The sequence below is a fragment of the Pteronotus mesoamericanus genome, unplaced genomic scaffold (assembly GCF_021234165.1).
Source record: "Pteronotus mesoamericanus isolate MK-2021 breed Mesoamerican mustached bat unplaced genomic scaffold, CSHL_Meso_final scaffold_99, whole genome shotgun sequence".
Classification (NCBI taxonomy): Eukaryota; Metazoa; Chordata; class Mammalia; order Chiroptera; family Mormoopidae; genus Pteronotus; species Pteronotus mesoamericanus.
The window spans coordinates 895443-966853 of record NW_026555330.1 but is presented as its reverse complement, the minus strand read 5'-3'; the positions used below and the strand labels follow the sequence as shown (position 1 = coordinate 966853).

The 71411-nt window shown below is 45.3% G+C and overlaps 2 protein-coding genes across 2 annotated transcripts; both read left to right on the top strand.

The window, feature by feature from the left end:
• The first annotated feature begins 18910 nt into the window (after positions 1–18910).
• On the top strand, positions 18911–41614 carry HAO2 (hydroxyacid oxidase 2). Its single transcript, XM_054564753.1, has 8 exons — positions 18911–19036; positions 26540–26678; positions 28389–28540; positions 30133–30416; positions 32696–32905; positions 34463–34621; positions 34953–35022; positions 39377–41614. Exons 2-8 carry the CDS (start codon positions 26548–26550, stop codon positions 39430–39432), a joined length of 1062 nt encoding a protein of 353 aa, XP_054420728.1. The 5' UTR covers positions 18911–19036; positions 26540–26547; the 3' UTR covers positions 39433–41614.
• Positions 41615–59142: 17528 nt separating this feature from the next.
• Positions 59143–66342, top strand: LOC129063973 (3 beta-hydroxysteroid dehydrogenase/Delta 5-->4-isomerase-like). Its single transcript, XM_054565105.1, has 3 exons — positions 59143–59407; positions 62762–62926; positions 65177–66342. Exons 1-3 carry the CDS (start codon positions 59263–59265, stop codon positions 65986–65988), a joined length of 1122 nt encoding a protein of 373 aa, XP_054421080.1. The 5' UTR covers positions 59143–59262; the 3' UTR covers positions 65989–66342.
• The last annotated feature ends 5069 nt before the right edge of the window (positions 66343–71411 follow it).

Genomic DNA, 71411 nt, shown 5'->3' with positions numbered 1-71411 from the left:
GAATGGCAGAGATAGATGAGGGAGATCCATTTGTCAGTGGTTTTCATTTGTACATGAAGTTATCTGGGTCACCAATATAGGGCGCATGTATAACTGTATCTCTGTTCATTTTCCAAAAACTCATACATGTTATAATATCAGGGAATCCAGAATCGCATTTTTAATATCCCCCCCCCCCACATACTCTCAGATTGTCCAAGAGCTTATGCAGTTGCAGGGAGGATTATAATCGTCTTCTAGAGACAGATCTGAGTACCCACGACAATCCCTGTTGGCCTTTCATGATTTCTGATTTCTGATGCTGTGACAGCCTTATCCAGGTCATTATGGTTCTCCTTACAAAAATTAAAACTCTTTGGAGTGCACATTTCCTTGTCCAGCCATTATTTTCCACAGCACAAACATTGGTGCCTGGGTGCTTGTGCCGGAAGGAACTCCCAGCCTAAACCTTACCGCACTGTGCCTGAACCTAGGCCCTCTCTCTGACAGATTACCTCACTGGTTGTAGGTCTTCACCCCTCCCTACATCCATGTCCTTTGCCATGTGTATTTGGTGTTTCCTCACTAAAGGGGCATAGTATACTTCCCTGCCGCTTAAATTTGTCCTTGTGACTTCCTTTGGCCAATAGCAGAAGGAAGAAGGGACAGTGTGTCAATCCTAAAACCAGGCCTTAAGAAACCTCATGCACTTTCACTTGTGGAACTGAGTTGAGCCACCCTAGCCAAGTCTAACCCAGATTAGCTCCAACAGGCCCATGTACACTTGAACAAGCCTGTTGGAGATCAGCAGAGCCATGCATCTGAGCCCAGCATAGATCACTAACCCCTGATCCACTAGCAGTCTCCTGAGCTGAAGAGTGTTGATTGGTTTTGCCATGGATATTTTGTGAGTTGCTTGTTATGCAGAGTTAGTGTGGTGATTGTTAGTTGACCCATAGCTCTGTTTTGAGCTCAGACCAATCTCAATTGCCCCTTTCCTTAAGGTAATTTCATTTTCAAAGACTTCATAGATCTTCACTATCACTGGCCTTGGTTAAGGCTAGCCTGGTCCCCCTCCAGTGGACCACCATAACTTTGATGCTTGGGGCACAAGGTTGAGAGCTCAGGCCCAGTTTTCCCAAAGGTCCCTGGGATCCTTCTGCAAACAATTTATAACACATTGCCAGAGCTTCCCTTCCGAAAGAGATAGGTGGTTTTATGAAGGCTAATAACCAAAAGGTCCATTATATCCTTCCTCAGAAAATTATAACCTGATTAGCCAACTCTTATGTAACTAACATTAGTTCCTCAGAACCTGCCTTCATAGAGCCCAGAAATCTTCTCTGGTTGGAACAAAGTCTCTGACAGGGCACTGCATTACATAAACATAAGTCTTGGAGCGACACATTTAATTATAGGGTAATGATTTTATGAACTAGCTTTACATTCAAGGAAGTCGAAGCAATAAAATATTATGTATCTCTCCAACTTCAAACACCTAAGGAAAGACAGAGCCAGGATTATAACTAAAATTTTTGAGCTCTCTATTCTTGTTTCTTGACACTTAAACCATGTTGGGATGTCTGAGGGAGCCCAATATATAGGACCTATTTTTCCTGACCATGGTCTGTACAACTTGACAAATAAAGCAAAGGACTGGTAACTGGAGACAAAAATAGCTTTTGTTTCTAACAGAGGCCAGGTTGGAGGATGTGGCTGGCTGTTAGCCAAGCAGGCCTGCCAACACTGGATCCCAATGATGAAAAGGATCCTTTCTCTAGAACAGCAGACTAGAATGTTTCCTCTCTGTGAGAAAGCCACTTGCAAGAGAAAGAGAGTAGAGCTAAGCCGATCATGCCCAGATGTATCAGTTACTTAAGACATTCCATCCTCTGGAAAAGTATGAGGAATACAAAGGAAGAGGCAAGGAGTTGCACTATAGGAGGTCCCTTTAACAAATGGAAACAGCCCTGGCCAGGTGCCTCAGTTGGTTGAAGGGCCATGCTGTATACCAAAAGGTTGCAGGCGCACACCTAGGTTGCATGTTCGCTCCCTCATAGGGGCACAAATGGGAAGCAGTTGCTCGATGTTCCTCACATTGATCTCTCTCTCTCTCTCTCTCTCTCTCTCTCTCTCTCTCTCTCTGTCAATAAACATATCCTTGGTTGAGGATTTAAAAAATGGAAACATCATGAGTTGGGTTTATTTAATATCAACCAAAGTTGGGCTTAATCAAAAGCTCCTATCTCACTCAGCCCACTTCCATAAAGCCAGGTAGATATGACTTCTGTCTCTCTGATGACAAACGCAATCGTGATTTTTTTAAACCTTAGAAAACTCTGAGATGCGGTGAAGTGGACCGAGTGGAGTGGACACAGCCGCGCTGCGATCACCCGGCCACCAGTCTGCCTCCGGACTCAATCGGCCTGGGTAACCCCGGCACCAGAAGGCCTCTCTGTCTTTCATTAAATCGCTGGCTAATAGGAGTCTGTCCTAATTCTAATAAAGTTGTCGTTTCCCATCCTATCTCCACCTGCAGATGTAATAATGTTCTTTTAGGCCCAAACTGGTTCATCTTCCTCTAGAAAAGTCTTGTATTAGAAGAATCTGGATTTTAACTACGTTGCCATCTTAGCATAGTGACAACACAGCACCTATTCCAGCTGCTAGTGGCTCCTTGTGGCCAGTGCAAAATGCACAACGAACGTTTAAAGAATAAGAACTGAAAGATGGATTCCCCAAACTGTGGCAGCAAAGATTACCGACTGCCAAAGCCTTTTATAAAGTAGGTGGAGAGCAGGGATGGTTCTCATCATATCCTGTCTCCACCATCTTGATTCATCTGCAGTGAAGAAGGAGGGGGTATGGTGTGGAAATGTGTGTGTGTGTGGGTGTGTGTGTTTCAAATTGCATTTTTGGCTACATCTCCAGTGAGATGATTAAAGAACTTTAGCTCTCTGCAACCGGCTCAGCCATAAGTTTGACTAAGCTTCGCTTTCCCAATATGGTTCTCATTTGCTTTCAACCTCACTCATTTCTTATTATTTTTGTCTCTGAGAGAAAAAGGCAGCAAGAAAAATCAACCTTGGGCTTCGTTAATTAGGCCTGCATTCTTGCTGGTATATTTCAGGAAGACGGTCGGTTCCTTTTGCCCCGCTCTCTGGAGAACCTTATAATGTGGTTCCATTCATTCATCAGGGCTCTGGCTTTGGGGCCTGTCCCCGTGCGGTGGTCCTTACATTCATTTTCATATGGTATTGTGGACACTGTATCAGTTTATAAAGCTAATTTTTCTCTCTGCAGATCTCCAGCAAGCAAGCAGTAGGATAATCTCATAAATCTTCGTTGAGGAGAAGACAGAAGCAAGGATTTTTATGCGACTGTGATTTTCATAATTAAGAAAAAGAAAAAAAGTAAGCACAGGATCCCTCAGTCTCTCCCCTCATCCCCCACCCAAATACCACGCATTCTAGTTCTGATTCCTTATTGACGTGGTATGTGAGGTCCTGACCCATCTGAAGCTCAGTCTCATTTTTAATGATAAACAAAAATAAAGGCAGGGAACTTTGGGGTTATTTTCCAGAATGTGGAACCAGAGAGAGTCAGGAAGAAAAGCCAGATGTCTGCCTTCTCAAATCCCCTTTCGTGTTCCCCTTTACGCCTTCTGGAAGGAAGATAGATATGCTTCAGTCATTTTATCTAAAGTGTCTTTTGTCATTTCCGCCCAAATAAACCTTGCAGGCTGGCTTCCAGAGGCAATAATGCATCCTTAAAGAAAGTTCTCTGTCTCTTCACTCAGCAGGCGCTCTGCTTCTGCAGGCGGTGGTGTGAGTAATGTCGGGATTCAGAGACGAGCCCATGGTGCGCCTATCAGGAGCCCATAGATCCAGGACAGAACAGCATAGCTGTGCAACAGAAGAAGGAAACGCATAAGGGGCTACGGAGGAGGGAGGTTGAACACACCCCTTTGTGATGTTGGTCTCACTGTCCTCGGTTTAGTTGACTCTTTCTTCACATCTCATCACAATTCTAAACCACTTCTCTAGCACTGCAGCCAGATGAAGCTTGGTTAGCGTGAACAGCCAAGTGGAAACAAAAGCCTGGGGGAGCAGAAGAGGAAGTAGAGACAATGATTATTGACGTCTCCTTTGGAAAAACCTTTGTAAACAAAGTTAAGGAAGACTTTCAGTGTTTAAAAGGTTAAATTCTCCCTTATGTAATCATTTATTTTTAATTTTTCATTGATTAATTTTAGAAAGAGAGAGAGAGAGAGAGAAACATCAATTTGTTGTTCCCCTTATTTATGCATTCATTCGTTGATTCTTCTGTGTGCCCTGACCAGAACTTTTGAGCCGCAACCTTGGCATATCAGGATGACGCTCTAACCAACTGAGCTACCCGGCCAGGGCCTTATCTGATCATTTTGATGCTTCAGAATAATTGCATCCCTCAGGTCCTACAGGCTTTCAGTTTTCTGGAACAACAATAGCTCTTCAACGGAGTGCCAGCCACTCATAATCTCATACCCACACTTTTTCATGACTTTATTCTTTATAACCCTTTAAGGTAACTGCTCTTATGAAAGCCATTCTGCAGATGAGGAAACCAAAGCATAGGGAGGCTCGGTAATCAGACCGAGGAAGGGGGGAGGCAGAATTCAAATGCAACGAGACTGGCTCTAGGGCCCAAGCTCTTCCCTGCATGTTCCTGTTTGTGAGTCTTTGTTCTGTGGTAGCACCAGTTTTTGAAATTATGGGGCGGTCTCCTCCAGCGTCCAAGTTGGGGATGGGGGTCAGCTTTTCTAAACACATGGCTACATGAAAAGAGTGGACGTCTGAAAAAAATCAGGGCTCTACTAGCAAGGCAGAAATTGAAGAGGGGGTGGGACAATGAACATAGTATGCGCCGCTTACAGGGTCTGATAAAATAGTGTGATAGTAATACTTGTTGAATTTCAACTTAACTTGGCTTGAGAGATTTCATCAGTCTGGGAACAGCACTGTGAGGGAATAGAAGCCAGCTTGGATAGGCTTTGATGAGAAGAGAGAAGAAAACACTTAGAAAAGATTGGGAGCATGAGGCACCGAAGAGCCCGTGCAGCATGAAGTCTATGCAGACAAGAACAGCCAGCCAGCAATAAAGGCCTTCTACATACCACATGCTGTGTGAGATTATCAGCACACTTGATCCTATTTAATCCTCATTAAAATCCTTCTGAAATACAAACAATCATTCTTCTATTACAGATGCAGGCATCGAGGCTCAGAGAAATTGGGTCACTTGCCAAGGGTTACATGGCTAGGGAGTAGCAGAGAGAGAATTCTGTTGGCGGCTGACAATGGCTGTAACCTTCCCTCATTGTCCAAGTCTCTAAGGAATGCATAGGAACAGAGCCTCAGCCCAACACAATTTTGTTGTGATCTGGGGCTGTGAGAAGAGCATATCTCTGTGAAGTCTCTTGGTGAGGCAAACCATGTGTGAGCCCCATGTGCTCATTTGTGCCTCTGGCCTGAGGCTCAGTGAGAGAAACAGGCCAGGGAAGCCCCTTTCTGATGGGCCAATGTTTCTCAAATGTTTCTACTGAAGGTATGTCCAGAGGCAGAGGGAGAGGAAACTCAAGTCAGGATTGCAGTCTCAAGAGACTTGGGAAATTAACTGATCTTTGTCAATACAGAGCAAGCTTCAGCAAGTCAGCTAGGCTGGGAATGGTCCTAGCCTACCTGGAACCCAAACTTTGTAAAACAAAATTGAGAGAGGGTTCCACAACCAGACCCAGACTCAGAAGAGGAGAAAACAGAGACCAGAAGCAATACTAGGAAGAAGGAAAGATTTCATCAACAAGTTAAGAGAGTAAACCATAAGACATGGTGCAAGACGTCACCTTGGAAAAATCAGATTTAGCTGAGCAAGGTGCTATGGACCATGGGCTGGGATAAAGGAGAAAATAGACATGGTAACAAGGCCCATCACTAAGTGGAGACCAGAGGTTCCAATGCAGACGGGAGGGCTAGTTGCGTGTGTGGCTCAGCTTCCTGAGACTGGAGTTCCGGTGGCCACCGAGGTTGCTTGTTCCTGGTCAGAAAGATTCACAAACTGCATATGACCACTTGCCACCTAGCCTTACTCCCTGGCAGGTCCCAGGACAGGCAGATGGCATCCAGAAAAACAAACAACTGCTCAAAACTCAGAGATGAAAATGCTACTCATTAATTTTTTTTTTGTTACAGTGAAAATGGGTTTAATGTGATAATTTGCATCCATGAGTCCTCAGAAGTTATAGTTGAGGGAAAAAAAGGAAGTTAGAGTAAGGAGCTATCCCAGCCTAGAGAGGAAAAATCCTTGTTAAAGGCATCATTGCTCTCATTGTACCTGATACAGAGAACTTCAGGAGTGGGAAAGAGAGAACATGCCACCCACCTAACTGTTTCCCCTGGTGGGATATAGGAAGAGCTGCAGCACACCTGGCTGAGAATTCCACCTCTCCTCCAGATCACTTTAACCCTCAGTGTCTCCACATCTGATACAATTCCCTGGCCATCCAGGATCGTGCAGGGTTGCTGCGAGACTGGGATGCATGGAGCCAGTGTGGGGAACTAGGGCCTCAGCAGGCAGTGAAAGGGACTCTCTTCATATCAGCCACCAGGCCAACCTCTGAGAGGGAGGGAGGTGACAGCCTAGATGCCACAAGGAAACCAATTCTCTCTTCTCCTCACTAACTCTGGACAAGAGAATTGGTTAGCACAAGTTGGAACAAGCTAGCAATCTTTTCCTGAAAACATGATGCACTTAAGATTGAGGACAGTTTTCCCTAGAATTCTGGGTGGAGGCAGAGGCAGAGATGGGGAAGAAAGATGAGGGGTAGCAGATTGGCCTGGCAGGACCTCTTTCCATGAGAAACCAGACCTTTCCATGATGCTACCAGAGAGGGGCAACAAACAGCACTTTGCAGAATGGTAGTGTTAGGAGGAGGGTCAATTGGGAAGAGTAATATAGCCCCAAAGTCCAGGGAGCATGATGAAGACTTGGGGTGTGTGGGGGGTCGGGACTGGGGTGAGTGGGTGCTAATAACCTGATGTAAAATTGTCAGTAAAGTTACCCACTCCTGAAAATGATAAGTACGATTGGATTTCTTATGGAAATAGAGATCTCATATGGAGTTCTTGGAAGAGAATCACGAAGTCAAGAAAAGAAAACAATAAGCACATAGGACAAGAAGCAAGGAAATTCTACAGAGAGGTCAAAGCTTCTTCAGTCCTGGAGTTGAGGTGTGAGTCAAGTTTTACTTCCATGTCCGAAGGGCACGGAGGCCCAAGTGATGTATGGGTTCCTTGCATATACAGACACCCGGCAGGATTGTTGTGAGGATCAAACCAGCTCATTCAATCATTCATTAATAATACTTTACATTTACCGATTGCTCACTTTATATGCCTTCCCCCAGCAGCCTGATGGGATGACGCTGTCATTTCTCAGATCTTTAGGTGTGTCTAGGCTCCTCCTCAGCCCATCGCGGTCCAGCCAGCCAGCAATGAGCCCCTCCTTAGGCCCTGAGGGGCTCCTCCTGCAGGGACCGGAGTCTCCTAGACGCAGCCTGTATATGGTGGTGGCATGGGGGTGACAGGCGACGGTTAGGTTGAGGAGGACCAAGGATTTTACAAGGGTAGAAAGACTTAGGAACACGGAAGCAACCCAGCTTGCAAAAAAGAACTGCATGAAAACAAATGGACTGACAACAAATGAGCCAAAAATCAGTTTTGTCAAATCAATAATTTGTTAAATGATCAATTTTCCCAACTAGCAATCATCAAATTCTTGTTTCTGGTAGCTACTCATAGAGTTTATAGCAATTCATGTATAGCATGTTTGCCGTAGTTTCAACAGACTTTATGAAATTTTCCTGAGTTTGGTTTCCAGAACCTTTGCCACTGCCAGAGCCACTAGGGATCATGGAAAACTCCTGTGAATGAGAGAGCTTTGTACATGTGCACCTGATGAAAGAGTGGTCCCCACTTTCTGGGACGTTTGAGTGCCTTCCAGAGGACTGTCTGTGGAGAATAAGGGGTGGCCACGTAGCCAGCTGGCACCGTGCCTGCAGGGACAGGGGTGGCAGCCATTGTAGGATGATCAGCCATGGGGCGAGAGAGGGAAGAGTCCTAAATGTCAAGTTAGCGAGTTTCAGATTCCCAGCAAGCACCAAGCAAGCACTGAACCCTAAAGTGAGAAGAGTAGATATGACACCTGCAAGAGTGCAAGGAACACAAAAGACCCAATGCTCACCAGCTGAATGAAGAGCCCACCTTAGACACTCCATGTTCCTTGACTTCCACTTGAGCAAGAAGGCTGCAAGCAACCTCCTCCTAAAGCAAAGCCAATTACGCTGATAATAGTTCTGCATTGGTTATATTGACTATAAGAGCCACAGCTGCATCTTTTTTAGGATATGGAACTGTCACGTGTCGTTATATTATTACTTAATTATCACCGTCATTATCATTTGGTAAATACTGCAGAATGGAGCATGGAAGGTGTTTGGCCAATAACTGAGGGACTGACAGCTCAAAATTATCCTCTGCTACTAACATTTAAAACCTAGGGGAGGTACTTTCAGTCAAGAGTGTGGTGTGGGTAAACACAGCTCACCTCTTCACATAACCACATCAAAATTACAATGATAGAACAACCATCATTCAGAACTATCAGAAATCGAGCTGAATGGAAGTCCTACAACTACAGAATTAAAGAAGAAACCATATGGAGACTTGTAGCAGGGGCAGAGATGTAGGATGGTCTGGTCCCATATCCACATGTGGCAGATAAAAACCAGGAGGGATATCTGAGGAGCAGGGATCCCAGCTCTAGACCACATCCCCCAGCCCAGGGCTCTAGTACCAGGAAGAGAAGTCCCCATAACTTCTGGATATAAGAACAAGTGGGGACTGAAGTTGTGGAAGACAGAAACTTTTGGAATCCCAGGCAGTTCCTCCTGAAGGGCCCATGCACATGCTTACTTGGACTCAGTCCCTCTGAGCTCCAGTGCAGAGCAGCTGATTGAAAGGCATCAGAGACATATGGGGAGAAACTGAAGTGTCTGGCCTCAGGGTGAGAGCTTGGGGGACAACTTTCTCCTGGACAGAAATGCTAGCAGGTGCTATTGTTCCTTTTCTAAGCCCTTCCCCCGCACAGAACTAGCAGGCATGCGCCATATCTCAGGCTCCATCAACCTGGCTCACACTGCTTGCCCCACTCTGGTGATTCCCTGAGGCTCCACCCCACCCAACTTTCAGGCCCACCCAAGCTGTTTCCAGTGACTTTTCCATACAAATGGCTTGTCTTGGCCCATAATTCAGGTTTTCCTAAATTCTCTCAAACAAGCAGCATCTGCCTTCAGCAAGCCCCGTACATCTCACTAAGTTGCTCCAGGCCTGACACTAACAGCAGCTGGCCTTGGTTCACACCTTGACTTCATCTGGGCACCTCCGAGCCCAGCACAAGTAGTAGCCATCTGCAGATCACTTTGTAGCTTATGCTGTGTGACCCCAGACAGAAAACATTGGTGGTGGCTGACATTGGACATGCCAACAACAACCAAGGCTCAACTAAAACAGGAGGGTACACAAAGTTCGCACTGTGAGTGGACCTTGAGTACCTAGCTTGGATAATAGGGGAGGCTGTACCACTGGATCCTAGAGGACACCTACTACATTAGGCCACTCCACCACACCTGGGAAACATAGTAGCGTTACCTAATATGTAGAAACAAACACAGGAAAGCTGCCAAAATGAGGCAACAAAGAAACATAGGGCAAATGAAAGAACAGAACAAAACTCCAGAAAAAGAACTAAAGAAAATGTAGACAAGCAATCTACTAGATGCAGAGTTCAAAACACTGGTTATAAGGATGCTCAAAGGACATAGTGAGGACCTCAACATCATAAAAAATCCAGTCAGAAACAAAGGGTATACTAATTGAAATAAAGAACAATTTACAGGGAATCAACAGTAGAGTATATGAAGTTGAGAATCAGATCAATGATTTGGAGTATAAAGAAGCAAAAAACAACCAATCAGAACAGCAAGAGAAAAAAGGATCCAAAAAAATGAGGATAGTGCAAGGGGTCTCTGTGACAACTTCAAGCATACCAACATCTGCATTATGGGAGTGCCAGAAAGAGGAGAGGGAGCAAAAAGTTGGAAACCTATTTGAAAAAATAATGAGAGAAAACTCCTAACTTGATGAAAGAAACAGACATACAAGATGAGGAAGTGCAGAGAGTCCCAAATGAGATGAACCTCAAGAGGCCCACACCAAAACACATCATAACTAAAACACCAAAGTTTAAAGACAAAGAAAGAATCTTAAAAGCAGCAAGAAAAAAATCAGTTAGTTACCTACAAGGAAGCTCCCATAAGATTGTCATCTTATTTCTCAAAAGAAACTGCAGGCTAGAAAGGATGGGCAAGAAATATTCAAAGCAATGAAATCAAAGACCTACAACCAAGATTACTCTGCCCAGCAAAGCTATCATGTAGAATTGAAATACAGATAAAGATCTCCCCAGGCAAGAAGAAGCTAAAGGAATTAATCACCACCAAACCAGTATTATATGAAATGTTAAAAGATCTTCTTTAAGAAGATTAAAAATATGAACAATAAAATGGCTATAAATACAATTAATTCTCATAAAAAAAATAAGTGAACAAGTAGAACAGAAATGAAATCATAGATACAGAGAGTGTTTTGATGGTTGCCAGATGAGAGGGGATTGGAAGATGGGTAAAAAAGATAAAGTGATTAAGAAGTACAAATTGCTTGTTACAGAATAGTCATAGAGATGTGAAATACAAGATATGGAATAAAGTAGACAAGGGACATATATGCATGACCCATGGACATGAACACTGGTTTGGGGATTGCCTGGAGAATCCCCAAACTATTGAAGGGTTTGGTAGGGGGAGCAAAAGGGGAAAAACTGAGACAACTGTAATAGCATAAACAATAAAATATAATTAAAAATAAATAAAAATAAAACCTGGGGAAAAACTATTTAGTATTAAAAGTTAACATATTTACAGGGTTATAGAAAGCAATGTTTAACAAACCTCAATTTCATTTTCTTCTTTCCCAATCATTTGTCTTTTGGATTATTATAAACAAGAGTATAAGAATGTTCAGAGGGTGTTTAATACCACCGAATGTGAACACCAGACACAAGGTACTAACATCTTGCTGCAAAACTGAGGTCTGTCCCTTCCTATCTGCCCGACCTTAAGTAGGCTTCTCGCCCCTTCCTAGCCTCGGCTTCTTCAGCCGTAAAACCCATAACCCCTACCACAAAATGCTGTTCTGGAGCGCAGATGGCGCTGTCACCTGACATCTGGACGAGGCGCGCCTCGTGGGACCACAACGACGGAGCCCCTCCTGGAGCACCTTCTACATGGCTTGGAATAGGTATGATCCATCTGCCTTGCTTATTCTCTGAATAAAACTTATTAAAATAAGTATAACTAAAAGGAAATTACATGGGAGAAGTAATAAACCAGCAGATGTCAGTGCTCTCTAAAAATTCCTCTCGTGCCCAAATATGATGGCCTGTATATCCTCCTCCTCACTCATGGGCCAGAGGGGTGGACACCTTCATGGAAGCTGCAGGTTCCACTGGCATCTGTCCCTGAGATTCTGGCTCTCACCTACCCCCCACTGCACCCACCTTCCCACCAGGCTGCGGGCCTCTCCCTCTTCCTTTCCTGGGCTGACCACCGCCAGCTCCTTTTGCCTGCCCCTCCCCTGAAATCCATGGTCGCAGTAGAAAGGAAGGGCTTGATAACCTCGCTTGTCTTCCTTTGCTCACCCTCCTTTTGTTCGTACTCCGGCACTTATATCTTGACTTTTGTCTTTGGGTGAAAAAGAAACTTCTTTTAATCTGTTTCTTAGAAAATCCCTGTCCCCAGTCGGTAGTCTTATCTAACTCTCTTCAGGTAAAGCCCCCCCACATTGCCCACCTACTGGAATAGTCCCAATAATGACAGCTACTAGTTTCACATCTACTTCAACTACCTCTCTGAGAGTCTGTGATGTATTTGCCTATATTTAAATTACATGCAAATCATGCATATTACCATATATGTGAGTTACACGTATGTTACACATAATACATAAACATAAACATAGACGCTCTAGCTCAGGGTTTGCCATTTTGGAGGCCTCTGATGAATGCTTTTGTCTCATATTCTATACCTGTTCAATACAATAGTTACAGGTCACATACGGTTATTTATTAATAAATGTAAATTTTAATCAATTAATATCAAGTATAATTTAAAATTCAGTTCCTCAGGCACACTAGCCACATTTGAAGTGCTCAGTAGCCACAGCGTCCAGTGGCGACTAGATCCTGTGGGAACAGTACTGAACTGCTGTTGGATGGCACTCCTCTACCCGATTTGTTGGTGTCTCTCTGTTTCTTCCACGCCATTGTCAGATCCCTGGAAACACAGAGGAAGCAAATCCAAGACCAGGCAGGGCCTGAGCGCAGACAGAGCCTTCAGTGGGCTCTGAACAGGGGCAGAGCGGAGGGCGCTATTCTCCAGGAGTTGGGAGGGACCATAGGTTTCCCGTCACTGAGCTCCAACCCCTGGCTTTTGTGCAGGTGCTCCTGAGGCTCTGGGTGAAGGCAGTGATGACATGCTTAATGGAAGGTAAATATTTATGGTCACTCTCCAGCAGGTGTAGTCTGCGTGTGGGCGGGCGGGCTGGTCAGCGAGGCCCTTGGCCCAGGGGCTGGGGTCCCATCCATGGCAACACTCTAGATATCACCTGGTGCATTTCTGTGCGCCCAACCTTGACCCCGTTACTGTTCTGAAGCCAGGCTGGAAGGGAATCAAGTGACCAGGGTGCTATCAGCAGCCCTTGAACTCCGGAAGACTGCAGTGTGCTTGAGCTGAGCAACTTTCCTAGTGCTGTTTCTGAAAAATCCCAGAGAGGTGCGGCACAGCATTCCAGTCTCCTGGGATGCTGCTGGCATCTAGTGGAAAGACAGGGAAGCAACTCGCATGCAAATACTTAGTTCTCACAGAGTGAGGGTCCCCACGAGACCTCCCCCTGCGGTGCACGTGTCTCATTCAACACCCGCTGCTCTAACAAGGGTGGTTGCAGCAAAAACAGAAGCCATAGGAATGGAAAGAGGTGGCTCCCGTTCACCCTCACAGCACCCACAACACTGGCCTTCAACACCATTGGACCCAATGCCCTCTTTTTATGATATTTATCTAGTTCTTGCCCCCTCTACTCTCCTAAAATAAAATCCATAAAGAATATAACTTACTTATGCCCCTTATTATAAAAATCAACATAATGCCCTAGCTGCACCATAAAGGTGAAAACATAGTAGCATGTAATTTTTTAATGTATTTTAATATGTATATATTCATCCACGAGCAGGCTACAGTACATAATTGGGTCACAGTTTGCACTGACATAAAATAATTAAGTATAAACTTAAGAGACTAAGAATATCAGAAGCCACTCTATATAAAAGGTGCAGGAAAACAAAAGAACAGAAATGCAGGCAGATGGTAGAATAAAACCTTGTATTCAGATTAAAGAAATAACAGAACCACCTGATGGTCTGTGTGTGATAAGGGATCAAAGGAAATAACCTTGATCCTTTAGAAAGAAAAGGAAGAGGAAAGGGGATGTTTTCTACATTTTGGTCGATGAAGAATGAAAAACGACTGCTGGAGGCAGAACACAGTGGGGACTGAGAATTCAGCAGAAACAGGGACTCGGGAAGTGTCTAAAGGAGATGTAGGTCCTCTGAGAACCCACAGGAACACCGAGTGAGGGACAAGAATTCCCCACTGTACCTGAGGCGGGGGCCAGAGCCAGTTGATTTGCTACTTAATATTGAGTATTAAGAGGGGTGCGTCCCTATGGCTGGAGGACCAGGGACACCTGGGAGGCTGGAATTTGGGTTACAGATCACAGGCCAGGCACGGCTGCAGGCACTGACTGTGTGAGCTTTATCGGCAGGACACGGCGCCTAGTTCAACAAAGGCTGGTTCTCAACAGAGTGGACCTGCCATTCGTTGAGAAAACTGCCATCTAGCTGATGGTACACACACTTGAATAATTTAAGCAAGTGGCCTGCTTAGTACTGAAGCTCCCATTCACTGAGCACCCGTGGTGACAGATGCTTACTTGTGTCACCTAATTCTCCTAATAGCCTTGGAAGGTATTCATCTGTTATCTTCACTTACAGAGATGCAAACTCAGATTTGGAAGAAATAAGTAACTCAGTCAAGCTCTTGGTAGGGAGAGTGTGGAGAGCCGTGAATCCAATGCAGCAGCATTTCATCTGAGTCTCATACCCATTCTAGCAGGTGGGTGGGTAGACACAGGAACTATTGCTCCCACTGTGGTTTTGAGCGAACTGAGGCCCAGAGAAGTGATGTGACTTGCTAAATTCTTTGCAGTGTCGTTATCCTGCCTACAAGTCCATACTTTCTCCAGCATTTACATCATATCTTGTGATATTTACTTCATATCTTGTAGGGATCTCAGAATTCAGTGGTGATCTTAAGCGAATGAAATTATAGTAAACTCTCCTGGCAGGGTATGAGCATGGTAATTCACCAACTGTTTCATAATGGAGGCCAGAAACTTAAATCTCACTTAGGGAATTTATTTAAGATCTGTGCTCAGTGTGGAAACAATTAGCTAACAGACAGAAAATAAATTCTCTGATTACTCAGGGACAGAATAGTGGCTTGTTGCAAAGCCGCTCCTGGATGGGAGGGCGAGATGGCTAGACCATCTGGCATCCCATTGGCTGCTGGGCTTGGCTCTGCGTGGTGGGTCGAGCTGCATCATCTTCCTTCCTCTCCGCCCCTTGAGCCCCGTCCTAATTTCCACACCGGATCGGAGGCCCCAACCCCGATGGGCAGAAACCTCTGTAACTGCCGAGGGTATTTAAGTAGGAAGACTCTCTTGGATACGGAACCCTTGGAAATCTGTTTCTAAGAACCAATATTACGGTTGTTTGAACTGTTCTTTCTAAGTAGGGACCATGAGCTTAGCGAAGAAAATGTTAAGTGAAGTGAAAAAAACTGACGCTTTTCAGACTCTGCGGGTGGGAATTTAAAATAACACAACTGCTTTGGAGAACTTTTTCTTTCAAAGTTAAAATCACACCGACTCTGTTACTCTTTTACTCCTTGGCACCTATCTAGGAAAACATGTTCACAAAAAGAATTGCAGAAGAATGTTCATAGCGGTTTTATTTATAATCACTCCTCAAACTGGAAACAACTCAAATGCCCACCAGTGGTCGAACGGATAAACAAATTTGTGTTAGGGTAATACAATAAAACAATACTAAGCAATAAAAAACTACTCTTTTTTGTGTGTGTGTGGCTTTGTAACAATATAGGCGAATCTCAAAAGTATTTTGTTGATAATGTAAAGTTCTAGAATAGGAAATACTAATCTATGGTAACAGAATCAGAATAGTGAGCACAGCTTTGGAGGGGAAGGCATTGCCTGGAAAAATCAAAGAAACGTTCTTTGGTGGCCACCTCCCCATCCATCCTTGCGACTGTTTGCGTGCCCCACCCCCCTGCCCAAGGCTCAGCCGCAGCTGCAGGCTCCTGGCCTGTAAGGAGCTCAGCGGCCGCAGCACAGACGCAAATTGCCCCTTGGTTTCACCTCGCCCCATCCACGTCTGGTTTGCTTTTCAATTTCAACAGCACACAGTTAATATTAACCTGCTCCAAAGGGTCAGATAGGTTTCTAACTTTGTCAGAAACAAAGCACACACCTCAGAGTTCAAAGCACGTTCAACGTCAAGAACCAAGTAGGCGGAAGACTCCCCAGCACTAAAGGGACCAGGAGGGTCTAGGGGGTCCTCCCTAGTAGGGGACTAGGGAATTTTTTTCTTCTTGTGGAACCACATTTGTCTAAGAAGCCGGGCCCTGGCTGCTCTGGATTGACCCGTCATTCTCTTCGCCCAGATTAAGAAGACACATCGTTCGACAAGTACCCCACAGCCACCTGAATAAGACCGACATCTCCTTACAGCCTCGTCCTGCAACACCCAGCAAGCTTGCTGGGACTGCCCTGTGGAGCCCAGGGTCAGCTCCAGGGTTGGGCCCGACCGGAACCACCCTGATGCTGCAGGACCCCCTGCCTGTGCCCGCTGTGCCCCGTTGGGATTCATTCCCTTAGGCTAGAGCAGCGAAGGCTGACACTAAAGTGTGTCACCGTGGAAGGCAGGATGTTCCTTAGTAGCTCAGTGAAGGGATCAGATTCAAAAGGTAGCCGGGATGGCAATTAATTCAAACTTGGGAATCTAATGTGAGAACTTCCTGCGTTCTACCACCAGCACCTTACAAGTATTAACTCATTTACTCTCATTAATGTGGGCGGGGTGGGGGGCAGTTAGGAAGCAACTGAGGCACAGAGAAATTGAGGAGCCCGTGGAAGTTAGTAAGGGGCTGCAGGGTGGAGCTCAGACGTTACGTGCCCATTTGTATCCTTTGTGCCACACTGTCGTGTCTCCCAGAAGGGAAGGGTGTGGTCCAGGATTAGAAAATGGCTAGAGAGAGTCTGGATCAGGGGACAGCAAACAGCCAGGTGACAGGAGAGCTCGCCCTATTGGCTGACTCTGGAGGGGTGAAAATTGCTGTGGGAAAGGGAGGTATTTCCAGATCCCAGATTATCCAATTTGAAAGCATTTCTGAGGTAATAGTGCCAGCTAGTGGCAGAATATCAGGTAGCAATTACCCTCCAAGCAAAGATGAAATGAGCCTTGAGAAGGGCGAGTGTAACAAATGAGCAGCGAAGTTGGGATTTTTTTCCCCCCACGTACAGATCCTAAAACACAGGCACAACCCACTGCCGTGTCCCTGGAGTAGCCTTCAGTTTCTACACGCCACCGAACGAATGGCGGCTACAGGCTCGGTCCTAATTCTAGTCCTGCTCATCACGGCCACAACACGGGCAAGTTCACGCACTTCATTTTCTCTTCTGAAAAATGGGGAAAATAATACCTACCCATACGGGCGTTGTAAGGATCAAGAGAGATAATGGATGCAACATGCCAGACCCATTGCAAGCATTTCACCAATGTTAGTTGCTGTTGCAATACTAAAGGGCTGTGACAAGCGCTGGCACAGAAACACAGAGGGAAGGACCTGAACACATTAGACATTACCTAGTGACCTTTAGTGAACCCCACAGGATTGTTTTTGGGAAATTTGCTATTCACATGCAGTCTTACATTTGCTTTTCCCAGGTTGCTGCCTGCATTACAGAAACCATCGACAATATGAAAAGGCAGCCTACCGAATGGGAGGAGATACTCGCCAACAACCCATCTGTTAAGGGGTTAATGGCCGCAGCATGGAAGGAATTCATACAACTTAACACCAAAAAGAAAAAAAAAACCTGGTTAAAAAATAAGCAGACCTGAATAGACATTTCTCCAAAGAGGACATGCAGATGACCAACAGATGCGTGTAAAGATGGACGCATGTATAGATGGTCAACATCACTGATAGCCAGTGAGATGCAAATTAAAAACACAACACCTTACACCTGTCAGAATGGCTATTATCAATAAGCCAAGAATGTGGAGAAAAGGGAACCCTTGTGCACTGTTGGTGGGAATGCAGATTGGTGCAGCCACTGTGGGAAACAGGAGGGAGTTTCCTCAAAAATAGAACTACCATATGATCCAGCGATTTCACTTCTGGGTATTTATCAAAAGAAGCCTAAAACACTAATTTCAAAAGATACATGCACCCCCATTTTCACTGAAGCATTATTCACAATAACCAAGATATGGAAGCAACCTACGTGTCCATCAGTAATGGATAAGGGGAAATGGTGCATATGTACAATGGATATTCAGCCACAAAAAAAGAGTGATATCTTGCCATTTGTGACCACGTGGATGGACCTAGAGAGTGTTCTGCTAAATGAAATGTCAGAGAAAGACGAATACCATATGAGTTCATTTATATGTAGAATCTAAAACTCAAAATAAACAAACAGAAACAAACCCGTAGATACAGAGAAAAATTCATGGTTGCCAGATGGGAGGGGCATTGGGGAGTGGCTAAAATGTAAAGGGATTGTTAAGAAATACAAACTGCCAGTTATAAAAATAGCCATGGGGATGTAAAGTACAGTGTAGGGAATATAAACAATAATATTCCCCAATAATTGGTGTCAGATGGATATTAGACTTATCAGGGTGATAACCTTGCAAGTTATATAAATGTCTAATCACTATGTTGTGCACGTGAAACTAATATGATGTCGATTGTAATTATAAAATAAATTACTATATTTAAAAAACATGATTTTTCACTTGAAGCCGTAAACATCTTGTAATGCACTCCCTGGAAGGTGCCCAGTGGTCCTTGGCTACCCACCCCCTCCGGCTTCCTCAGTGAGGCCTTTGTCTTATAGCACTTATAATTTGAATATTAAAAAAAAATAAGTGGTCTTTCTGCCCCTCTATTCCATCTCTGTCAGGCCAGAAGGGCTCTGCACAGCACGCCCCCCAGCACATCCTGGCTGGGTGCCCTCTGTTCTCAGCCCACCAGCTCCCGTGACCCTCCTCACCCATCCCCACACCTCCCCTGACAGTCTGTCCTGGGCAGCACAGGGGCTTTTAATCCTCTGCCTGCAATCACCCTCTTCCTCCCTCTAATCGTCTTGGATGAATTGGAAAAATACAGGTTTGGAAGCAAAGAAGTAGCTATTTTATTTGGAAGTTTCATTTTGTAATGACCTTCACTTAAATTTGAGGTAACTCTGCAAAATACAAACAAGTTCGTTTCCAAATTAACCTTGCTCTAGCCTAGTTGCTCATTTACTTCCAAAGGTGAATATTGCTTCCATTAACAGATAACTTTTGGCCTTGAACCTCTCCTGTGCTTGTGGGGTGTGGGTAGTGACTTATTCTTTCCTTCCATAGCCAGCAGTGAGCAGGCTTCCAGTGGCTGCCCTGAGGTACCGCATTGGAGAGGTCTGGAGGACGTTTAAATCAGGTTTGTAGTTGGGTGACTTCTGTAGGCTTGGAACTGGGAAAGGAGACAAAGTGGCAGGTGGGGCAAGAACAGAGGCCAGAGATTGTGTGAGGTATCGTGGCTGCTGACTGAGAATTTACCAGGTGGCAAAATGGGGTCATGTGGACAGGACAGTGAAGGACCAGCCAAGGAAGGCTTCACTTCCAGATGTTTCAGACAGAGGAGGTTGTGCTTAGTTCAGTCAAGTCTTAGAACAACCTGGTAGAATACTGACCCTTAGGAACATGGATCAAAATATGTTCACTTGAAAGAGTTCTGGAAAATCTGAAAGGTGCAGTTCCTGTCCTCAGGGATGTACTTTATACCTTGACTTCTGCTTCCTGGCCATCGACAGAGGAAAACAGGGAGGTGGCTGCTGCCCCTGAAAGGCAAAAAAGTTAATGTTTCACAAACAATTGAGCAGAGGTAGCTTCTCTGGTGGAATAAGGTTGTTTGGAACTAGGTACCAATTCCTTCCCATGCAGAGCATTTTGGGACTGAGATTGGGTCAAGTTGAATCTATAGGTCAAGCTCTGGAGAACAACCCAGAAACAGTAATCAAGTCATGATGGTGGTAGTGTTGTTGACAGAAGAATGTCCAAACTTGTAGAGAATTTTTTTTTTTATTAAATGTCTATTTGAGCCAAACAGATGATATGCCTGGAAACAAGATCTCAAGAGACTGAGAAAAATGCTTCTCAGAATGGTCATTTACAGCATTTTTTATGCACTTAGAGTTCAGGAGGAACATGTATGGAAGATTACATGAAGGCAGGAGACAGTGAGGTGGGGATGAGGTTATAGAATAGTTAGCAACATTATCTGTTTATTTCTGAAAAGAGACATTCCAAAGGGGTGTTGACCTCAATGCACAGAAACAGTGGACAGGTCTTGCTGAAGGCAAAGGCAAACTTTTTACTAAAGAGCTTACATGCGTCGGGAATGGCTAACCAACATGACCTTCCCGGTTAGGAATTTATGATCAGATCACCCTGTGAGGTTACTTTCCGTAGAATCTCTTCTTCATCCACATTATAAAGACAGACAAATGGATCAATAAAATGAACAGAGAGTCTAGAAATGGGGTCAAAGGAAAAATAACTTTTTGTGATCTACCTCCTAACAGGAAATGAAACTAACACAGTCTTTACTCTTAATCACTAGGCTATTCTGCATTTTCCGAGATCCTTTGATTTTTATAAGATCTCTATAAGACAGACAGTCATGTCCTCATTTCACAGAGAGCTGAGACTTGGAGTTTGTCTAGGCTATGTAAAGCAGAACATCATCTGTGGGGCACCATTTAAAAGATGATGGAAATATCCCCAAATTCCCATGTAACTCTTCCCAGAAAAGGATTCCTGCTATAGTCTACATCATAGCAACCAACAGAAAATGTGCAATTGAAATCTGTCTTCTCCTTTAGCTGTAAGTTTCTTGAGAGCAGACATTAATATCGTCTAAGTTTTTGTTTAGATGTATCTGCAGCTATGTCTCCTGGAGGACATGGCCACTGACCGCTGCAGCAGGAGAAAAGAGAGGGGGTCACCTATCTGCTCCAATGGGCCCAGAATTAACACACGTCACTTCCACTCCTAGTGACCACAACTAACCATATAATCCTGCTTGTCTTTAAGCAACTGGGGAATATCAGAAAGCACATGATAAGCAGGAAATGCCTCTGCGTTCCTGGATGAGTGCATACTCAGTAAACCTTGTTGGGTCAACTCATGAGGAAATTGTGAGGGTTAAAATTATACTATCCCAGAATTATTTAAATTACTTGAAGTACCTTTCGACTTCCAAAGCCTCAGATGAAAATGCATATGTCAAGAATGCAAATGGATTCACCATTTATTGATGATCTACTCTATACAAGGTACTGTTCTAGACACTCTAGGCTGTAGTGGTTAGTCTTCATGAAGGCCCCATTGGATAGGCATTATTCTTCTTTCACAAATCACTTGTTCATGGAACCATGGGGAGCAAGTAGCAGAGCTGTGGTTTGAGCCCATGTCTCTCAAGTTACAAAACTTACAAGAGTATATCTTCTTGACTCCGTGGGCCTCCTCAGCTACTAATGCTTCATGGACTCAGAAATAAAATCTGAAGTAGTTGCTGTAGTGAGAGGTGCCAGGACAAAGGCAAAGAGAGACAGAGCTCCATCCCATAGCTCACTCTCTCCACCCCACCTGCCTGCCCTTTCTCCCTTCTCCTGCTGCCTCCCATGACTGCCCCTGTTAGAGAGCACTATACCTGCAAGACCCAAAGTCAGAAGTGAAAGAATGGAGCCCAGAGTTTGTTCTGAACACTTGTGTCATTTCTGATTGACACTCTCCATCCTTAATGAGCAAATGAAGAGGCTGGGACAGTGATGTCCACACCTACTTCTTTCCCAATGGCCTAGATTTTGTGGGAACTGACCAAGCTCACTTATGCAGCTCTTCCAACCCTACAGAACAGAGACCTAAATGTCTCCTAGGGCACCGCTCACTCTCCATAGAGGCTCAGATACATCCAAAACAAGTCAGAAGGGTTCCTGGTCAGGCTTTGCCATTCTCATCCTATGAGTTTGGATTATTCACTTGGGTTCTCTGGGTTTTAATTTTTTCATCTATAAAATGGGTCTCAGGTACACCTACCCTCTGGTCGCCCTTTATCTCACCGGGTTATTGTGATCATCCAATGGAACCCTAGATGGAGGAGTGCTTTGTAGACTGATTTAAATGTGTCATTGTTTATGACCAGCTAAACAATGAAAGCTTTAAAATCTCTCACGGAGTCCTGGCTTGTTAAGGGAAGGGAGAAAATCTGCACACTTTAAATGCCAACTCTGTCACTAAACCACACGTGGCTGCACACGTTTGGTTCTTTTCATGATGCTTAAGGGTCAGGCCACGGGAGTCAGAACACGTTACTCAATGTGTGAAGATGGGCAAAGCATTTTAATCTCGCTGGACTTCGGGTTTCTCATCTGTGTGGTGTGGAGCATATTTGTGTTTGGGGTTACCGTAAGGGTTGAAACATGAATGCATATAAAACAATTTACACAGCGCTTGATAAATGGCTTCAATTTTATTGTCATTATTATTAGTAAGGAGCTATCCTGCTGTCTCTAGGGGTCTTTGTGTAATCAAATTATGCCACCGCTCAGTAGAATAAAGAAATCCCTACTCTCTTATCCAAACTCCATGTGAGCATTCAGGTCCATGCCTCCCAGCAGGCCCTGCGCAGCTTCCACACCCCATAGAAAGCACACAATTCACAACATGACTGTGTCCCAAACCTCTACTCAGAAGCCTTGTGTTTGGAATTCAGTACACATTTTCCCATAGAAAGAATGCTTTTAAAATAAAGACTGGGTCCCCAGGTGACTGAAAATACCCAGAATTCCTAAAAAGATACCAACATGAATCATATGATTCATATGAAATGTTCAAAGGAAAACAACTTGGGCGACCTTGGAAGGGGGACAAAAGGGGGAAAACTGGGACATCTATAATAGCATAATAGGATAAACAATAAAACGTTTAAATTAAAAAGAGGAAACTTTGCTTTTGAGTAAATACAAAAAATAAAATAAAATAAAAATCTGGTTTTAAAAAAAACTTGTTATCTAGCCTAAATGCGTTACCTCAAACAGCACTATTGCAAAAGCAAAGTCTACCTTGAGATTCCTTCCAGCCCCAGTCCACGTCCTTGTCCCTTTCCTTGGTCAAGAAAAACAATTTGAAACTCAGCTTGTAAGCACCAGATACCGCTGAATGTCCTTGCTATTAGATATTAGATTACTTATCACTGGTTTGTTAGTTGTACCTCATCAATTATTTACCATGAGGCAGAAAGCCTAAACAGATTGAATGAGCTTAAGTGAGCTAAAGTTCTTAGTTCTCAAGAGACTTTTATTCTTTTCTCTCCTTTCTCTTCCTCTTGGGCAGTTGAGGTAGAGGAGAAAAGAAGAACAGAGATCAAATAAAATGGGAATACCTGCAAACCATTAGATAACTTGGATCCTCCCTTTAATATCTGGTGCCTTTAAGTCTTGCATGATCAAACTGGAATATGTAAAATCATATAGAGCTAAGTCTCCCTCCCAAACTTAGGGAAAGCTTTGAGCAACACGGTTGTCATGCTCTTCAACTATCAGCTTTGTACTGAACCTCTAATAAAAATAATGGACCCGGTACTATACTAAGCCTTACAAATGCTAAGGAAAGAAAAATGCACTGTAACTGTATTTTCAGCCTATGAAATTCTCTTAAATTTGATATCAGTAATTTATGCAAACCAACTATTTGGCTGTGCCCTGTAAAATTGAAATTGGAGAATGTCTATCTTTAGAGGTTAGCAGAAGACACAATTCTGGGCTTTCCTCTGTAATAATTTACTGCCTTGTTCTCTTTAAGTGCCGAGAGAGAGAGAGAGAGAGAGAGAGAGAGAGAGAGAGGCACTATTATTTTCTGTCTACTTCCCAGGGAAGTAGATATAAAAGGAAATAGCAGATAGAAGTATAATAAAACGGTGTTTGTTATATATAAGGAAGCTAGATTATTTCATTTCCAAGCAGGTTTCAGATCATATAATTCACACTATTCCAGGCAAGTAATTCTCAGTGAGTCTGAGCCATGTGTTTCTTGGATTAGACACAAGCATTGTTGAGTTTCTATGATAGAAATCTGCAGAAGCATTTCTGTGGAAGTTTGCTGAGACATTGGAAATTGTGTAAACATAAGAAATGCTCATACCTGTAGAGAATTTTGTAAGAATTTATCTGAGCCAAACTGACTATGTGTGTCAGGGAGCAAGTTTTCAAATACTCCAGAGAGGAAGTTTTGCAGTTTATTTTATGCATTTGAAATTAAAGAGGGAACTTAATTACATGAAGATGGGAGAAGGCAAGGCAGGGATTGGATAATAGGATGTTCAACTCTTGGGGATGGTTAGCTCTCAGAAGAGGTGATCTGAAAGGGAGGTTCATGCATTAAAAGGAGGGTTTTTATTATTAAACTTATTGGGGTGATATTAGTTAATAGGATTGGGCTTGAAAGGGGACATTTTAATGATGAGTTAACTCAGATGCACAGAAAAAATGGGCATGATTAGGATTAGCTTAACACCAAGATAAACCTTTTACTAAAGAAATTGTATGACTTGGACATGACTACCCACCATGACCTGCCCAGCTAGGAATTTATAATCACATCACGCTATGAGGTTATTTTCCATAGAAACCCTTTTTTCATTCCACCATTATAATCTGGTAGAGAAATCTCATCCAAAAGGACAGAGAAGGATGATAGACAGGGGAATGTCAAATGACAGTAATGCACGTTTATGAACAGCCACTTGGTGCTACACACTGTCCTAGTGCCTGGGGATGCAAAATGCGTTGGGGGTCCTGGGTTCAGTGATTCACTAGGAAGGCAGCATGTCTTTGAGGCTATGCGTTATTACAGTGAAAGAGTGTACAGCAAAATTAGCAAAGAGAAAAGGCTCATAGAGCAAAATCTGAAGGAAACCAGGTATAAGGTTCCAGAGTCTCTCCTCGTGGAACTGCACAGGATGCACTTAATTCCTGCAGCAACGAATGGTGGCAACACCTGTGAAATGTCTCTGCCAGGGAAGTTCATTGCAGAGACTCAGTGCCCACGGTGGTTTGAGTGTTGGGGTTGGTCATATGGACATTCTCTGTCTAACCCATACCAAAATTCTAGACTCTCTGAGGGAAAGCAGATGTTCAGCATAAACCACATTGTTTGTACAAACAGTTGAGACACAGCAAGTCAGTCTTATCAGGAAATGGTAGGAACCTCCCTGAAATCCAAGTTCCCAGACTCCAGCCAAAGGCCAACCTTGCAAGCAGGCCTTTTGCGGGATAGCTTCCCCAGGTCTGCTGTGGTAACCGTTCTTTCTTTCTTTCTTTCTTTCTTTTTTTTTTTTTTTTTTTTTGCACATGGTGGTTAAAATATGATTGCAATGCAGTTTGATAAACTCAATGATTAATTAATTCACTTGACTAAAGTTACTGAGCCCTTAAAGCATCGAATAGGAAAGAAGATAAATTAGACATGGTGGTTGTACTTTGTTAAACTCAACTCAGCACCTCAGTAGCTCCCTGCCAACCCACCGACAAGGTGTGCTACCTAGAAAAAGCTCTGTGGCTGTGTTCCACATTCCCCTCCTCACCTGCATCTGGAACCCACTGCCCTTCCCAGGGGCTCTGTTCTCTGCCACATAACTCCTTTCTCCTTAGTTCCCCAGGTAGGTGCTTGAGCTACTTCCTTCTCTGATTTGACTTGATTCTGACCCAGCCCTTGATGCCCTCAGACCAGTTCTGCCCCATCCCTACCCCCTACCAACACTTCCAGCAGCCCACAATTCACCTGGCCTCCTTGGCCCCCTCATCCATTAGAGGAGCTGCCCCATTTGTGTTTGAAGCCCTAGTTCCTGGGGCTCATCCTCATTTCTCAGTGATGTCAAAATCACACAGTTTCTACTCGGAGCCTTTGGCCCAATTGAACACTGCTGCCAACTGCTTGGAGATGCCCAGATAGCAATTATAGGTTTATCAGCCCTTCCTAGCAGAACCCGCTCACGCAGGAGCACTACATGCCATGACTCTCTGCCACCCGAGCCTTCACCTTCTCTGTGGTTACTGTCCCCTCTGCCCTACCCCTTTAGGCAGGGACTCATCCCCAAACCCTGCTCTCTTTCCTATTTCAAAAGGACCAGGCTCCAGGTTTACAAGGTTCAGAGTGGTGATGGGAAAAACAGGAGGTAATATGTTCTCTCGGTCTCAAAATTAGCAACATGTTCAATGACCCAACCAAGGAATTGAAAAAAGTCAGCTTCCTCCTTGATACCAGCCCACAGGTCCAAGCAATTTAGACATCAGTCCCTAGAAACTCCCAGATATTAGTATCAGTTCATCCTCGATTTTCCTACCCTGATGGGTCTCCTCCCCAAAGTATGAAACACCCCTCTGACACATTCAGAGTAACTCAGATAACCAGGAAAAACCACCAAGAAATGAAACTGATGAGACAGGACCAGGTCCCGGGAAGCTAGGATGCCATGAGCACCTGAAGGATGTGATCAGACTCACATTTTAGAAAGGTCCTGGGGAGCTACAGGGAGACAAGATGTAGAGTGAATCTGGAGGCTAAGAGACAAAGATAAGACATGTTTTGAAGTAATCTTGTAAGATGTGTCAAGGCCTCAACGAGATCTGGAGCAGTGGGCTTAGAGATGAGAGGACAGACATGAGGGATATTTAGAAGAGCAAGTAATTGGGAGTTGGGGGCAGCAGGGAAGGGGGTGCAGTGCGCATGACTCCCTGCATGCTGACTGGGGCCATGCCTTTGCCAGTACCTCCGCTGAGATAAAGAACAGAGGGGTTAATGATAATGATGACCCCTTCACCATCTCTTCCCCATCTGAGGTGTTCTTTACAGGGTTTTGTTGTTTTTTGGTTTTCCTTTGAAGGTCCAGAAATGTCCATGGTATGTTTGACAGACTTTGAGGCCCGTGCACGGGAGCTTCTGTCCAAGTCAACTTGGGATTATATTGAAGGAGCAGCTGGTGAAGGCTTCACCAGGGATGACAACATCACAGCATTTAAAAAGTTTGATCTTCTGTATCCTTTCTGTTGTTAAACTCAGGTGCACTGGTTCCGTGCTCCTTGGAAGGGCCCATTCCTGGTTTCTGCCATCAAAAAACACAGAAGACTCAGACATAATAGTGGTTTTTGTGTTGTTATGTTGGGTTTTGGGTTTTTTTTTGTTTTGTTTTGTTTTTGTTTTTGAGGGGTAGAAGACAGGTGGCTAGGGAGAGAATGGTTGGAGAGAGAATTGATCTTAGTGCCTCCACAGAACTAGCACAAATGAGTTACCTCCTCCCCTACCTACTCACCCCCCACGTTTCAGCAACTTGGCCACCTGGGAAGATCAGACAAGAGTCTAAAGGTCACCAGTCACCTGGGCAGGGTGGAAGTTCCTGAGTTCTTAAGCTTCTGGCTTGGAAGAGAGAGGTTTGAAAGGGCAGAGGACTCAAGGTGGGAGGAGACATGGAGCCTCAAGGACACTTAGCGATGAAGCAAGACAGATTCCAGGCAGAGGGTTGGACTAGAGCGGCAGGGGCAGAGCACAAGTCAGCAAACAGCAGCCCACAGGCCAGGCGAGCCCACCACCATATTTTTGGATGGTGAACAAGCCAAAGATGGTTTCCCCCCCTCATAAAACAGTTGGAAAACCCCAAAAGAAGATTAATACATAAAAATGACATGAAATTCAAATTTCAGTGTCTATAAAGAAAGTTTTGTTAGAACACAGCTATACTCAGTCTATGGCTGCTTTTACATTTCAACAGCAGGGCTGAGTAATTGTGACAAAGACAGTATGGTCCACAGAGCCTTAAATATCAGCAGTCTGGCCTCTTCTAGAAAGCTGCTGACCCCTGTGATAGAGCGGTCAGGAACGAACTGACGAACAGGGCACAAGGTGAACACTAGGTCTGGTTTTCATGCTTGTTTAGCTCTGCACTCAGCACTTTAGTTGCTTCCCTTCATTCTGTCTTCACAAGACTATTAGGAACTTTGGATTATTCCTCCCATTCCAGCGATAAAGTAACTGGGCCTTTGTGACCAAGTTTGCACAATCAGTATTTCCAGACAAATCTTCCTAAATATGTGTACAGGAATAATAATATTTTGTGAAAGACAAGCATTTTTGGACCCCGAGGCTTAGTATCTATTGGCTTCAAAATGTTTTCTCTAGCTGTCATCTGTAAATTTTCCTACCTTCCTAAAACAGTATTTAAGTCGAACCTTTAAACGAGTTGGCCTCTGGCAAAGAGAACACCATGATCACTTGCCGGCTTTGTGCTCTTTCAGTGACCTTTTCTTAATCTAGAGACTTATTCTAGCTTGAGAAGGAAGATCCTGAAACTCTTTGCTTCTTACTCCTTCCCTTTCTGGTCCTTGTTCTGATGAATCAGCAGGGTACCCACGTGCTGAGGGTCCGATCTTGGTGGCAGGGTTCAGAGACAGACCTCGGAGGGAGCAAGGCAGGGGCTGGTGGGAGCACAGGGCCACTGGGAGTACAGAGGGGGAGGGTTCCAGTGGAAAAGGGGTTGGGAGAGGCTTCCTGGAGAAGCGGAGCCCCCAGTTGGTCCATGCGGCCCGTTCAGCTACCCCCCAATGAACCCTGCCAGAGGTCTCTGGGGACCCAGTCTGGTCTCAACCTGCACCAGGACATGGGAGGGCCCAGCTCCAGGCCGCCCCTCCCAGCTGGAGAGTAATCCCACCAATAGAAAATCTCTTTGTTATCCATCACAGAATCCGCCTCCGTCCCCGGTACCTGAAAGACGTGTCGCAGGTGGACACGCGGACCACAATCCAAGGGGAGGAGATCAGTGCCCCCATTGGCATCTCCCCTACGGGCTTCCACCGCCTCGCCTGGCCGGACGGGGAGATGAGCACAGCCAGAGGTGAGAGCCAGCCGCGCCCGAGGCCCGCTTCCCGCGGCCCCGCTGAGCGCAGGAGGCGTCCTTCCCGCAGGGCGGGCAGCACCGGCGTGTCTCCAGAGCAGGGGCTTAGGGACAGCACAGGGCTGGGATTCAGGAGGGCCGGAAAAGGAATGTTCAACATGGTGCTTGCATAACGTTTCGCCTAAGGTTCAGAAAATACCCATTTTCCATAATAAGGAATGGCTAGGATGGGAGAGAGGCCACTGATGAATAGGAGGGTGCCAAGCCCCTCCAAGCCATCTGGCAGAACAGGGCGTTGGCCCCTCTGACACACACTGTCTGTGGGAAAGGGATGCTTCCTGCGTCCCGGAGAGGGTGGGGGCAGGGCTCTCTCTGACCCCTCATAGGGCTGAATGGCGAGTCTCTGAATTTAGGATGAGAAGAGAGTTACGACATTAGGTGCTAACACATCGCCCTGGCAGGTGTTTTGCCCAAATGTCCCATCTTCTTTTTGCTCAATTGACTTCATCATCTTATCTGACAGTTTCTTATAGGGTTATGCCTCCTTCCTCGTTGCCTTTACTCTCTACCCCACCCCCCATCCCACCAAAAATAAAGAGAAGAAAAAGGAAGGGGTGAAGCAGGGCTAGAGATGTTCTTGTGACTCCTTTGTAATCCTCACCCTAGGCCTAATCTGTTTTCTGAGAGTTTCCTTGGGTCTTTTCCTTTGACTCCGTGCTATAGGAAGCAATGAATCCAGGGATTCTAGAGCTGAAAGTGACATCCATCTGGGTTAGGAACCAAGCCTAGCCAGGTTGAAATATGAACATCCTTTGTGAATATGACGACTTTACTAAATCTCCATGGTTAAATGTGTTGTGTTGTGGGGCTCATGAGTAGGGTATCTTCTGTTGACATTAGGAATGAAAAATATTTTTGATTAGGTTCAAATACTCTGCCCATGCGTTGTAGAATGGTAGTGACATTAACCTGTTGCAGAATCCAGCTGAACATACATAAAGTGGAAAATGAGACCTACATGATGCGGCAGCAATGTCAGCATCGTTGTCACCATCATCGTCACTGTCACTAGCATTTATACAGTATATCACTTCGTAATTTCAAAAAATGCTTCAGTATCTAGCATCTTACTTAATCCCCCAACAACCCTGTAAGATGTATTATTATTTTCTCCAATTTGTAGATAAGGAAAATGAGATCCAAGACCACACAGCTAAGTGGTAGACATAACAATTTTCTAACTTCAGATATCATGCTTTTTCTACCACAAACCTAAGCTTTTGCTCCCTTTTGCTTCATTAACAAGTCCACAAGGAGCCCAGTTTCCTATCTGACAACTGCATTGTGTCCAACACAGGCTAGGAAATATTTTCACATGGAGCACAGGGTTTATAAGACAGGTTACAGAGGGGGGCCCACACAGCTTTATGCCTCACGCATCTATCCCTGCCCCACAGAGAAGCTGAAGGAAGTCACGCTTTATCTGCACTTCCACGGCAAGTTGGCCAGAGGCAATGCAGACTCCTGGGGCTTCTGACCCTAGTCTAGAACACATCTGCCCTCCAACCTGAGTGGTGCCATTTGCTTTGCAGCTGCCCAAGCAGCCGGCATCTGCTACATCACCAGCTCATATGCCAGCTGTAACCTTGAGGACATCATTGCTACTGCCCCCAGAGGCTTCCGGTGGTTCCAACTCTACGTGCGGACAGATCGGCAGCTAAGCAAACAGCTGATCCAGAAAGCAGAATCCTTGGGTTTCAGAGCTCTGGTAATCACCGTGGATGTGCCCAAACTTGGCAACAGGCGACATGACATTCGAAACCAATTGAACTTGAAGACAAATTTATTGCTAAAGGATCTTCACTCACTTACAGAGGTAGGAAAGATACCAGGTCAAATGGGCAGGCATTAGTGAAGGCAAATTTCCTTCCTTGATTCCTCCCTTTGTTCTTTCCACAAGAATTCACTGAGTGACTACCCTGTGCCAAACACTGGGGATATAGCCATTCAAAAATCAGCTCTGGTCCCTGAGACAAACAGAATATAGGACAGAATGTTCCCACTCCAGGAGCTGTCCAATCTGTCACCAGAAGTGTTCTGGCCAGGGCTGAGTGCTGAGAAATAGGAAAGCTATAGGAAGGATTTTGCATGGATGAGAGAGTAAACTAAACAAGTTCTTCTAGCATTTTCTACTTTATGGCACATTTAGAAAATGATCATTTTGGTTGGCACATGTTGCACTGCATGGCAGCTATAGGGATGTGCCGCTGCCAGGGAACTCCGCAGAGAGCGCAGCGCTCCCTGAAACCTGAGGGAAACTGGCTGGGGCCAGCTGAGGAGGGAGCAGGGCTCTGAAACCCGCAGAGCCCATCCGGGGGTTGTCACGGATGAGGGAGAATAAACGCAAAACCTTGCAAACACTTCTCTGTTTGCTGGGAGAGCCGACAGGGCACTTCCCTCCCACTGGAGAAGGCCGTGGCACATCCCTCTAATGGGAAAGGCCCCGTTGCCCTTTGTTTCAAGGCTTTTATTGAAAAACTTATCAGTGGACTAGACAACAGGAATGCATACATTTACATTAGCATATTAAGTTTCACAGAGAACAGATACCTTTAAGAAAACAAGTGACAGGAATTCACTGATTTACATGGGTCCGAAAGGAGAGCAGTCTAAACAAAAGAGAATGAAGACAAGGGCAACCACCTTAATGATAAAGGGTAAGGGGTGCAAATAATGTGAAGGCCCTTCGCAGCATGAGCTGACCAGAGATCTGAGGGAGGAACACACTCTAAAGAATTTACTTTTAGGCCTGATTACCCTGGCAACCGCCAGGTCTGATTTAGGGCTGTTTTTCCTGCACTGTTTCAAGCCTGAGCCAGGCGGGATGAGGGAACCACCAAGACATAAGGAGACTGCTTCTCGGCTGCAGTGAGGACTCTGGCCATGTCCAAGCCAAGCCAAGCCAAGCCAAGCCAAGAAGTGTGGGGGCCGTTTTGCCCCTTCTCCGTGTCCCCCAATTTCTTATCTGCTGCCTCAATCGGTCAAGGCCTGTCTTAGGTTGCCCTTCCCCCGAGCAGTCTTACCTGTCCTTGGCAAGGTCCATCACAAGGCAAAGCAGAGGGCATAGCCCCTGTGCAGGGGAACAAGTCAAGTCGCCTCAGGAGCCTGTTCCTCCAAGGCCTCCTGATTATTTCAGCCTTGAGGCCCTCTAGCCTGTTGGCAGGGTTACAGCTCCTGAGACCAAGCCGGACATCTTCCAACAGGCACACTTAGATAAACTGACCTCCTGATGGGGATGCTCCCAACCAGATCAGCCGTAGAGTATAACCAGCCCAGTTCCCACCCTGCTGCCCTGAGAAATGAGAGGACAATATCTCCACACACTGGGGACTCGTCCATGGAGCACCAGGGTGCTACGACACACTTGCTTGGAATCTCTGAGCTAGAGGACTGCAAAGGGCACTTCGCCCATTAAACTCCTACAGTCAGATGCGGCGGAGTGCCCCAAAGAGAGAAGTCACAGTAAAGCTGGGATTCCTAGGCTACAGTAGTAATAACGATACCAGACTTTTCAGTCAATGGGCCTCTGTGATATCCAGCCAAGAGACACTCAACAGTTCTACTCATTAAGTCATATGCAACTTGGCCTTGAGGTTTTCAGGAATCCTTGTCTCAGATTCCAGAAATGTACAGATGTTTAGTGCCCATGGTGTGTCAAGGGTCGATACTGCAGAATATCTGATTTAGGATTATTGAAGTATTGCTTAATTCTTATTACCCTGTGCGTATCTCAACCCTAACACATTACATTGGCCTATATAAGATAAATGCTTTTACTTACCCATTTCACTGATTAAACTCTGAGTTCTTTCAATGTAGGGACTGTGTCTTAGCTGTTTTCATGTCCCCAGATCTTGGTGTAAAGATTGAACAGGGACACAATTAATGGTTAATAAATAAGAAAGTGAAGTAGAAATTATTTTTGTTAAGAAAAGGAACCAGAATTAGGGTTGATTTTTGTAGCTTGTCTTTTCAAGCTTATGAACGTTTCTTTTCACTTATCATTCACTGGCTCTCTAAATGTGCCTCGTCTTTGGAATGGATCAAGCAGTGTCAAAGGAGTTGAGGACTAAGGTTCTCCCTTATTCCCCACAGAGAAATTCAACGCCTCATCTGCAGATGTTTCCCATTGACTCCTCCTTCTGCTGGGATGATCTTCCCTGGGTCCAGAGCATAACTCAATTGCCCATCATTCTTAAAGGGATCTTGACAAAAGAGGATGCAGAGTTAGCCTTGGAGCACAAAGTCCATGGCATCATCGTTTCCAACCATGGCGGAAGGCAGCTTGATGACGTTCCTGCTTCTGTAAGTAGGCTGACCCCAGAGGGGGTGTTTGTGAGTGGGGTATGTGTCTGTGTTGGTGAGTGGGTGGTGTGTGTATGTCTACAGCAAGGTATTCTTCCCTTTGGCGCACACTGCCCTCTTTCTTACCACATATGTTACCACGCATGTAAATTTTAAGGACTTTTAATCATTAATAATAGCTGAGTGTGTGCCAGCCTATTTTTACACACTTTATTTTTATCATCTCTAAAGCTTACAACAGTCCTGCAAGACAGGGATCCTGGAGTTCACTGATGTTAAGTAACTTTTCCAGTTAACACAGTTAGTAAGTAATTCAAGTGGGTTTGAGTTTGATATTAGAAATGTTCCAAAAGCACTAGGTCTCCAGCCTTCTGGAAGAGAAGTGTTCATCTGGAAGGTCACCTGTCTGCATGGAACGGAATCTCATTTTTTCTCATATGATAAGGAATAGTGCGTCACTTAAGCTAATAAATAACCATCTTTCACAATACAACTTTAACATATCCTATGAATCCTTTGGTAAAAATTTATGACACTGTAATTTTTCCCATAATGTGAATTTATGTTCATTAGAGATAAGAGTTGAGGTGGGGTAGAAATGAAGAAGAGAGAGGCAGGGAAAGAATCTTTAAATGAGAATTAATTGTTGATTTATTTTCATGAAGATATATGTTTTCAAAATATACATTTTCATGAAGCTTATTTCAAGACTCTTCTATTATTGCTTGACTCATTTTAAAAAAGAAAAGTGGACTTTTTTATATTAAGTTTTTTTTTGGTCTTTTTATTATATGTGTAAAACATGTGCACTGTAGTTAAATTATAAAATATATAAAAGCAAAAAAGATAAAAAGTACCCCTATTTTTATCATTATTATGTCAATATTTTGGGAACTGTGTTTATCAACTTTATATACAAACATAACATTTTAGTTTTGAAAAATGATACATAATATTTTGTAATTTTTTTTCTTTTTACTTATAAGTATACTAAGGGCATCATATTATTTCAATATATATGTTGCTCTTAATTTTAATGATGTGCAGTATGAATGGACAATTTATTATTTTTAAATTAACTTTTCAGTTACAGTTGACATATAATATTCTATCAGTTTCAGGTGCACAGCATAGTGGTAAGACCTTTATGTACCTTATGAAGTGATCGCCCAATAAGTCCAGTGCCCACCGGGCACCACACATAGTTATTACAATATTACTGACTGTATTCCCTATGCTGTCCTCTATATCCCTGTGACTGCTTTTATAACTCGCGATTTGTACTTCTGAATCATGAAAGGACGATTTATACAACACACTTCCTATTACTGAACATGTGGATTTCTTCTAATGCTCCGCTGTTGTAGACAATGCATCAGTGACCATCCTCAAAGCTTTAGCACGTCCTCAGTGACATTGGTAAGACAAACTCCAGGAAACGCAAAAGCCGCTGGCTTGGAATCCCGGCCTTCACCCAGGTGGAGGGGACACCTCTGTCCTGCGAGGGCCTAAGAGTCAAAATGGAAACCCTCAGGTCACACGTGTCTCTCCTTCCAGATTGACGCCTTAGCGGAAGTGGTGGCTGCTGTGAAAGGGAGACTGGAAGTGTACCTGGACGGTGGGGTCCGATCCGGCAACGACGTGCTCAAGGCTCTTGCCCTCGGGGCCAAGTGCGTTTTCTTGGGGAGACCAATCCTGTGGGGTCTTGCCTGCAAGGTGAGACCAAAATGAAAACCCACCAGGAGATACCACGTTTCTCATTCATTCGCACGCTTTTCTGTGGTTTAGTCCCCAAGCTTAACCATGTTTTGAGGTGCCACAGATTCCTGAAGGACAGTCAGGCCCAGCCGTATCACCACGCTTCCTCTGCAGCTGTCGCAAATTTTCGGGAGCTCTCACCCCTTCCTTCCTTGTTGGCGTTTCTTTATTCCCAGCGTAGCCCTGACTCCACAGATACCGCCACTCTCCCGCCCACATCTCTGCGCACACCTAGAATTTTTACTTGGCTCCTGGTCACAGTGTTCCTTCCTGTCTCTCCCTCCTTCAGGGCGAGCAAGGTGTTGAGGAAGTTTTGAACATTTTAAAAGACGAGTTCCACACCTCCATGGCCCTTACAGGTGCGTGTGTCCCATCCTTTTCCTCATTTGGAGCTGAAAACAGGGGGCCTAAGGAACAGGAGTTGGTAGCTCCTCCTTCCAGCCGCCTCTCCCCAGCCCAGGGGTGACAGGAGAGACATCCAGGGCAAAATGTCCCACAAAGATTCATCTTTGATACATCTTAATCATGAAAGGACGATTTATATAACAAACTTCCTGCCATTGAACATCTGGACTGTTTTGAAGTTTCCACTGTGGTAAACAAGGCCTCAGTGACCATCCTTAAAGCTTTAGCACATTCTCAATGACTTCCGTAAAACAAACTCCAGGAAATTTAAAGCCACCCACGTGGGACTCCCTGGTTCTCACCCACAGGGAGGGGGCACCCCTGTCCCATGATTAAGATGTACAAAAGCAAATGCAATTTCCCATTATGGGAAAGAGGGTTCCAGGTCACTCTGAATTGTTCAGATGACATCAGGCTCAAGAATGTGGTTCTGAGTGTCATTTTAAAATAGTATTCACAGAATGAAGAGTTGAGAAATGATGTCAAAGAGGAAGAGTGGAGAGGAAGGGGAGAGATATAGAAACAGGAGGAGAGGAGGGGAGGAGGAGGAGCATCCTCCCGTGGAACCACAGACAACAAGACAGGCGTGAATGGCTCGAAGTTACATGAATTTCAGTCAAAAATGAAATTATTGTGAAGTGGTGCTCATAAAAACTTCAAAGGTTTTAGAAAAGCCCAGAATCACAATCATCCCATAAAATAGTGGTTCTCAACTAATGATATGAACGTTCCTCTTAAGTGGCCTTTAGTTTGGGTTTTTAGTTTGTATTTTCTAATTCTAAGTGACTCTATTGTAAATGACCCAAAGTCACCAAGCCCCTCCCATGAGGGAGAGGAGGGCACCATCGTGAACGGATGGCACATTGGTGTCTTTTGGCCCTGGGCTGGGGGCGGGGTGATCTTCACTTGGGTGTCCGTGGGTTCCCGGAGATTGAGATGACTTGGGGTCCTGTTCCCCAAATATTTTCTCCATTCTTGTAAAATGATGTCTAAACCCCTTTTAAAAATAGCCTGATTGGGGAATTCACAATAATAAAGCTTCATTATTCGCCCAAAAGTTAACACATAATTACCCTTGAAGTGTAAATGGTGCTGGGAACTCTCTGAGATAGAGAGTAGAGCACCCTTTTTTAAAGAGTTAGGGAAAAGAAGAAAAAAAAAGCAGCATTATGAGCATTTTTATGCCTGAGATTTCATACTGGTCTTCCTTCTAATTGTTCTACAATAAGAATGTATTGTTTTAAATGTATTTGAAAAAAGAAAAAAAGCGGTGCTCACAACCAAACATGGGCAGGGAAGGTGGTTCAGGGAGGAAGAGAAAGAATAAGAAACCCAGGAGGAAGGGCACCCCTGGGCCTCCTTTGATTGAGAGATGCTGCCCCAGGGAAGACCCCAGACTAGTCCATGGAGAGAGGGGATCTCAGGCGTGGGGGTCTGTGCTCTTGACAGAACTCTGCAACATACAAAACCGTAACGTGAAGCTGCAGAGATTGGGTCACTCCCAAGCCCTTCCCCACACCGCGTGTGAAGACACCTGACACAAAACCAGTGCCTAGGGCTGGTCAGTCCCTGTGACTTCTCTCTCCTAATTCCCCTGGAAGTGCGCGCTGTTTCCCCTTCTACCCCTGTGCCCTCATCGCCCTGGGCGGAGACCCCTATGAACACTATTGCTGAAAACAAAGTAAGTTTAAAAGTTAATGTTCTTCCAACCGTGAGACCAATTTCTGAAGTTTTTATATTTATAAAAAGGTTAAAATTATGATTTGTCTTGAAAAAACAAAAAATCCACATACAAATGCTATCAGCACAAGGCCACACAGACCTCACCAGGTTGTCATCCCTTATCAGCGGATGGACGTCCAAAGCTGGAGAGAATTTTTATAAAAATGTATTTGAGCCAAACAGAGGGTATGCCAGGGCACAAGAGAGATAACTGTTCCAGCAGAGGTAAATGTCTCCTAGAAGGCCACTTCGGCAGTGTCAACGTAAGAAATGTTCAAACCTGTAGAGAATTTTATTTGAACCGAACTGACAACAACTACCGGGAAGCTAAGACGGAGAAAATGCTCTAAAAATGGCCGTTTTGCCACTTATTTTATACATCAGAATCAAAGGGGAAAGACGTAATGGGGTTACATGAAATTCGTTGGTGCTGGATTAGGGAAGCAGGAGAAATGAAAGGGGGGAAAATCTCTGAGATTAGATAAAAAGTAAAAGGAATAGGCACCTACTTCTTTTACATTGGTGGGTATAGGATAGTTGACAGTTAATAATTACAAGGATGAGGGGATTTGTGGTCGCTGCTCTGGTGTGGTGGCTGTGCTCTGAGAGGACTGGAGAAAAGCAATCACTTTGACCTTCCAAAGGTATGTTATCAGGTGTATTATTGTATATGCCAAAAAGACAACAGACAGTCTCGGTTAAGGTCAAGAGTGACTTTTGGTAGGCGACATTCCTGGCCTAGGACATGGCTGCCTGCCATAAACTGCCTTTCGTAAGAAAGTTTTCGTTGCAGACCATCCTTTGTGGTTACTTTTCGGAGTTTGCAACGTCCACCATGCAGGCCTCCCCTGAGCTCGTCAGGTTTAGTGTGTGGCCCCTTCTTCGTTCACAGCAGCTTCTTCTATGGATTTGGAATTACGGAGGGAAGATGACACGAAGGTGGGAGAAATCAAGGCAGGCACTGGATTATGAAATGGTTTATAACACTATCTGCTCTCTTGAGGGTGCTTACTTCCGAAAAGAGGCGTGGGGGCATTTCAAAGGTGCATTGACCGAGATGCACAGAAACAAGGGACAGGCCTCGCCTAAGGCGAAGATGAATCTTTTACTAAAGAAGTTACATGCTGGGGTGTGACTATGCACCACGGTCTGCCCAGTCAGGAATTTATAACCAGATCACTCTGTGAGATTACTTTCCATAACTCCTTTTTTCGTCCACAGTTTAAATATTATTTTTCGTACAATGCATAACTACACTTTTTTTTTTTTTGGCATCTCTGTGCTCCTTGAGCAGGTCTGCCTGCTTTGAAGTCCCACTATGCTCTGCCCCATGAAAACCCACAGCTCTCAAGATCATTGTCAATACTGAGGAGAGCCACCTGTGGCTCCAAATACTTGCTTTTGCTGAATGAGCTCACTTCACGGGTTATTTATGCCCACTGTTTCTGTCCATTGCCATCATCCCAGGCATGAAGGTCAACTCTTCCCTCTGTTTCCATTTTTAGGAAAAGGTCTTCTTTTCCGTTATACTTTTGTGAGTAATGCATTTTGCTGAAGTTATGTTTTGGGAGGTGAAGATGCATACATCAGAGATGTGGGAAGAACTTCCAGGGAAACACTACATGTCTGTTATTGAATCCTAGCGGCCTCCTCATCACCGGGGGCATCTCGCTGTCTCCCTGAGCCCACTGTTCTCCAGCCCATACGTCACTGCAGCTCCCCTTTCTCCCTCCTCTTCTTACTTCTTATCTGAAGTTACTCTCCCCAGTCCTTGTGCCTAATCTCAGCCACAGTCTTAAGTTTGCCTTTTAATTAAGACCTTTTACTAGAGAAGGGGGGTTCATTTTTCAGAACTTCTCCTTAGAAGGCAGTTGCTATATGAAATACTCACCCTATGTCCCCTGCTATCCATGAGTCATTTCCTCCTTGACAGATGCGTCCTACATCCCTGAGCCTTATCGAGAGGGAGATAAAGGTCAAGGGTATCTACTACACACATAAATTGCTTTAAAAAACATGAAACTATTGCTTGTACATTTTTGCCATGCCACTTTGACATGGCTGTCAAAAGAAGACCCAAGCACAGGCTCCCCCAAGTTCCCAACACAATCAGAATGACACAATTCATTCAGGATACATAGTATCTCCTGAGGGTGAGCACCGGGGCCACGCCAGGGCACGCTCCCATTAGGTCGTCCGTACCCATCTTCGTGTGCATTTCTGGTGCTATGGGGAAAGGAGCTTTTTATTTATTTAAAAAAAATTTTTTTTTTTGCATTTACACTAATTTATTTTTTATTGGGGTTTTTTTTTTTTTTTCATTACCACTTAGTCCCCTTAGTTTTACTGTTTGTGACACCATGGAGAACACTAGGCTAAGTGAAATAAGCCAATCAGAGAAAGACAAGTACCACATGCTTTCACTCCATGTGGAATCTCATGAACAAACTCAATTAACAAGCAAAACAGAGACAGACTCACGGAGAGAGAGCCAGCTGACAGCTGAGTTTGGGGGCAGGGATTGAGCAAAAAGGAAAAAGGACTCATGGACAAAGAAAGCAGCTTTTAAACTGTGTTGCTTTTCAGGCTGCCGGTCGGTTGCTGAGATCAGTCGGGACCTGATCCAGGTCTCCAAGCTGTAAAGGACAAGCTGATGATGGGACGGCTGAGGTGGCCGCAGAGGGAAGACACAGCCAGAGCGTGGCTTGTGAGGCTGTCCCCCCTCTGCCTCGCCCCGGCCCAGCCACAGCTCCGCCACCTCACCCCTGTGCTGAATTCGGACCCCGAACCCTCACCTTCCTCAAACGTGCCCTGCTCTTGTCTGGCCCACGGCTTTTTACACACGATTCTCTTCCCTGAAATCCCCCTGTGAATGAAGAGGGTGGATCGATCATGACTGAAGAGCTAGTGGATGACATTTTTGCACATCCTCTCTATCTCTAGGAAACATCTGTGGGCATTTGCATTCTGAACAGAAGAGCTATATGTATAAAATATCCCCCAACAAAAATCATACTCCTGTCTGTAGATACAAGGGAAAGAATACAGTTTGAGACATAGGCTTTGAAGCCATACAGACAAGGGATTAACAGCCAGGACTGCTTCTGACCAGCTGGGTGACTTGGGAATGTTTTTCAATATTGCTGGTCTTTCCTTGTCCTCAGCTATCAAATCAAGGTTATATTACCAAACTCACCAGGCTGGGAGAAAGAGTAAATGAGATAATGTTTGTAAAGTTCAGAGCACAATGCTTCACACCTAGAGGTTTAAGAAGTCACTTTATTACTGTTGTTAGGCAAATTCCTATTCGCCTATTAGAAGACTTGTTACCTATTCTTACCCTGGCGACCTGCTAGATGCTTTCTATTGTATTGTGCATATTCCAGTATTACAACCCTTATTATAATGTCTTATATTTATTTATTTGCATGTCTCTCTCCACAAATAGACTGTACATTATTTGTGGAATGGATGAATGGATGGGATAGACAGAAGAGAAATAGAAAGACGAATAGAGGCCCCAGCAGAGTAAAAACTCCTCATATCAAGTAGTCAGCTAAAATAGACTTTTGGAGCAGGGGACTCCCAGCTGAATAAGATCTGACACTTGAAGGCAGCAAGGAAGTTAGGGATGGAAATCAATGTCCTAAGTAGGCAACCTTGGAAATGTTTTCCCCACGTTCTCTCTTGCTCCTTGTTCCATTTTGTTCTCTAGACAACAACCAGGGGGATTTTGAGGGGCGGGGGTTGTTGTTTTTTAGTACAAGCAAATTCTATGTCTCAAACACTGAGTACAAATTTTCAGCCGATCACCAGCTCTCCTGGCCACTTCATGATCTGGTTCTTGTGATCCTTCCAATTCACCGCTTTGTCACTGTCCCCTTCACTCACTGGGCCCTAGCCATCCTGCCTCCTTCCTGTTCCTCAGATGAGCGAAACTCTTGCTTGCCTCTGGACTGCCACACTTACTGCTCTCTCTACATAAAATGTCCTTCCCCACCCTCCTCCCTTGGCTGGCTCTTCCTTGACATGTAGGTCTCAGCTTAAATGTCGCCTACCCAAAGCGGTGAGATTTCCCTAATTATCCTAAGTGGGCTCCATTTTACTCATCACGTTTCCCTGTGTCTTCCCCTCCTACCACTCACTACAATCTGTCATTAACTTATTCTTTTTTTTATTATGCATCTGCACAAGCACAGGGCCCTCGATCCGTCATGCTCACTGCTGCATCCCCAGAGCCTAGAACCATGCCCAGCACCATAGAAAGCTTTGACTAAATATTTGTTAAATAAATTAATCCAAAAAGGGCAGAACTGGATTAAACTGCATCACCGCATCCGAAAAGTGATAGCTGTTCCAGAAGGAAAACTGTGAGTTAGGACAGAACCAAGCTGAATGGGCCACTGCCTAAGCCGACAGACATGGGAAGTCGCCTCTCCTGCCTGACGGGACACCTCTGCACATGCCCACGTGCAGCGCAGTCCCGCTGTGGCCCGGCTTACGCCACAAAACCAAAGGCCTGCCAAGGGGATGTTCAGATAGCACAATAGATATGGAAAGAGAAAGCAATCTTGTAACTATCTCTCTGGTCATAAATCTTAATGCCATAGGTTCTCGCCTAACCAAAATGTATAGGAGCATATGCCACCTACGTATTTAGAAAGAGAAAATAAAGCAGGGTGGTATTAGTCCTGCTTGCCTATACTGGGTGCTGTCAGGAGCCAGAATTCAAAAGAAGTGCACGCCCAGACTTTGAGATCCTCAGTCCCTTGGATTCTTCTCAGAATAAAAGTTCTTAAAAGGACAGGTCAGTAATGACTGAAACACCTAGTGAATTATATTTTCGTACATCCTCTGTATCTCTATGAAATAACTATGGCATTTTTAGTGTGAACAGAAGATCTATCCATATAAATTATTCCCCCCCAAAATCTGACTCCCTGACTATCAAACAGGGTGGGAAAGACCAACCAGATGACAGAAGGGAGGGAAAGCTGGTGTAATTGGGATACTGAGAGCAGTATTGGGTACTTTATAGAATCATGGCCTTTGAAAAAGGCCCAGGAGGCTGAGTCAGATGTCATTGTTAATAGATTGGTTTAAAAAAAAAAAAAAGGAATAATTGGCCATAACACTTGTGGTACACTGTAACTTTTTATTCAGTTAAAAGTTCAAACTGGCTCTGTATTATTGGGCTGATGGTCAGTTTGAGGCCAAGGAGGGACTTTAATTTGGCAGCAAATATGGGGGTGCTTGTGCTGAAAGTTTAGGGACATAGTAAGGAAGTGTCAAGTCTAGGGGCAATTGTCTGGCTGGTATAGCAGTCACAGTTGCATTGTGGGACAGGAAGCCTAAATGACCTGAAGGGATATGGGGCAGGGGTGATGCTGGTATAGTCTAATTCATGTACTTCTGAAAGTGATCTTGGGAAAATTTTTACTGTAGTTCAGAGAGCCAAGGCCAGAGACATCAAAGAACAGAGCAGCAAATGAAAGCCTAACGTATTTGTGTTCATGACCTACGATGCTACAGCCTAGTAAATAATGTCTGTTCTGTGTACTGCCCTGACCTCCAGGAGAAGCAGAAAAAAGAGTTTTGAGACAAGAGATTCAGGGACTCTGGAAATGAAAGGCGATAGACTCTCCCAGTCCTTCTCCCATAAATGAGAAAGGAGAGATCTTTATAAAAGGAGAGTTTTATTACATAATTGGTAGGCTTTCGCAGTAAAGTACTAAAGAGCTAAACCAACTGAAGCCCGAGAAATACTGTTACCCAGGGGTCCCTAAGAACATGGGCCCTGAGAGCGGACAGGCTGTGGGCCCACTTCTGAGGGAACCACACTCCCCAACCACTTCACATGGCGTGTGACCGCATCTAGACAGATTGCGCTCTTCTCTGGCCGACTCCCCTGCCCCTCCATCCCCATCACCCATTAGAATGCAGCATTACAAACAGTAGGGCGCTTTCCGGAACTTCACTCTCCGGAATTTTGCTTCTAGATCTCAGAACGGTGCCTCAGACACCACTTGCCAAAGTCTCTTTCAATTTGTGTTACATCCATAGCTTCGGTCTCATTATCATCTTCACGTCAGAAATAAGGTGAGAATGTCTTAGTACCAAATTGCCCTTTGTGGTACAAAGGATAAATAAGCAGCCTTGAAAATAAGGTTTGAAACTGGGAAAATCGTTGGTAGAATAACATTCAGCCTTTTAACCCCTTCACAATCTTATAAATCAGATTTTTTTCATGCTCTGATTATCTTGCTCACTAGTGAACATGTTGTATTGTAAAATTCTCCAATTTTCTCTGTAGTAACTACACTTGTAGGGGACTTTTAAGTAGGCATGATGGCCAGGTTGTCTTTTCAGCCCTGAAATCTCCAGCTGGGGGCTTGATTGAGTCATTCCAGATTGGTTTGGGCTAAGTGATCATCATAATAGCATATGACAGTAAGGCAATTTGGTATGCAGATAATAGAGCTTACGTTACACAAGAATCTAGTATAAATTTTCCCGGTGTATCTCTATCCTGGTGATAACTGTACCCTCTTTTTTTTGTCATGGACACGTGTGTGTGTGCATGTGTGTGTTTTAAATCACTGTTTGTTCTGGACTCAGATAACTAGGTCCAAGATTCCAAGGAAAATGAGCAAAGATATTGTAAAGATAGTGCCAAAAGGCTGATCTCAGAAGGGACTTCTTGGCCCTTGAAAATGTCCTACATTAGAATGCATGATAACGAAGGCAAAGAAATCTTCCCCACTGGAAAGTTTTCAGCAACAGAAGAGAATACTGGGTATCTAAAAGATAAGCTTTGTTTTTCTTTCTTTCTTTCTTTCTTTTTTTTTTTTTCCTTTTCTCCCTGATGAAGAGAATCAGCTTTGAAGCCGATCCAGAATCAGGCTGCCTGGACTTAGATTCTGGCGTCACTGTCCTCAAGATGTTTGGCAAGAGTAAAAACATCTTTGTCTTCCTCTGTTAAACAATATTACCAATATTTTTGGCTTGTCATTGTGAAAATTAAATGATGTAAGGGACTTCTGTTTCCCAATCCAGGATGTAAGGAGCTTAGATGTCTCCATTCCAACCTAACAACAAGTAAAAAAGTTGAACAAACAAAAATTACCAACTCCTTTAGACCCCTCAGAAAAGTGAGGTCACAGGGCAAACCACTGCCCCCCAAACTGGAGAGACAGGCAGGTACAGAGAAATCACAGCTTATCCAGGCAGAAACCTGTGAGTAGAAACCAGAGACCTGAGCTGTAATTCACCCAACTACTGCAGGCTCCTGGGAACCAGTCTAAGGGTTAAAAACTATGGCGGGGGCGGGGATGAGAGGTGGCGGGTGCAGGCATCACAGGAGGCCCCCCCCATAGTGTTGTTTTACCTATAGGAACTCTACCAGGTTCTCACAGTGAGTATCAGAGAAAAATCCCCTGGCATTTCCAGGAGAGGGAGGGGAAAGTAACCATTCTGATATACCCAGAGCACTCTGCCCTTAACAAGGCCTGCCCTCCAGAGAAACCGCTTCAGTAGACCCTAACCTCCTGGAGTTTTATCAGAGCCTGATGTACCTGGGAGGTGGGAGATACTCACCTCTAGCTCCCTGTAGCCACTCTGTCCTACCTAAGGAGGCAGGTGGGGGACTGAGAATCACGGTCAAGTTCACAGTCCAGCAGCACAGCTTCGCCAATTCACCAAAAGCCCAAGACCTAATTACAGGACTATGGAACACTTCTCCCCACACACCTTACTGCCACCTCACCACAGGACTATTTACTGGAGGATTTTTTTCTTTTTGTTTTGTTTTTAACTCAAGTACATGATGCCTGGCTTGAAACAAAAAATTGCAAGGCACACGGAGAGGGCAAATAATAATAATAATAATAATAATAATAATAATACAATGTGAAGGGACAGAACAAGCATCAGAACCAGACTCAGCTATGGTAGTGATGTTGGAATTTTCAGACCAAGAATTTAAAACAACTATGATTAATACACTAACGGCTCTAACAGAAAAAGCAGACAACATGCAAGAACAGATGGGCTCTGTAAGCGGAGATGTGGAATGTCTAAGAAAGAATCCAAAAAGAAATGCTAGAGATCAAAACACTCTAACAGAAATAAAGAATGCCCTTGATGGGCTCATTGGTGGACTGGAATTAGCTGAGGAAAGAATCTCCGAGCTTGAATGCTGGGAAACACCCAGCCTAGTCTCAGGAGCTGTAACCCTGCCAACAGGCTGGAGGGCCCCAAGGCTGGAAATAATCAGGAGGCCTTGGAGAAACAGGCTCCTGAGGTGACTTGACTTGTTCCCCTGCCTCTCTGCTTTGCCTTGTGATGGACCTTGCCAAGGACGGGTAAGACCCATGGGGAAAGGGCAACCTAAGACAGGCCTTGGCCGATAGGGGCAGCAGATAAGAAATTGGGAAACACGGAGAAGGTGCAAAACGGCCCCCACACCTCTTGCCTTGGCTTGGCTTGGCTTGGATACGGCCAGAGTCCTCATTGCAGCCCAGAAGCAGTCTCCTTATCCCTTGGTGGTTCCCTCCCCCTGCCTGGCTAACAGTGCAAGAAGAACAGCCCTAGATTAGATCTGGCGGTTGCCAGGGTAATCAGGCCTAAAAGTAAATTCTTCAGAGTGTGCTCTGTTCCTCCCTCAGATCTCTGGTCAGCTCATGCTGCGAAGGGCCTTCACATTATTTGCACCCCTTGCCCTTTATCATTAAGGCTCTTGCCCTTGTTTTCATTCTCTTTTGCTTAGACTGCTCTCCTTTCGGACCCATGCAAATCAGTAAACTCCTGTCACTTGTTTTCTTAAAGGTATCTGTTTTCTGTGAAACTTAATATGCTAATGTAAATGTATGCATTCCTGTTGTCTAGTCCACTGATAAGTTTTTCAATAAAAGCCTTGGAACAAAGGGCAACGGGGCCTTCCCCATTAGAGGGATGTGCCGCGGCCTTCTCCAGTGGGAGGGAAGGGCCCCGTCTGCTCTCCCGGCAAACAGAGAAGTGTTTGCGGCATTTTGTGTTTATTCCCCTTCATCCGTGACAACCTCAGGACGGGGCTCTGCGGGTTTCAGAGCCCTGCTCCCTCTTCAGCTGGCCCCAGCCGGTTTCCTTCAGGTTTCCCGGAGCCCTGCGCTCTCTGAGGCACTCCCCGGCCAGGGCACGCCCCTATAGGCGCCACGCAGTGCAACATTTTGGCGCCCGGAGCACAGACGTCCCCTGTTCAACCATCAGAATTCCCTGGCCAGCGGCTGTTGGTGCAATGCCTGTCACACCGGCTGGATTGGAAGAGGCCTCGTCCCTAGGTAAGGGAATCAGCGGCACCATCCCTGCATGCATGGAGCTGCGGGTGTGTGTAGGTAAGCTCTCCTTGAAGGAGAGCAGGTGCCTGTTCAGTAGAGTAGGTTTAGTTTATTTAGACTTTCTGTCCTGTGTTTTCCCCTTCCCCTTTTAGCATCTGAAAGTTTCAATCTGAACTCAAAAGAAGAAGAAAGAGAGAAACCCTCCTTGCAGACTTGCTTTCTCTCCCTTGAGTCAGCCGCATTTCGGGCCAGGTCTAGCACTTAAATGCCAATAGGGCGCTCGCCGGTATAAAGACTCCCGGGAAAGGATAAGCTGGACGTGGACCCAGACAGGACACTAGGTCTCCCGCCAGCCAGAAGACAAAGTCCACGCAACAAGAGGCACACGGTCAAAGCGTTCACAGTCCCAACCCTGCGACACATTCCCATCTAGGTTTTAACTCTCAAGACGAGAAAGCAAGACTCTAGCTTGGAGTGAAAAGTGCAGTTTTTCCGGATTCTTTCTCTCCTCCCTCTCTGCTTTTCAAATTGGAGGTCTCCAGCCGTTAAGTAATCAAGCAGTCAGGACAGTGAATGAGAGTTTCGGTCTGGGCCGAATGACTCCGGAGATAAGAGGCGCGTCTTCTCCCGGCTCCGCGCTCCGGTGTCTCCACGTGCATGGAGGCTGTGACAGGGGAGTCTGGGATTATTTCCTAAGACGTGCAGGGGCCTCACAGGGAGTTCCACTCGCAATAAAGTTGGTGGTAACCAAGGAGGGACACCCTTGGAAGCCCTCTCCCACAAGCAGCACATTTTCTCAGTCCCTAGCTTTCAGTCAGAACAGGCTTTTCATAAAAGGCAGAGTGGAGTTGAGAGAAACCGGCAACGGAAAACAAATACAACAGCATCCCAGCTGTAAAAATGGGCTCAAAACTTTCTAGGGAACAGAAGACGTATTCTCAACTGCTTCAGCATCTTCTTAAGGCTGCGGGATGGAAAGTTAAAGAGAAAAATAGAGTTAATTTATTGCAAATAGAAAAGAAATACTGTCCATAGTTTTCAGAAGGTTGTTTGGATTTGGAAGGATGGGAAAAGGTCAGACAGAAATTGAAATGACTTCAAGAAAATGGAATCCTTACAGGATGTCAGGATTTATTAACCTGGAGCCTAATTAAAACAGCTCTAGTCCCTATTCATATTGGAAATCTTAGTAATCAGGAAAGCTCAGACTCAAAGGAAAGAGACCATAAAGCGAATGCAGGCGGGAGTGAGGAACCCAATTACAGAGAGCCTCCCCCACAAACGGAGAAAGGAGATCCCCTTTTAGCTCTCCTACTGCCACGCCTCAGGAGGGCGTTTGGAAAGATTTACCACCTCCTCCTCCTCCTTCGCCTACTCCTCCGGCCAACTCCTCTCCGTCATTTAAAGAGACCACCACTGCTATGCAGCAATGTCTTAAAGGGGCTGCCAAAGCAGGAGATTGGGATGCTTTATCGGCTTTTCCAATTGTCAGCAAGGCACGCGGACAGTCTGTCCATGAGCCCTTGCCTTTTGCGATGTATAAAGATTTAAAGAAGAGCATTAAAGAAAATAGGCTTCAGCCACCCTACACTTTGGGGCTTATCTCTGCCATCACTGAAAGCTATCGAATGGCCCCTTATGACTGGATTGCTCTGGCTAGGACTGTTCTGCCCCCAGCTCAGTTCTCTGTATGGCAATCAGAGTAGACTGACCGCTGTCGCTGACAGGCCGTGGAGAACAACAGGAATGACAACCCAGTGCGGCTTAATATGTTACTTGGAATGGGTCAGTCTGAAGCTCCTGAAGAGCAGGCTAAAATGAATCCCCAGGTTTTTATTCAATGCTCCCAGGCGGCTTACCGTGCCTTAAGAGGGGTCCCAGAAGCTCAAGTCCAGGGACCTGGCTCCTTTATTAATATTCAACAAGGGGTCAGGGAAGCTTATTTAGATGTTGTTGACAGATTACAGGAAGCAATACAGAGGCAAGTTGAGAACCTAGTAGCAGCGGAGACCCTTCTATTTCAGTTAGCCTATGAGAATGCGAATGATGATTGTAACGCTGCTCTCACTCCTATTAGATCAACTGCTACCAATATCAGTCAATTGATCAAGGCCTGCCAGAGTGTAGGCTCGGAGCAGCATCGTGCCTCGCTAGTGGCCGCTGCCATTGAAGGAGAAATTAAGTGTTTTAACTGTGGTGAGCCGGGTGCTATGCGCAGGGACCGCAAAGCCCCTCCGCAAGTTATTTCAAAGAGACCACCAAATAAAGTTTGCCCGTGTTGTCGTTAAGACAGACATTGGGCTAACCAATGGGAATCTGGTTATGACCAGAATGGTAGAACACGTCCTCTGCAGGGAAACGGGCAGGGGGGCACGTACTCTGGTGCCCCGAACCCCAACAGGAGTTCTCCAGGCAACCCCAACCCGCTGCTCTGGAATCAGGGGTGTGCAGAATCACCGACCTCTGCGCTGCCACGAAGGGGAGCGCAGGACTGGACTTGGTCACCACCCAGGAACTCATCTTAAAGGGACAGGACAAAACTGTCCTGGCTCCTACAGGAGTGTGGGGACCGTTGCCTGAGGGTACGGTTGGATTAATTTTAGGAAGGTCTAGTCTTACTATAAAGGGACTCCTAGTGCAGCCTGGAGTAATTGACCCTAATTATCAGGGAGAAATTAGGGTTATGATTAGAGCTTCTGGATATCATGTCATTCCTGCCCAGATTCGTGCAGCCCAACTTCTTCTTCTTCCCTGTGTTGTGCCAAATGCCCAAGAAATTGAGAAAGGGAAGGGAGGCTTTAGTGGCACTAATAACCGGTCAATTTTTTGGACTACTTCCATTGAATTAAATAAACCTCTTTTGGAAGTAACCATTAAAAATAGAGTTTTCCATGGGCTGCTAGATACAGGTGCAGATGTCTCTGTAATTTCTAGCCAATATTGGCCTCCAGACTGGCTACTAACAGAGGCCAACTATCCATAGCTGGCATAGGAGGTCTCACTTTGCCACGCAAAAGTGTCTGGTCCCTCAGGTGCTATGGCCCTGACGGACAAGTAGGGTGAATCCAGCCTTATGTCCTTCCAGCCCCACTTAATATTTGGGGAATTCTTACCCAGTGGGGAATGAAAATCACTCTTGCACCTTTTCACTGATGGCCACCGTTCAGATATCTCCCCTACCCCTCACATGGCTTTCAGATACGCCCGTGTGGGTTGATCAGTGACCCTTAAAAGGAGGGAGGTTGGAAAAAACCCATGAATTAGTTCAACAGCAATTAGAAGCAGGACATATTGGCCCTCTAACAGTCCATGGAATACTCCAATTTTTATAGTTCCCAAAATATCAGGGAAATGAAGACTTATACATGATCTTAGAAAGATTAATGAGGTACTTCAACTCATGGGTACTCTTCAACCTGGAGTTCCCAATCTAGCCTGCCTGCCTAAGGATTGGCCACTTTTAATCACTGATCTAAAAGATTGCTTTTTTACAATTCCTCTTGCTGAAAAGGACAGGGAGTGATTTGCTTCCTCTGTTCTGGTCCTTAATAATTCTCAACCAATACAGAGATTCCAGCGGAAAGTTCTACCTCAGGTCATGTTAAACAGCCCGACTATTTGCCAGCATTTCGTTCACCAAAATTTACAACCTGTCTGAGAAAAGTTTCCTAATTCAATAATATATATCATATGGACAACACTTTAATTGCTGCTCCATCCTCTGAAGCTCTGGCCAAAACCTATGCTTACTTGAAAGAGTCAGTCTCTCATCCTGGCTTAATTATTGCCCCTGAAAATGTCCAGCAATCTGAACCTTGGAAGTACCTAGGACATGTTCTTTTTCACTGGACAATTCAGCCTCAGATGCTCCAAATCAGTCCACCTAAACAGTTAACTCTTAATAGCTTCCAACAACTGCTCAGCGTTGTTAACTGGATTTGACTCAGCCTGGGAATTACTACTTACCAACTTACTAATTTATTCAACACCTTACAAGGTGATTCTGTCCTAAATTCCCCCAGAATCTTATCTCCCCAGGCTCTCCGAGAATTGGACCTCATCAATCAACATATCAGTGAGAGGCAGCTCACAGGAATAGACTATAAATTTCCAGTTAGGTTGTTTTGTTTTCCAACTCTGGACATCCCCACAGGGTTAATTGGTCAAATGCTGCCTCGGCTAGGCACAAGAGAGTGGCCGTTTCTCTCCCATCAACCTCGACGTACCATTACTACCTGTATTACAGCTTTATGTCATCTTATTATTAAAGGGCGTGAAAGAACTTAGCAACGTCTTGGCCATGACCCGGCAGTCATTCGTGTCCATCTTACTCCTATTTACCTACAACAGCTATTCAGTCAGTCTCTAGAATTTCAATGTGCTATTACAGATTTTGTAGGCAAAATAGAAATTAGTCTGCCCTCGGTAAGGAAGCCTTCTCAGGCCCTCATTGCTGTGGTCCCAGCCCTCTTTTATTTCCTCTTATGTGTTAATGTAAAAGCACTAAGAGGTTCAGAGTCCTGGATTGTTTGTGTATCCTTCCCTTCATTCATCCATTCATTCAGCAACATTAATTAAGTTTCTGTTATGTGTCAGATGTTGTGCTAATTCTTATGGGGATTATAAAGATATGTAAGACATAAACATTTACTCAAACAACCAACAATTTTTGAACAACTACTATGTGCCATGTACTGTGCTAGGTGTTAAGGATTGACACCTATGAAGAGGGTAGCCCATTTTATTTATTTTATTTATTTTTATTTTTTCCTTTCTCTTGCCTTTTCTTCCTGTTTATTATAAAAACTTTTTAAAAAAATTGTTATTCTATTACAGTTGTCCCAATTTTTCTCCCCTTTGCCCCCCTCCACCCAGCTGAACCCCCACTCCCACGGTCAATCCCTACACCATTGTCCATGTCCATGGGTCATTCATACATGTTCTTTGACTGATCTTTTCCCTTCTTTCCCCCATTATCCCCTTCCCCCTCCCCTCTGGAAGCTGTCCATGTTTCCATGTCTCTGGTTCTATTTTGCTTGTTAGTTTATTTTGTTCATTAGATTCCTCTTATAAGTGAGATCATATGGTATTTGTCTTTCACCAACTGGCATAATGGTTTCCATTTCCAACCATGATGTCACAAAAGGTAGGAATTCCTTCTTTCTTTCTGCTGTGCAATATTCCATTGTGTAAATGTACCATAGGTTTTTTTTAGACTGTTCTATGATTTTATTTTTTTTAATTTGTAAGTCATGTTTATTCTATTCCAGTTGTCTCAATTTTTCCCCCTTTGCCCTCCCCCACCTACTGACCCCCAATCCCACAGTCAATTCCCACCCTGTTGTCCATGTCCGTGGGTCATTCATACATGTTCTTTGTCTAGTCCCTTCCCCTTCTTTACACCATTGTTCCCTTTCCCCATCCCCTCTGGTCACTTTCAGTCTTCTCCATGTCCCCATGCCTCTGGTTTATTTTCTTCATTAGTTTATTTTGTTGAATAGAATCCTCTTATAGGTGAGATCATATGGTATTTGTCTTTCATCAACTGGCCTATTTCAATTAGCTTAATATTCTCTAGTTTCATCCATGTTGTACCAAAAGGCAGGAGTTCCATCTCTCTCTCTCTCTCTCTCTCTCTCTCTCTCTCTCTTTCTTTCTTTCTTAAATGAAGATTGATTTTATTTTTTTAAATGTCAAAGTTAATTATAAAATATTTAAAAAATTTAAAACCATTATAAAGTGTAAGCAATTAAAACAACATGACACCAGCACAGAAATAATCAAGTAGATCAATGAAATATAATGAGCATTCTAGAGACAAACGTATATATCTGTCTAATGATGTAATATATGATTAAGTTGACATTTCAAATCAATGGGTAAAATAAGGCTTATTCAACAAATAAGGTTCATGGACCACTATTACTTGAAATAAAATATAGAGCCCTATTTCATACATTATACAAGAATATTCAGGTGAGTTAAAAATCAATATGTAGAATCTAAGGAGTTTTAGGAGAAAATACAAACTAATATTTTTCTTACCCTGAAGCAAAATATTCAAACCCAAAAGCTATAAAGTAAAATATTGACAGTATGACTATGTTAAACACTTAAGACTGTACAGTAGTATACACATAAAAAAAGTTAAAGGACAAGTAATAGAATAGGAAGTATTTGCAACACATCTAAAAAAGGGTTAATGGTTGGTTTGTTTTTTAAGGGAAAAAATTCTACATTTAATCAAAAAATGGATAAAGAATACCAAAAAGTCATTTAAAGATTTTTAAAAATAGAAATAGGCAAGAAATATACAAAAACAGGTTTAGTTTCAACAAATAATAAAGGAACAATTAAAATAACACATCATTGTCATAATCAGATTAATATGTATTAAAAAATATTGGTAATATAAGTATTGGCAACTGTGAAAGGAACTGGGTATTCATAGACTCTTTTTCTTCATCTTAAAGCAGTCCCTTTAGCATATTTTGCAGTGCTGGTTTGATGGAGGTGTATTCTTTTAGCCGTCTTTTGTCTGGAAAACTCCTTATTTCGCCTTCCATTTTAACTGAGAGCCTTGCTGGGTAGAGCAGTCTTGGATGCAGGCCTTTGCTTTTCATGACTTGGAATATTTCTTGCCACTCCCTTCTGGCTGGCAGTGTTTCTGTTGAGAAGTCAGCTGCTAGCCGTATCGGGGCTCCCTTATATGTTACTACCTGTTTCTCCCTTGCTGCCTTTAGGATTCTCTGTTTGTCTTTGATATTTGCCATTTTAATGATGATGTGTCTTGTAGTGGGCCTCTCTGGGTTCCTCTTGAATGGGACCCTCTTTGCTTCCTGGACTTGTGTGACTTCTTCTCTCCTCCAACTGGGGAAGTTTTCCATCATTACTTTTTTAAACAGGTTCTCTATCCCTTCCTCATCCTCTTCTCCTTCTAGTGTCCCAATTATACGTATATTATTACATTTCAGGTTGTCCTGCATTTCCTAAATGCCTTTTCATTCTTTTTGAGTCTTTTTTCATTTTCTTACTCTTTCTGGGAGCTTTTTTCTACCTTGTCCTCCAGCTCACTGATTCGGTCCTCAGCTTCATCTAGCCTGCTTTTGATTCCTTCTACTGTGTTCTTCAACTCAGAAATTGTATTCTTCATTTCCTCTTGTCTCTTATTGATAGTTTCAATGTCCTTTTTCATGCTGATATAGTTTACAATAAGTTCCTCGTAGGTTCTCTGTATTTTTTCGCAATTCTCTCTGAGCTCCCTGAGCTCATTGAACTTCTTTAGAAATGTTGTTTGGAACTCAATATCTGATAGTTTCCTTGCCTCTATTTCATTTATTTCTCTTTGTGGAGATTCCTCCTTTCCCTTTGAGTGGGGGGTATTTCTTTGTCTTCCCATTATTTGTGAGACTCTTCTTTTTCGCTTCTGCTTCTTAAGTTGATCTGTCTTGATTTCCTGACTTTGTGGTGTGAATATCTATGGTAGGAGACCACCGTTTTTACTTTCTGGATCTGCCTCTGATGATGTCAGATGTTGTCCCTGTCTGACCTGAGGCAGACTCTTGGAGACTTCCAGGAATCTACACCTGTGGCTGTCACCTTCAGCTGTTAATCTAGTCACTCAGCACTCAGCAGGCTGCTTTAGACAGCTCAGGGTGGGGAGGAGTCAGCCCTGGGATCCCACTGACTACTCCCTCCATTCTCTCCCCTAGGCCTCCATCCCCAGTCTCTCCTTAAGTGTCTCCAGACCTCTCTGAGCCCCCTTAGCCAGGCGTCTACTATCTGTGGCTGCCACTCTGCACTTAGCAGGCAGCTTAGACAGGACGGGGTGGGGGGGTGGAATCCCAGCTGGGGGCTGGGCTATTGGGTCCTCTGCCACTGCTGTGGCTCAGGGGGAGTGGCTTCTCCCTGAGCAAGATGGGTGCTGCCACATGGGGGATGAGTCAGCACTGAGATCCTGCTAGCTACTCTCTCAGTCCTCTCCCCAAAGCCTCCTTCCCCAGTCTCTCCTTAGGTGTCTCTAGCCCACTCTACCCCCGCCTTTACCAGAGACCAGAGTAAGTGGCTGCAAATAAAAATTTGTGCATTGACCCTTTAAACGGTTCTTTGCGTCTCCAGCGGCCCATCTCTGGCAGAGAACAACCCTGCCGCTTTTCGCAGCTAGCTGTTTTCTGTGTACTTTCTGGGCTCTGGTGCTGTAGGCTAGAGATCCCTGCTTTTGGTTTAGACCCTGCTCTTCTCAGGGGGATCCAACTGGCTGTTTCAATATCCTTCTGGTGCTGCTGCCTGTGGGCACCCCGCCTGCCTTCTTGAGTCTCTACCGCACTCCTTACCAGTTACATTGCACTAAAGCCAATTCTTCTGTCTCAGAGGTTACAAGGCTCCTCTCTCGCTATTGTTCAGTTGTTTGTTCCAGGTGATTTCTCCACAATTTAGTTGTAATTCCAGGTTGGTCCTGGGAGGAGGTCAATGTGACTTTCACCCACTCCTCCACCATCTTGATTCTCCCTCGGGAGTAACCCCTTTTAAAAATAATATAACAACCACAACCACAAACTCTAGACCCCACTGGCTTCAACATATTTTTGCTGAGATCTTCAAGGCACGCCTTCTTGAACAGGGTTTTTTTCCCCAGTCACTCTCTTCACGTCTTCTCATCTGTTCCTCAATGCACTACACCTTGATTTTTAACTTCACTTTTAATAGAAATAGCTCTTACTAAGTTCCTTATGAATTATATGCTGCCCAAACCCATGTTCAATTCTTTCCTTCACTGCATCTGATGCCTCAGCAACATCCAACACAGCTGACCACGCTTTCCTTCTTTTTTCATTTTATCCTCACCCAAGCACATGCTTATTGATGTTTAGAGAAGTAGGAAAGGAGGGAGGGAGAGAGAGTGAGAGAGAAACATTAAGGTAAGAGAGAAACATCTATCGGTTGCCCTGACTGGGGACTGAACCCACGACCTTTTGGTTTACAGGAGGGCACTCCAACCAGCTGAGCCACACTGGTCAGGGCCACACTTTCCTTCTTGAAAGATTTTCTTCACTTGACTCTCATAATGCCATACTCTCCTGATTTTCCTGCTGCCTCACACCTGCCTCCCTTCAACCTCTACATGTTGTTACGTTTGTCCCAGATTTTAGTCCTGAGACATTTCCCTTTATTCATGAATACTTTCTCCTGCTAGTATTTTTATCTAATCTTATGGCTTTAAAAATTACCATATGTTTCCATTTCCCAAATTTATCCCTCTAGGACTGTGTGGCACAAGGATCATAATCATCCTAAAGTTACTTAGGAGTTTAACAGGGTAGCCAAAAAGAAGGATCCCCTCTTCCCAGCATGAGGGGCTGTGCCTGGAACAGCTCCCTGGGGGACCCCTGGCTCTACCTCAAGGAGAGGGAAACACTTCCCATCCGCCCCACGGACTCCAGGTGCAGGGCAACCAGATGTCCGTACACAGACACCAAGTGCAGGGCAACCGGCCGTCCTGAACAACTCTCAGAAACAGCTGGTGCTCCAGATCCAGGCCATCCAGCACTAGCAGCACGTGTCCCTCTATAAAGGAAAAGAGGAAAAGGATTCAAAAAGAGGAAAAGGATTCAAAAAGAGGAAAAGAATTAAATGCTTTCTTGTGCTTACATGATGCAAAAATAGAGGCCAGTGTCCCTACACTGAAATGCAGACCTGCACGGGGAGCCCAGGGATTTCCTGACCACTTACGCATCTGTGTAGGGTGGAAGGAGGGGAAATTATGACTTCTATCCCTCAGCCTTTGTGAGTTTTCCTAATATCTCATATTATTTAACCCATGTTGTAGCATATTGAGGAATTCTTCCCAAATTCTGATGCCAGCTGGCAGTGACTGGGATGGGCCCTACCCTGCATAACATACGCCCTGGCCTTCCCTGAACATGTGAACAATCCTGGTTTCCCAGCACCATTTGTTTAAAAGATGATCCTTTTATCCATTGAATTTACTTGGCACCTTTGACAAAATCAATTGACCATATGAATGTAGAACATTACCTCACACCACATGCAAAATTTATCTCAAAATGAATCATAGACCTAAATGTAAGGGCTAAACCTACACACCTCTTAGAAGACAACATAGGTGAGACTCTTCATGATCTTGGGTTAGACAAAAACATGAGTAGTAATAGAAAAAAATTGAACACATGGAACTTCATCAAAATTAAAGATATTTGTTCTTCAAAAGACATTATTAAGAAAATGAAACAATAAGCCACAGGTTGGGAAAAAATATTTTCAAATCATATACCTACCTATTAAAGAACTTGTATCCAGAATATAAAGTACTCCTACAAATCAACATTAAGAAGGTAAATCACCCACTTTTAAAAAATGAGCATGTAAATTATGTCTCCATAAAGCTGTTTGGATTAGAAATTTTAAAGATCATACTGAGTCCCCCATTTGCTTTGCTCTTTATTTGGTTTCTTACTTTCCATAGAGTTTATTTTTTAATTTTATTTTTCAATTACACTCTACATTCAACGTTATTTTGCATTAGTTTCAGGTGTACAGTATAGTGGTTAGACAATTATATACTTTACAAAGTGTTTGTAAAGTATATAATAATTATAAAAATTATTATAATAAATATTAGTCACAATAAATTATTATAAATAAGTAAATTATTATAAATATTATAATAAATAATAGAGTCATAATATTATTGACTCTATTCCCTGGGCTGTACTTCACATCCCCATGGCTATTCTGTAACTAACAATTTGTACTTCTTAATACCTTCACCTTTTTCATCCATCCCCAGCTCCTTTCCCCTCTGGAAACCTATGAGTTTATTTCCATTTGGCTTGTTCATTTATTTTGCAGTAGGGTTTATATTTATTGGTTCCATTCAGAGAACCTGAACTCTTCTTCTAGTGGCTCTTTGTTTGCCGAGAATTCCTGGAAAGACACTGGCTGACATCTACCAGCCCCCCGCACTGCCCACGGCTGGGGGAATGAGTGTCCAGTCCTGGGGGGTATGGGGGATGTGAACGGTTCACTTACAGCAAACTCTAGCAAGCAAAGGTCTGTGATGCTCTTTGGTGGCATCAGATAGGGCTCCACATGTCTCAGGCAGGCCAAGGGACCTTAGCAAGGGATGATTGCTTCAGAGAACAAGCTGCTGCAACTCAGGGACTACAGTCAAAGTTTCCTAAGCAAGTATGAGACACTGAGAGTCAGGGTCAAAGTGGGAAGAGGAGAATGTCCACAGCCCAGAGAGAGGGAGAGGGACAGGGAGAGCCTGGAGTGAGGGGTCAGGCCCAATCTGTGAGGAGCATTACTCCCAACCACTGAAGAAAACATTCTTTCCAAGTGCCATGTGGCATCTTCATCAAGATAAACTATATGCTCAGCCACCAAGCCTCAAATGTCTAAAAATCAAACTCATACGCTCTGACCACAGGAGTGTTAAATTAGAAATCAATAACAATAAAGTAACTAAAAAAAAAAACTTAAAACTTAAACAATATACTTCTGAATAACTCATGTGCTGAAGAAGAAATCACAGGTAAATTAGAAAACATTTTTACATGAGTGATGTTAAAAATCCAATACATCAAAATTATTGGCTGCAGTTAACACAGTCCTTAGAAATTTACAGCTTTAAATGCTGATAGTTGAAAAGAGGGAAGGGATTAAATTAATTATTGAAAATTTGACCACAGGAACCCTGGGGAGGGGGAAGTAAATTGAACCCAAAGTAAAAAAAGGAAGCAAATAATTAAAAGGACCTCATGAAATAGAAAATGAACAGACCATAGAGAAATAAATACAAATGTAAAGTCTGTACCTCATGCACAAAACTTAATTTCAGATGGATTCTAAATACTCTAGAACCATAAAGACTTTAGAAGAAAAAATTAGGAGAGTATATGGACTAAATATCAATACAAGCAGAACACAGTTGCTTCTGGGGTAGAGTTGCAGGGGTGGGATTTGACAGGAAAAGGGCAAGGAAGGACTTCCTGGGGTGGAAGAAATGTTCTCTGTCTCATTTTGTGTGGTGGTTACATGGGTGTGCAGAATTGTCCAGGTGCATTGAACTAACCCTGAAGATCTGGACATTTGAATGCATGTAAATTACATCCGAGTTTAAGCAAAGGAAGGTCAGTGTCCTAAGGAGCTTGTGGGGACGGAGTCTGAGTTCCTCTATGGCATGGGCTCCAGAACATCCACAGCATTTTCAGTTAGGGGTCTGTTCAGAGTAGTTTTGCAACCAAAATGTGAGGTGAGGGCAAATGCTATTAAAGAACCACGTAACCCACAACTAGACCCCTAATCTCATGATACAGGCCACAGAAGCAGGTGGTTATTGCTAGACAGCTGCCCCCCGAGCTTTCCAGGGGGAAAGCAAAATTGACATTCTGGATATACTGGATGGGAAAGAAAGTCACCTCCCATAGAACATAGTGATTGGAGATGCCACCATCGTGTGTTTCTTGACTTTGCAAGGCAGAGACATTTCAAACCATGTTCTGAGAGGGGAGTCAGTGAACTAGGGCGCCCTCCCCAGGGCGTATTTACTTCATAAGGTAAAATATTCCCTTCGAGCAGGAACATCTCCTAGCCTACTTTAAATTCACAGATTGTGAATCCCAAACAGCCAGCACCACCTCCGGGTGTCCTGTTATGGGTAGAACCAAAGATCTTTATCAGGCTGTGGCCTTGAAGTTTGTTTTCCCTTCCTGGACTTTGGAGGAAAGAGAAATATAAACTAAAGTTCTCCACTTTGTGGGAGGAGGTTCCCTGACACAAGAATGAGCAATGAATATGTAATAGAGTCCAAGGTGAAGAGGCTGAGCAAGACAGGACAGCTCATAAAGCTCCACCCTGGCCTTTGGGTGATGAGGACATAGAGCGCAGGCTGTTCCATCAGGCTTGTAGCAATCTCACAGGTTAGAGCTTTTTAAATTTTCTCTCAACTACTCTCAGTGTGTGTGTGGGGGGGGGGGTGTTTTTGCAAATAAGGAGTAGAGGGAGCAGAATGGACTTTTGTGAACCTGTAACCTATTGTCCTCGGGTCCAGGCCTTCTTCGGGGTGGCCCTCCATGCCAATCTGCTCCCCTGTGTTTTCTCGTTTCTGGAGAGTGTTTCTTGGTCCCTAGGTGTGGCATGGCTGCGTGGAGCTGCCTTGTGACAGGCGCAGGAGGCTTTCTGGGACAGAGGATCATCCGCTTGTTGGTGGAGGAGAAAGAGGTGCAGGAGATCCGAGCACTGGACAAAGTTTTCAGACCGGAGCTGCGGGAGGAATTTTCTAGTAAGTGGACTCAAGTCATAGGTATGGAGCTCCATCCTAAGTCCTGCGTTGGGGGCGGGGGGGCGGTTCTTCTCTATCTAGCAAATTAAGAAACATGGTAGTCAATCAAGACTAAGCCCTCCTCCAGAAGTCATCAGAAAGGAAATTGCTGCTGGTGCAATAGTACAGATACTGGGCCGACCAGGGTGAGTTGGGGAACTCAACTCTGACCCTGACCCAAAACGAGAGAGGCCTCTAGGCCTCTTTTCTTCTCATCTACAAAATCACATTTTGGCTCTCTCCCATGTTAACAACTCTTCAATACTCTGGAATTTTTGACTTGGCAATTACTGTGAAACATCTGCAAAGGACAGGCACGTACCAGGAACCTGGAGACCCTGCCAGGGGGTCCCTGCTCTTCTTAATCACCCTGGTCTTTTTGTGGCTTCGCTTAGCATCTCCAGTGAAGGTGAAATAAACAGAAGTGAAGGTGAAGCTGAGTGTGCGTGTGTGTGTGTATGCATGCGTGTGTGTGTACATGTATGACAATGAGCCATAAAGGAAGACAGAATTAGAATAAGTGCGTGGGGTGGGGGGGGGGGGAATGACAACAGGAATGGGGGAGGGGAGCAGAGAGGGTGCCCAAAGGGACAGGGCGGGAGCCAGAGACACAGTGCAAAGCTGCATAAGTGCAGACACCCCTTTGGGGATTCCCTGCACTTTTTTTTTTTTTACCATTTTCTCTGTTCCTCACCACAAGGGAAGTGGCTGCAGCTCACTATATTCCCCCCCAGATTGCTACCCCTGCTGCAAATGCAAAAGCTGGATTTATTGTGCATTTTCCAACCTGTTTCACCCCATAAATCTTCAAAATAATCCTGTGAGGGAAGCAGAAAAGGTGGGTATCCCATTTGGACAGTGAGGAAATCAAGGTCCACAAGAATAAACTTAGCCTGAGAGGCTCTGGTTAATGAGTGCCGGAGCTCAGACTAGCACCTTATTAAAGGGGCCCAGGTCATGTGGCTCCAGGGCTGTCTCTTGGCAAAGTGAGTTCCCACTGAGTGTCCCCAAACCAATTCCCTGTCCTCCTCCCCAGCCCCTGCAGACTGGTTGTCTACATGCTGCCCACGAGACCCCGCCTCCCCATGCAGAGGCCCCGCCTACTCTCCTGGACTGTGCCCAGAGCTCTGCTCTTCCTTCCTCTCCTCTGACCTCTTCAAACGTGCTGTTTCCTCCACCCTCTGCTTCAGCAGTGTCTCCGAGAAACCAGTTCACAATAATAAGTATCACATGTTTGTAATCCTTGCTGCTCAACAACATTTGCAATCTGACAGCTGATTCCCAAAAGGGAGTCCAGCTAAAGTAACAGTTCCCCAGTGTGACGTCAGGTGGCCCCTATAAAGATGAAATAGAGGGTCCTTATGTGTTCTTTCGGTGCCAGGCACTGTGCTATGTATTTGGCACGTTAACTCATTTGCTCCTTTTAACCCTGTGGGATGGGTGATAGTATCCTCCCCTCTTTAAAGATGAGGACAGAGGACAGACACAGAGGGGCTGTCTTAGTCCGTTCAGGCAGCTGTAGCAAAACAGCACAGGCTGGGTAGCTTGAAAACATTAGAAATTTATTTACCCCGGTTCCGGAGGCTGAAAGTTCAAGTTCAAGGCACCAGCATGGTGGCGTTCTGGTGAGAGCTCTCTTTCCGATCCATAGCTGGCGCCTTCTGGCTGTGTCCTCACATGATGGCAGGGTGAAGGATCTTTCTGGGGTCTCCTTTGTAGAAACACTAATCCCATTCGTGAGGATTCTACCCTCAAGACCTAACCGCCTCCCATCTCCTAACACCACCACACTGGGCATTAGGATTTCAACACGTGATTTGGGGGGATGCAAGCATTCAAAGCACAGCAGGAGTTAACTTGTTCAAGGTCTCACAGCTGGAAAGTGGCAAAGCTAAACTTGAACCCAGGCAACAGCGTCTGTGCTTTTAACCCAGTTTGCCTAGGAGCTTGTCTCTGGGCCTCCTTCCCAAGCAACGCACACCCCAGAAGCTGCTGCACATTAAGTCTTGCTCTGTACCCAGAGCCAGGGTTCCACCACGGCAGTTTCCACAGCGCCCTCTCCTGGTACCTCTGCACCCTTGCAGGCTACTAGGATCGGTAGGAGTTCTCCTCTCTCTCGGCTTCCGACTTCCCTCTCCAGCACCGCCCCCTCCCTCCATCTCCCCTGCCCCACCTCCACCTCCCCGGAGACAGACTGAGTCTTTTGATCCAGTCTGCTGAAGGCAGTAGCAAGGGAGGGGCGGAGGGAGGGAAGGGAGGAGGGAGAGGTGGCAGGCATAATCAGAGAAAATTCTACTCTCAGGCTGACTTGTAGCAGCTTCGCCCCGGCCTTTCCCTTACTCTGGGGCTTTCTAGGGGGCAGAGCAAGCTTGGCAGACTTCAGGAGAGCAGATGGCTGGTCCCAGCTGTAACCCAGGAAGGAAATTCTCCGGCCCTGAATTTTTCCCTCTGAATCTCTCTCGTACTGTTCTCTGGCCCCCACCGCCAAGCTTAGTTCAATGGACTTCTTACTCTGCCCCAGAAATGTGCCAGGCCTGCCCTTGGGTGGCAGGGAAGGTGAGCAAGGCTAGAAGGCAGGGGGCAGGCTGAGTTGTCACTACAAGTGTGACTTAGACCTTCCCCTTTACTCTCTGCACCTCAGTGTCCTCACCTGGAAAGTGGAAATCAGGATTCCTATCTCAGGAGGTAGCTGGGAAAGGAAATCAGAAAGCTGTGCAAGTTGAGGGTAAAGTGGAAAGCACAGAATAAGTGTAGGGTATTTATCCAAACTTCACTTCCCCGGACTCCAGAGGTGTGGAAGCCTCTGATGTCGTAACTGCTGCCCCAGGCTAGATGTCTGGAACACTGGCTCACCTCAGCACCTGATAGCTGCTTTTGATGATATGTAATAGGAGCTTGGGCTCATCCTAAATTCCCCGTCAACAGTTCCACTATCCTCCTGGTCACTCAGGACTTTGACTCTCCCTCCTCCTGTCAGCCCGTCTCTGGTAAGAGCCCGAACCTGTCCAGGTGAGGTGTGGGGGTCTCCGCTTCTCTGCTGCAGTGCAGCTGCTGGAACCCTGTTTCCTGTCCTTACCATCGGAGCTTTGGTAGGGACTTTCTCATTGATCTCCCCACCCCTGTGCTTTCTCTTACACCCTGCACTCTGACCCTCGGCAGCCTGGGTGCACTTCCTGCACGACTTGTTCCTTCCATGGGATGTGCCTCCCCCCTGCCCCCATCTATGTCCTCACGGGGACCTGGGTAAAGTGCCACCTTTATCAGGAAACTCCCAGACCCAGAAAGCCCTCCAATGACCGATGGGTGTTCACACAGAGCTCCAGAGCAGGGTGAAGCTGACCTTGCTGGAAGGAGACATTCTGGATGAACAGTTCGTGAAGAGAGCCTGCCAGGGCACCTCAGCGGTCATTCACACTGCCTGCATCATTGACGTCTACAACGCCATTCCGCCAGAGGTCATCATGAATGTGAATCTGAAAGGTACAGTATCCTGGGGAGAAGGTGGAGGGGGTGGACAAGTGAGGGAAAACAGGACCAGGGAGGGAGGAGGAGCCCCCGCCCCTGCTCACGTGACAAGCGCTGGGCTTTTGCTTAGCCCTTCCTACGGAGAGACTGTTATCGTCAGGCTCTTAGAAGAGAACACTAGGGCTGAGAAAGGCTGAGTAACCTGCAAGGTCCCACGTGTCGGAGGAGCGCTAGAATTTAAACCCACAGCTGCGTGACTCCGAAGGCCACAAAAGCTCTTTCTACTGCTGCTCCCACCCAGTGTGGACTAGGCTCCAACTTCAGACTCTTGATACTCAGCCACCCCCCCCCCCCCCCCCGGGGCAGGAGCCAGGCTTCACAGGGGCTTCCTTTGTCCTCATTTTAGCCCTTCTCAGAATGGCCAAGAAAAAACTAAAAGCTTTGTGATGAGGTGGGCTCAAGTCAGTTCGGGCCACAGGTCTGGGCAGGACTTCCCGAACAGGGTAGAGCTGGCTCACATTAGTCTGGTGCTACAGAATCATCTAGCACTTGGCCTCCTATAATCTCTTCTTAACAGCAATGGCATCCCATTATCCATAACCCCATCTCTTCATCTCACCACCGGGTCTACTCGTAGAGCAGCTTCTTAGCCAGGTGTGCAGAAGACATACACCTTAGGTCCTCAAGCCTGAACGAGCTAGGTGGCTCTTTCAGAGTTGTGGCTTTCCAGTCTACTTTAAATCTAGATGCATTTGCTCGAGGGTTTAGCTGAAGACCCGCATTTGCTTGCCGTGTTCTAGCATCCCTCTGATCCCTGGAGGCCAGTGTCCCGAGGACCACAGCCTCCCACACCCCTGGCCCATGCACCTCCCGTGCCCTGCACTCCAGAGCGAGTGACTCAGAGACTCCTTTTCTAAAGCAATGTATTGCTTTGGATCTCCAGCCAAAACAGCACAATCTCCAAAAAAGACCCCTTTGAATTGCTACTTAACCACGCCCACACTGCCAGGAGGCTGCTGGGAGGAGCCAGATTCTAGTGTCCACCCCCCCTCTCACAATTCCTGCTCTTCGCAGCTCCCAGCAAAAGGAGACTTGAAGTCCCTGAGAAGTGTTAAGAGGCATCAGCTGACTAAAAGCAATACCACTCCCAGGTTTAGAAAATATTTCACTATGATCATCATTTCCCCCTCTGCAGATAAATGAGCTCCAAATATTCTCTGCCTCTAGGTTTAATTTTTCTTTCAAAAAGTGAGGCTATCTCTCCCCAAAATCAAATGGCACAACAACCTTAAAAGGGATTTTTTAACTGCAAAAAAAAAAAAAATAGAAATGATGCTTTGTGTCGGAAATTCCCTGTAGGAAAGGCACTCTAGATGGCTTCTGTGAACTAAGGTTCTACCCAGCTCAAGGGATTCCTACCGGATCCTCTGGTTATGAATATTGTCACCAGAGGGCGTTCTTGTCTGGTTCTCCACCCAGCTCTAAATGCTAGGCCAGGGCAAAATTCTGCCATGCTAAGAAGAGGGAGGGTTTAGCACTCCCACTTTTCATACTTGGATAAATGGAGTCACAGACAGAATTAGAAGTGGCCTTTGTAGGGCGCACACAAATGGGGACAGAATCAGGATCTCCAGCTTCTCCCTAGAGCCCACTCCTTATTTCAGTGTCTCTCAAAAAAAGATCCTTGTGACTACATTTTTATTGGTCCTTAAATAAAGGACCAATGGAAACAATTAAGTATACACGTATACCTAAGGGTGTATATTACCTATAAACGTGTGTGTGTGTGTATGTGTGTGTGTGTGAGAGAGAGAGAGAGAGAGAGATGAGAGTCCTTCAATTGTTCCCATTTGCCTAAAGACTAGGACTGCCCATATTCTGAGAGTGTGGCCTCCTAATTTTTTTTTAAATTTAAAATAGCCTGTCATTAATGAGGTGGTAGGGATAAAAATGACCATTTTTAAATGTCCATAGGCAGTAAAATATAAAGCAGCAACCCTGTGTCTTTTTCGAGAATGAGAGGTGCACACACAGGTCCATGAAATCCAAAAGGCTAGAAATTTTTGCTCTCCAGAACTCCATGTGAGTCACTTTTTATTTTTGCACTTTTCTGTGGCATTAGCACGGTCAGCTTTCAGCCTGAGGCACAGAAAAACTCTCCTGTGGTCTGCACAAACGCCCTCCCGTGGGGGCGGGGCGGACCGGTCCGCGGCCATGGGGCCTGTGGGTCATTCCCTGACGCTACCAGTGTGCTCCCATGGGCAGGTACCCAGAGGCTGTTGGAGGCCTGCGCCCAGGCTAGTGTGCCGATCTTCATTTACACCAGCACCATCGAGGTGGCTGGGCCCAACTCCTACAGGGAGGCCGTCCGGAATGCCCGTGAAGAAGATAACCTCGAAACGACATGGTCGGCTCCGTACCCGTACAGCAAAAAGCTTGCAGAGAAGGCTGTGCTGGCAGCGAATGGGTGGGCTCTTAAAAATGGTGGCACCTTGTACACATGTGCCTTAAGGCCCACGTATATCTACGGGGAAGGAAGCCCATTTCTGTACAGGTTTTTTGACCAGGCCCTAAAAAACAATGGCATCCTTTCCCATAACAGCAAGTTCTCCATTGCCAACCCAGTCTATGTTGGCAACGTGGCCTGGGCCCACATTCTGGCTCTGAGGGCCCTGTGGGACCCTGAGAAAGCCCCAAACATCCAAGGACAGTTCTACTACATCTCAGATGACACACCTCACCAAAGCTACGATCAATTCAATTACAACCTGAGCAAAGAATGGGGCTTCTGCCTTGATTCCAGAATGAGCCTTCCTGTATGGCTGACCTACTGGCTGGGCTTCCTGATGGAAATAGTGAGCTTCCTGCTCAGTCCAATTTACAGGTACCAGCCTCCCTTCAACCGCCACTTGGTGGCCTTGTCAAATAGTGTGTTCACCTTCTCCTATAAGAAAGCTCAGCAAGATCTGGGGTATGAGCCGCTCTTCAGCTGGGAGAAAGCCAAGCAGCAAACCACAGAGTGGATTGGCTCCCTGGTGAAGAAGCACAAGGAAGCCCTGAAAACAAAGACTCACTGAAGCGGGTGACAAGGGTGTGGATGGGGTGCTGTCACGGAATGGCTGTCAAGATCCCCTCTCTGGCCCAGAAAGTGACTTGGGCCCAGGTCCTGCTGCATCCCTTTTATAAGGTGGCCATCTAATTGTCTTCCTCCCAGCAGCCGTCACTGGCCCAACTGCAAGCTTTCTGCCCCACCCGCTCTCCAGAGGACAGACAAGGAGATTTGCTGCAGCTGCTGGTCCCAGAGTCTCAGTTGCTGGTTCTGAGCTATTTGGGCGTCTTTAATTCAGGCTTTCGCTCACTAGTTCCATTTCCTTTGTTAATGGCAACATCTTAACATTCCTATTCCTTCACACAGCTCAATGAAAAGAATAATAAATGTTTTCATGTCTAATCTGAAGGAAGTTGTGGTTTATGTGAATATGTATCTTCCTCCTTTCACCTCTATTTGCAGGTACCACCATCCCCTATTGGGAAAGCTGCATGGAACTGGGGTGGGCAGAAGGTTCTGGAAGGGGGAACTAAGATCAACTAAGCACCTACCATGTTTCATGCCTGAAACATGACTGACATATCTCATCACATTTAATCTTCACCAGAAACCTATGAGGTAGAAATTCCTATTTTATCAGTAAGGAAACTTGTTCACGGTTGCACTAACTGGTAAGTGACCAGGCCATTTAACCCAGATAGACCCCCTTGAAAGCTTTTAGTTTTCAACTGAATCGTGCGGCCTGAACTGCCCAAAATTGACAGCAAAACAAGGGGTGGTTGCGTTTGCCAGCAATACAGCAGAGCCCCTGGAACACCGGACACTGATCCTTGGAGAGTCTGGCCCCCTTGGGTCACCTACTTCTTGCCCAGTCCTGTGCAAGACTCCCTAGAACTCAGGAGCACCCTGAAGGGCACCTGGGGGCACATGCATGCCCATGCCAGGTGGCCTGGGCAGGGGCGGGGGAAGCAGAGATGTAGCCAGTCTCCACCACCATGCCTGTCTGCTCAGAGGTCTCTAGGATGCACCTGGATGTGTGCGTGTGTTGGTCACTCCAGCAATTCATAGGCCCTTATGCCAACCTTTCAAATCACACAGTGAAGCCTCTCCACGGGTTCCTGGGAAGGAGAGGGACAGGTAAGAATTCCCTGAAAATTGCTCCCCTCCCAGCCTTGAGCCTACTACACGCCCCTGCCTCCAGAGTTAACTCCTCCTCCTCCCCCCGCCCCGTGTCTCCCCTGCGCTGCCTCCTCTCTTCACCCCCCCATCTTAGTATCCTCTTTCCTTTCCCCCTCAGGCCCCTTCGTCACTGGCCCCTCATTCTTCTCAGTTCCCCTACAGACAACAGGAATCAAGATTGGGGACTTGACACGGTTAGGATAGCTGGGGGGGGGTTGACCCCTCCCCCAGACCTGTGCGTGCTCTGTCTTTATGACCGCAGCCACAGGTCACACACTTTCTTGCCCAGGGAATTTACGGATTCAGAATTCAGTTGAATATGATTACCACAAAGGAGATAGTTGAAGCATTCACCCTTAAGGAAAAAGAAAAAAAACAAAAACAAGAAAACACCACTCTGGCCCACATGAGCAGTTTCTAGCACCTTCGAAAGCCCCTGGGAGGGATGGTTAGCTCCTGGGCATGGGGTGGAGCGGCCCATGTGGCGGGGGCCAGGGTCAGGTGAGAACTGAAACACCCTCTTCCTGCCTTCCTTCCTCCACTGCACGAAACGCCTGTAAGCGGTGCGCACCTTCGTCTGTTTAGGCCAACAGAGAAGGAAGGAAGGGAGGGTGGTGGGACCTGTGTGTTTAGCCCAGTGAAACCCCACAGCTATAAATTCATCAGGACGATTCTCACAGAGAAGGGAAGAGGCACTGTGGCCAAAGGGCAAGAGAGGCCGGGGGTGACCCGGGGGTCTCAACTGGACAAGAGTAAAGACCTCGGAATGTTTTGGAGAAGGAGGCGGAACATCCTCACTCTCGCTGGTCGCAGACCTGTCCTGGCCGGGCGGTCCAAGCTCAGACTCACAAGCCCGGGATGCACCGCCCGGGATGCACCGCACGGAAAGCACCGCACGGGGGCAGCAGAGGCTGGGAGGGAAAATGCCAGCCTCCCCCGGCCTGGACCTCCCCTCCCCCGTCCCACCCCGTTTGGACCTTCCTCCCCTCCTCTCTCCTCCCCTTTTCTTCTCCTACCCGGTGCCTGAGTAGAGTAGTCAGTAAATGAGGGAATCAGAACCCAAGTGCGTGCTGGACCACGGGATTAAGTGCTACGCATTTATGAGTCTACAGGGGGTGTCCAACCTTTTGGTGTCTCTGTACCACATTGGAAGAAGAGGTATCTTGGGCTACACCTTAAATACATTGTGACACATAATCACAAAAATAAATAAAGGAATGAATAAAAAAACAATCTCATAACGTTTTAAGTAAATTTATGATTTTGTGTTGGGCCACATTCACAGCCACCCCGGGCAGCGTGCGGTCCGCGGGCCGCAGGCTGAACACCCCTGGAACTGGGCTGAGCTGAAGTTACTGGGAAAAGCCTCGGGGAGCCGGGAGGACCTCGGCTAGGCCTTGAAGGATGGCTGGGGCTTGGCTGGAAGAGTGAGGTGGCCCAGGCCGGGGAAGAGGCCGGGCAGCGGTGTGGGGGAGACGTGAGTGTGGAGCTGGGAAGTGGGGGTGAGGAGACGGCCTGCCTGGCAGAAGGGGTTTCCAGGGGAGACGAGGTAGCCGGCCAGGCCCATGGCCTCGGTGAGGCAGGCCTCTGAGGGCCGAGGTGGAGCCGGCAGGGGGTGGACGGCCTGGTGAAGGACCAGCAGAAAGGCAACGGCGGCTGCCAGGGGGGAGGTGGGCAGGAAGGCCGGAGCTCAGCTGTGGCAGAAACCCCAGGGGGATCCTGTTTTTCCCCCAACCACAGAATTCCCACTTTATTAAGACCAACAAGAACAAAAACCATCCTCGCAGTTTTCTCCTCTCTTGAGGAAGCCCAAACAGCCAAGAAAGAGCCAAAGTCTGGGACGAGGAGCCAGGCAGCCTGGGGACCAGGCCTCCCTCCTCCCCGCCAGGGCCTGCCTGCTGAGGCGGCCTGGCCCTCCCTGAAATGCATCACACTTCACATGCATATCCGTGCTTTTTTCTGCAGAAATTTCAATGTCTTTCATTACTAGGTACGAGCCTAGAGCCAGCTGGAGGTGTCAGATAACATGTTGTATACATGTATTATCTTGTTGAAATCCAAAAGAAATCTGAATTCCAAAACATCTAGCCTCAAAGGTTTTAGAGAGAGATTATGGGTCTCCAGCAGAATTACATGCCAGGTGTTGTTCTAAACATTTCATATAATTATTCTCATAACAACAGTCAGAAGTATCAATAGGTCCTCTTCTCTTCATTTGGCTTGTGAGGAAATAAATGAAGGCACAGAGAGGTAACTAACTTGCTCAAGGTTATCCAGCAGGTAGTGGTTCAGTTCCAGTAATGAACAAAACTCTTTTGAACTTCAAGTAGTTTCCATGGAGACAGCAAACTCCCATGCCTGCAGGAGCCTGACCCCCTTAGGCCTGGGGCTTAGGCCGTGGGGAGTGCTGGGGCGTGTGGGGTGCCTGGAGGGCTATGGAGGCTCCGCTGAGTCATGATGAAATGTACCCCGAGTTACCAGATCAACCGACCCCTCACGGAAAGCAAAAACTTCCCAATCTTTACATGACACTTCTTTATTTCTAAATACTGGCAACTCATCCTTGATTCTAAAAACTGTGAAGACCAGTTCAGGGAGTGGAATATGTGGACTAGTGCTCAAATTGTATGTTGTTTTTTTTTAAAGTGGATGGTGAGCCCTGGCTGGTGTGGCTCAGTGGACTGAGTGCCAGCCTGGGAACCAAAGGGTCGCCCGTGCGATTCCCAGTGTGGGGCACATGTCCGGGTTGTGGGCCAGGTCCCCAGTAGGGGGCGCACTAGAGGCAACCACACATTGATGTTTCTCTTCCTCTCTTTCTCCTTCCCTCTCTCTAAAAATAAATAAAAATCTTTAAAAACAAAACAAAACAAAACATTTCACTTAAAACAAAGTGGATGGCAAGACGTTGGAGGCAATCTGTTCATTCCTGACAATAGGTCCGGAGTATACATTATATCACTTTCTGTACTTTCCTATGTTTGATGTAGGTTATAGTTTTTTTAATACATTAATTTTAATTTTTTTAAAAAAGAGTGCAAACTAAGAAAACACGAGCTGGACCCAGGCCTAAGGCTTCCAGTGCTCCTGGTCTAGTGGGGGTGATAAAATATGAGACATGGTCAGTATTGTACATAGTCAACTAGGCAAAGTGACAAAGAGAGGTAAGATGCTTCCAGAGGATCCCATCTGTGTGGCACTTAATAGAGCCCTTGCTTTTGGGCTGGATGTTGAATGTGGAGGAATGAATTCCAGGTAGAGGCAGTGAGTTCTGCTAAGACACAGACATGGAAAAAGGGAGTCATTCCAGGCAAATCTGAGATCAGTGTGGGCAGTCCAGAGAGCACAGGGAAGAAGGAAAGACACACCTGGAAAGACATGATGAAAAAGGACCAGGATCACTTTGGGTCATCTCTGCCTTCTTCCTTTTCCCCCTCAGAGCAGGAATTTCTTTCCCCTCCTAAACACCATTTGACAGTTAACTACATCACATGCAATAGGCCTCACCCTCTCTGGAAAATTAGACTCATGGAAAAGGGCACATCTTCATGCCCTCCCTGCAAGGACTATGGATAGTCAGGCTACAGAACTTAAAGATCATCTTATGCACAATGGGCAAGCTTAGAAGCGTCTTACTCAGCTGTCCCTGGAAGATTACTTTGGCAACAATATGTACAGTGGATTGGAAGAGATTAAGAGAATGCTGCAGGTAAACCATGAATGGGTTAACAATGAGGCCAAGGAAGAAATGCAAAGTTACCTGGAAACCCATGAAAATCTACCCAAAACAACCCAAAATCTATGGGACACAGCAAAAGCAGTCCTGAGAGGGAAATTCATAGCCTTACAGGCCCACCTGAAGAAGAAAAATCTCAGATAAACGATCTAACCCTATACCTAAAAGAACTAGAAAAAGGACAACAAAGAAAGCTCAGAGTAAGTAGATGGAAGGAAATAATAAAGATTAGAATGAAAATAAATGACATAGAGACTCAAAAAATGATATAAAAATCAGTGAAACCAAGAGCTGCTTCTTTGAAAGGATAAACAAGATTAACAAACCTTTAACCAGACTCACCAAGAAAAAAAGAAAGAGGACCCAAATAGACAAAATCAGAGAAAGGGGAGGAGTAACAACTGAAACTACAGAAATACAAAGGATTGTTAAGAAAATATTATGAACACCTACATGCCAACTCCTTGAACAACTTGAGCAAAATGGATAAAATTCTAGAAACATACAATCTTCCAAGAGTGAATCAGGAAGAATCAGAA

Excerpts from the sequence above, each read along its gene's own strand:
- HAO2 (XM_054564753.1), top strand. The coding sequence starts at position 26,548 with ATGTCCATGGTATGTTTGACAGACTTTGAGGCCCGTGCACGGGAGCTT. Across the intron at positions 30,417-32,695 it reads ATCTTCACTCACTTACAGAG|AGAAATTCAACGCCTCATCT; the intron begins GTAGGAAAGATA and ends TATTCCCCACAG. Across the intron at positions 34,622-34,952 it reads TGTGGGGTCTTGCCTGCAAG|GGCGAGCAAGGTGTTGAGGA; the intron begins GTGAGACCAAAA and ends TCCCTCCTTCAG.
- LOC129063973 (XM_054565105.1), top strand. The coding sequence starts at position 59,263 with ATGGCTGCGTGGAGCTGCCTTGTGACAGGCGCAGGAGGCTTTCTGGGA. Across the intron at positions 59,408-62,761 it reads GCTGCGGGAGGAATTTTCTA|AGCTCCAGAGCAGGGTGAAG; the intron begins GTAAGTGGACTC and ends GTGTTCACACAG. Across the intron at positions 62,927-65,176 it reads CATGAATGTGAATCTGAAAG|GTACCCAGAGGCTGTTGGAG; the intron begins GTACAGTATCCT and ends TCCCATGGGCAG.